The following is a 72,089-nucleotide window of genomic DNA, read 5'->3' as shown; positions in this document are numbered from 1 at the left end:
TGAGGATCTGATGTAGATGGAAATCAATTAACTCTAAACCCTACTACTGGTGGTCTTGTGAAATATGATAAAATGAAGGATCGTGAGGAGTTAGCAAAAATGATTGCTTTAGGTTGTCTTCCTTTTTATTTTGCTTCTTCATCTTATCTTATTATGTATATTCAAAGGATTTACAATCCTTTATTTAAAGGTATCCCTAGAAGTACTTGTAGAGCTGATATCTTTAGACTTCATGGACAATATCAAACATACATACATTATTTGTTTAGTCACCTTCCTTGTAGAGTTTGTCTAACTTCTGATATTGGCCATGCTGTTAATGGAAATGATTATTTGATAATTACATGTCATTGGATAGATGATACTTCTTGTATGCAAAAACATATTATCGCTTTTAAATTTGATGAAGATCAGAGTCACACTGTTGCGTTTATAAGTAGTACTATTTGTGAATGTGTTGAATTTTCTAATCTCAAGCAAAAAGTATTGTGTATGTCTTTTGATAATGCTTCTAACAATAATGCTGCAATTTCAATATTAAAACTACATTTGCAACCACCTCTTGATGAAATTTTTCATGTTAGGTGTGCATGTCATGTTTATAATTTAATTGTTAAAAGTGGCCTTGATTTATTTTCAACTGAGATTACTCATTTAGAAGAGCAGTTGGTGTTATTCAAAGAAATAATAGACAATCTAGAATAAAGGAATTCAAGAATAAGTGTGTCCAGTATAACCTTAAACCCAGATTCATGCCAGACGAAATTGTTACTAGATGGAATTATACATATATATTTTTAAAATGCTGCTACAAATATAGATTCCCAATAAATGAAGTTGCTAATGCGCATTGTACTGATCCAAACCGTATGTTAACAACTACTACTTGGGAGGTCATTAATGATGTTGTTAAATTTTTACATAAATTTTATACAGCTACTATTGAGTTTTCTGGACCATATTACCCTAATGTTACTATGACTTTAGTACATATAGCTGAAATTTCTTTTCTACTCTTTGAATTTAAGAAGAAAGAAAAATATAGGGATGTTGTAAATGCAAGCAAAATTCAAAAAATATTTCTTTCCAATTCCTCTGATTTACTTAATTGGTGTTGTTTTAAATCCTTCTAGATGTCTGATTGTCACCAATTAATGAATGCTTTATATACTTATATGGAGATTGGACCAACTGAAACCCATGACTTATATACTTGTATGAACAAGCTAAATGAATATTTACAACAATTATATAATTATTATGCAAATGTAATTGATGATGCTGCTCTTAATGTAAGCAATGTTAATCCCACTATGCACTGTACCACTTCTGTTACTGTGGATGATGAAGAAGACCTTGATAGTTTTAATATTTTTTCTACATTTTCTAACACTCAAACCAATAACAGGAACATTGATGAACTTCAATTCTACTTGCAGAAGCAAAAAGAGCCTCGCACAAAGGAAATTTCACCATTGGAATGGTGACATGAGAATGGAAAGCAATTTCCTGTTCTTTTCGCTATGGCTCGGGATGTGCTAAATATTCCAATTTCAACTGTTACATCAGAGAATGCATTTAGCCAAGCAAGACAACAACTTGAAGACACCTGTCACTCATTGGGAAGCAATGCTTTGGAAGTTTTAGTATGTTTCATAGATTGGATTAGATCGAAACGAAGAAATCAAGGACGTGAAGATGTTGATAGCCCAGAAGACGAGAAACTTGGAGATATGTTAACACATGGTAACCCATCCGAATTTAACACTCCAGAAGAAGGTCACTCAGTTCATATTGATTATGAAAAACTTACTAAGGCAATGCAAAACCTTTGAATTTACTCTTTTTTGGTTAATTTACTTGTTGTTAAATGTAAACCTTTCAATTTGTAAGTTTGAATTTTGAAATAAATGTAGCACTTGAAATTTATAAGTGTAATTTTTTTCCATCTTACTTGTATTCTTTATATTAATATAACTTACAATAGTTATACAAAATACAAAAAAAAAATATACTAAACCCGGCCCCGCCCGGCCTCATCAACTTGTAACCCGTATGGTTCAATTTTTACCCGGATGAACCCGAACCCATTAAATTCGATAAGCCCCAACCCGTAACCGGCCCGAACCATAATCTGTACAGGTACAAAAAATCCCAACCCAGCCCGGCCCACCCGTTAAACACCCTTAACATCATCTTTATAGACAAACTTTAGGTGATTTTAGGCTATTTAGCAAAAATTTAGGTGTATTTCCCGAAAAGTGCTTGTAGGGGAGAAATTAGAGTCGAGGTTTTGGCGTTTTTAGGTTTTACGTGCAAGTCACGTGATATTAGTTTGTTAGTTTCAGCTTCTGTTTAATTTGCCTATTCCGTTAGCTGGACAATTTGTGCTCAAGTTTTACAAATTTAGAGGACAAGTGGTATTCAAGATTACATTTGAAGGACAACGTTAGGTCTACCCTTAAATATAAGGGATAATTTTAGCTAAAAAAAATTTTCCCCAACACTCCCTAGGGATGTAAATAGGGCGGGGCGGGGCGGGGCTTAACCTGACCTGCCCTGCCCCATTTTGCCATTTTTCCAAAAATTTTCCCCACCCCGCCCTGCTTTACCCTGCCCTGACTTGCGCCATTTAAGTTTTTTGCTTTTTTTTTTTAACTTTAAAACGTTCTGTTTTTTACTTTTCATTTTTTCTCAAGTCATTGCCCTTTTCATTTAGGCAATTATGTGCTTGAAAGTAAATTAATGCGTTGAAATAATATTCGTGAACACATTTATTTGTCCATTATGCCTAGGCATGGAGCAAGTTATTTCATCAAATTTATTGATGACTTTACCCCTTTCAGTTATGTCTATTTGATTTCCCACAAATCAGAAGCAATGAGTTACTTCAATAGTTATATGAGCTTAGTGGAAAATCAATTAGATAAGAAGATAAAAGCTCTTCGAACGGATCGTGGTCATGAATAATTATCAACTCACTTTAATAATTTATGTGATGAAAAGGGAATAGTTCATCAGTTGACTATCCCAAATACTCTACAACAAAATTGTGTTGCGGAGAGAAGAAACAGAACGCTCCTAGAAATGGTTAGGTCAATGATGGCACAAGCTAACCTCCCAATTAGTTACTGGGGTGATGCTTTGCTTACTGCCACCATTGTACTTAACCGAGTGCCTACAAAATCAGTTACTACCACTCCATATGAGTTATGGGCTGGAAGACAATCCGACCTAAGTGTATTAAGACCTTGGGGTTGTGCTGCTTATACACATGATTCCTTTCACAAATATGGCAAGTAGGGCCCGAGAGGAAAGAAAAGTATCTTTATAAGATACTCTGAAACCTCAAAGGGTTATGTGTTTATAGGTCAGCAAGACAGTGGAAGTATAACTGAGTTTGAATCACGTGATGTCACATTCTTAGAGGATGAGTTCCCTAAGAAGGGAGAGGCAGGTCAAGACCTAACCTTATTTGAGATAATGGATCAAGAAGTAGAAGGATCACTTAATTCGAATGGGAGAATTTTAGCAGATGATGAATTAGTTTCTCATCAGAGACCTCCTTCATCATCACATGCGAATGAGAGTAATCCTTCTACTTTTAGTGGAAGTGACCAAATGGATCTTGTTCCAAGTGGGAGCGAGATGGTCATAGATCTTGTTCCAAGTGGGAGAAGGATGAATGATCTTGATCCAAGTGGGAGAAACATTGATCCAAATGGGAACAATGATGAATCACAAGTAAGACGTGGTTCTCATAAAAAGATTCCTCGCCGATGATTTGATGTTGAAGGCGGAGAACTATTTATGATGTTCCTACCAGAAGAAAACGAGCCTAAAAATATAAAAGAGGCTCTCACATGCCTTTCTAAGGATAAATGGACAAAAGCAATGGAAGATGAATTGGAGTCTATGAAAGTCAACAAAGTTTGGGAACTAGTTAACCTCCTTAAAGGACGCAAAGTAATTGGGAGCAAATGGGTTCTCAAAATTAAGCTCAAGTCTGATGGCATAATTGAGAGATATAAGGCTCGACCGGTGGCAAAAGGGTATACACAGCAAAAAGGAATAGACTACGAAGCATTTTTCTCGCCTAGTGTACGATTTACCTGGGTTCACCTAATTCTAGCTATTGTTGCAAGCCTGGATCTTGAATTAAATCAGATGGATGTAAAGACTGCCTTTCTCAATGGAAAACTAGATGAAGAAATCTATATGGAACAACCTGAGTGTTTCATTTAAAGGGGCCACGAACAAAAGGTTTGTATACTTTTAAAGTCTATTTATGGCCTCAAACAATCTTCAAGGTAGTGGTATATACACTTTCAAAATGTTCTTGTATCCAATGGTTTTACCATGATGGATGAAGACCGTTACGTTTATACCAAGAGATCAAGAAACAAGCTTGTGATTTTAAGATTGTATGTAGATGACATACTTATAGTTAGAAATGATAAGGAGTTTATAACCTAGATAAAGTCATAGTTATCATCCCAATTTGAGATGAAAGATATAAGTGAAGCTGCATATATTCTTGGAGTTAAGTTTTCAAGAAATCGTCCAAAGAAACTATTGTATCTCTCACAAGAGAATTACATTAGAAAAGTTCTTGAACGATTTAATATGCAAAATAGTAGCCCAGTTGAAAATCCTATCAGTAAAGGCCATACCTTGGGAAGTCAGATGTATCCTAAGACTCCTGAAGAGACAGAATGAATGAACCAAATTCCTTATAGGAGCGCAGTCGGAAGTCTAATGTATGATATGGTGTGCACTAGACCTGATATCTGTCAAGCAGTTGGCTTGGTAAGTAGATATCAAGCCTACCCAGGTTTAGACATTGGCAAGCAGTAAAGAGGATCATGATATATCTGAAGGGAGCTGCTGATTATGCCCTTTGTTATCAATGAGGCAAGGATCTGCGATTAGTTGGATACAGTGATGCTGATTATGGAGGAGATCTAGACGAGAGGAAGTCTACCTCGGGATATATTTTCTTACTCGGTGATGGCTCCATATCATGGAGTAGTAAGAAACAATCATGTGTATTACTATCTACAATGGAAGCCGAATACGTGGCTCTCACATCAGCAACACAAGAAGTTGTTTGGTTGAAAGAGTTCTTGGAGTACTTGTTGGATATTGCTGAAAATACTGAACCAGTATTAGTCTACTATGACAGTGTGGCTACAATATCCTCCACCAAGGACCCAAAGTTTCATTGTAAAACCAAACATATAGATATCAAGTATAACTATGCAAAAGACATGGTTAGACGCAAGGTAGTGAATGTGAAGTATGTGTCTACAAAAGATATGTTGGCAGATCCATTAACCAAGCCTTTTCCTGGAGATGCATTTGTGAGACATACTAGGTCTCAAGGCTTGCGTAGACTCTGATATACTTTATTTTGTATTTATTTTCCCGTGTTCTCAAACTGATGTTCTTTGATTATCAATAAAGTTGATTTGCATACATACATACATATTTTTATTGTTGAATGTTATGTACATTCTTTGTTTATTTTTTCTATAAGTATGTCGAGTAGACATGAGGTTGGCCTTCTCACATAGGAAACCACCTCTTTATCTTAGTGATGTGAGGATATGAGATATGATTTTAAACAAAATTATCATAAGGATAATTTGAGAGCTATTTGCTTAAAATCAGAATGTCGTTTAAATAATGACATAAAGTCATTAGGGTGAAAAGCATTCACCTAGTCTACTTTGTGAGCCAGATGCGAGTTAAAAATGATATTGTATATCAAAGAACTCAAATTTATATACTTATGGTGTCTAAATATCATCTGTACATCAATCTTTATGAGATAAAGACATACATTCCTTGAAAAAAGGGAGAAAATGTTGTAGCACATGTTTCATAACATGTGTGCTAATGTCGACCAATTGGGTTAACATAAGTCCATTCTCAACTTATTGCAGTGTGAGACCCAGAGCTTTTATGTTAGCTCAAGATTTTGTACCCTTAGAGATTCCGATCAGATACTTGAGACTTAGTGTGATGTTAGCTATCTTAGTGTATTTTCAAAAGACTATGTACACAGATTCAGTCTAGCGGAGCATATCTAGAAAAGTAGTCATACTAATGTTAAGGGAATCGCGAGAAGAGGAAGATCATTGATGGAATCTCATTTATTTTATTCACTGGTGCACCAATTATAACTTATGAGTTATGGTTGTGAATACAAGAAATAATGATTTATGAGATTTTGAGACTATATCAAATGTGATTTATATGATCTAGGGTACTGCATACTTTATGATCTACCTGCAAGTTTGCGCTCGACGAGAGGCTATATACTCCTAACAGATGTATAGCACTTAGCTCTCACAGTATGTTGGTCGCACAGTCTACTTCCCTGTATGAATGATTGAGGAGATGAGTTGAGAATATGTTTCTCAGGCTAGATGAGCACTCCCATTATCTGTGAGTGGGAGATGTAGGAAATATTGGGTCCACCCAAAAAGGGTGCTCTAAGGCCCAATAGGGTTATTAGTTAACCCTAATATTCCATATATATACTTAGTGTGTACACTAAAAAAGGACACTGAGCAGTATTTTTCCCACGCTCTCTCTATCTCACAATCAAACTAGGGTTTAGACTGTGGAATTGGTGGTTGCTTCAATACACCGTGACAACCATCGACGACCAGTAATTTCAGTCGCGGTTCAATCCGTTTTCGCTGCCACTTCACGAAGAACAAATAAGTTCTCGTTTTACGATTTACACACGATCTAATGTGTTTAGATTATCGCGTGTTCCTTCTGTATTAAACAACTTTAAATAAATATGGCATTGCAAATAACTATTATTGTAGGGCTTGCTCATCTTTTCAGTTAACTAATATTTTATACTACTACTTTTATAGCTATAAAGATTTATAATTGTGCTTTTATTTCTCTATTTTCAGTATTAATTAATCATAAAATTATCCCAATAATTTCCTCATACATCAAATCCCTGTGGTTGGTCAGGTAATTTATCCAGATTTTCTTCAAAAGAAAAGAATAGTTTTTCATTAGACGTCCAAAAATTAAAAGGAAAAGAAAGTATAAAAATGAATACCCACGAGAATGATCCTTTTGCCTTTGAATTGTTCATCTAACGCAACGTATTTTACTGAAATGGCCGCCATCAACGTGCCTTTGTGAATAATTAAATTCTTATCAGAATATTTTACTATCTAATTAACTCACAAATGTTTTGGGATTTGCAAGGATGTCCGAATGTACTAATTGCAAGGATATTTGGCTCTGGTCGCCTGACCAAAAGGTTTTCTCGCAGATTTTCCAGCTAGACAATTTTCATAAGTGGACAATTTCACATGTGCAATGCTGGAAAGCAAACCTTGTTTTGCTAATATTTGCATTCTTTGTTGGCTAATATGACCAAGTCTAGCATGTCATATATTTACATCACTATCATATTTATGTGAAGAAACAAACATAGAAAAACTAGCATTATTATTAAATGAATCATAATCCAAATCCATAATAATTAAACCTCCGGTCACATAACCAAAACTAAATGAAGTTGAACCAAAAGTCAACTTAGCGGAATTGCCATGACAAAACAAGCCAAATCCTAACTTAAGCAAAACTGAAACTGAAATAATATTCCAGCAAATTGTTGGTGCAAAGAGAACATCATGTAGTACTAGGTCTCGACCACCACGTAGGACTAACTTGCATGTACCGATCCCTTCAACAACAACTTTATTGTTATTGCCTACATATATCCACTTTGCTCCACGTGGAACTCGCCGAAATTCAACAAAGGCACTGCGTTCCCATGCTATGTGGTCCGTTGCTCCAGAGTCTACAATCCACAAAGGATTAGGTTGAGTTAGAAAAACAGAACTAGGAACACAAAGTTCACTAATTCGAGCATCGTGAAATACCTTTCTAGGAGGCTCAGAGCAATCTCTAGCATAGTGACCCTTCTTGTCACAATTATAGCATTTCACTTCAGCAACTTTCATACGTTTGGGACGTTTGTTCTTGCCTTTTTCAGTCTTTGCTCTTTTACCAAGCTGAGCTTGAGGTGACCCTCTCTTCTTTCCCTAGTTCCTTTTCTTTGAATCACTCTTGGTTTTGGAGGTTGTTGCCATGTGCAATTCAGCTATTGGCTTTGCAACCTCAAGTCGTTCCTCCTCTAACTCAAGGTGTCTCCGCACATCTTCCAGAGTTGTGATTCGCTCATTATCGATCAAATGCATTTTCATATGATCCCAAGAACTAGGTAAAGAGCGTATGACAGCTTGGATTTGTTGTTCATCAGTCAACATATGACTAGCATCTTTCAACTCCCCGATCATATTTGTCATTTGCCTCAGGTGTGTTTTCATTGAATGTTTTGGGCGTTTCTTATATGAGTCAAATTTGATCGTTAAGGATCTCAGTCTTGTAGTGGAACATGTACTAAACCTTTTCCTCAAAGCATTCCAAAGATCCATAGCTCTTTGGTGATCCTTAAACTCCCTTAGAATGTCATTATCTAAGGTGCTCAACAAAGTAATGCGAGCGATGGAGTTCTTTTTCTTCCAACTGTCATAGGCTTCACGCTCACGCCTATACTGAGCAGTGTTGCCTTCCTCAGGCTCATTCATGACATTGTTGATGACCTCTTGCTCCTCTAGCACATACTGGACTTTCAAGCTCCAGGTTTCATAATTGTCACCATTGAGTTTCAACCCTTTGTTGAGCTCAGCAACAATGTTTTTTGGAGCAGTAGTCATTCTTTAACAAAATAAAAAATAAAATTAGGATCATGTAAAAAAAATATCGCAAGGCACGATGTTCTACATACATACATATTATGACACTAAGCATCAATTGATTAAGTTAATAAACACATATATTAATTATGGAGTTGAAAGTTCACTATGTTCCCAATCATCGTCCAAGAATTAAAATATTATGAAAATTGACCTATTCAATTATCTAGCTAAGTGTATTAATGAGTCAAATTTTATAATCATCTTGCATGATTTTATAATTATGGAGTTAATAAACACATAATCATCTTGCATGATTTTATAATCCCATGTGAATCACAAGTTAACTAATAACTTATATTAGCATGCAAATAAAATTAATGTCAAACTAATTAATATTTATTACATGTTATACAAATTAACATAAATTTTACTTTAATGTTAAACTAATTAACATATTATACACGTTAAACAAATTAACAAGTATTGTTAATATTAAACTAATTAATATTGATTTCATGCTAAATAAGTTAACATAAAGCATGTGTTAAACTAATTAACCAATGTAATGTTAAAATAATTAACATTTCAAGCATGTTAAATAACTTAATATATAAATTTAATGTTAAACAAATTAACATTTTTTAAGCATGTTAAACAAATTAACAAATAAATTTAATGCTAAACAAATTAGCATTTCAAGCAATTGGGATAATAAAATAATTAAAATTTTCATAAAGGAATATAAATATTAAATTTATATTCTGAAAATTAAGTCCCTATGACTAATTTTCGAAATTTGGGATTTATCAAAAAAAATAACAGAAGTTAATTTAAATTTTATTTAGGCCATTAGCCCAAAATAAAATGACAATTTTTAAAATGGGCCATAAGCCCGAATTCTTAAATCTTCTCACTTAAGAAATTGCAGAAATTATTGCTTTTCGAAGTGGGTCTTTAGCCCATTAAAATTTCTGCCAAAACAATTGCAAGTGGCCCTTAATGTTTAAGGTTTGATATAATTACATTTAGTATACCTAATTACCAATTATATACCATTATGTGTTTTAACCGTACATTAATGGTACCGTATATCCCTCCTAAATTAATGGTACCGTATATTCCTCCAAATCCCCCCCACGTTTCTCTCTCTCTCTCTCCCAAATCCACACCCTCATCCACGTATCATCCCACCCACGTTTCTTTCCCATTATTTCCTCTGCTAAAACCAGAGAAACATATGTAACCCCCACCATTAACGTCCAATTTCAAGTTTTTCTTCTACAACCAATCAAAATTGAAGTCAATTCTTCAAAGTTCATACACACATTTACCTTCATCTTCAAATTTTCTCAATGAAGAAGAACAAACCTTCAAAGCCCTACCCTAAAAAAGCTAGAGAAACTGATATACCTTCCTTCGATTTGGGTGTATTATCACCACATTCACCTAAAAAGCATGGGAAATCTGCACATGCAATTGTAGATAAGAAGCATAGTCTTTCTCCGCATCAAATCAGAGCTGAAGCTAGAACTAAACAAAAACATGATTTTGATGCCGGAGAATCTTCGAGGCCAATCAAACAAGCGAAAAGGAAAGGAAAAGAGCTAGTGTTCGATGATGATTTTGTAGAAGATGTGTCGATCAGTAAACCTGAAACGAAAGCGAAGGTGTCTCTTATTTCAAAAACTCCCAAAAAGAAGAAAAATTCAAAAAAAAGCCCATAGTGTTAAATCTCCTAAAAATGTTCGAAAACAGTCATGGGTGAAGGTAAGAATTTAGTAATTTCTTCACTAGTTATTTCGTTTATTTTAGTTGTCAAAAATCTACATAATATGTGTTTCTTCTACTTTGTAGATTTTTTTTTGTTATTTTGTATATAAATTGCAAATGTATCTATGTTTTTTAAGCACTGAATTAATGTGAGATTATTTATCTTCATTTTGAAGATTAATTGTAGCTTTATTGATCTGTTTAAAATTGTTGATATTGTGTATATTTTTTTGTAGTTATTATGTAGATAAATTGCAAATGCATATATGTTTTTTAAGCACTGTATTAATATGAGATTATTTATATTTTGTGCAGAATGGACATTTTTTTGCATCCCATAATGTTGATTATGAGGTGCTTAGATTCCAGACATTATGTGACCCTAGCATTCCTAGCCAAGTTAAAGAGCTTTTGTCTCCAAATGGTTTGAAGCTATTCGAGAAGACATGCTTTGGTTATTTACTGTCATTTCTCAATTTGTGCATGCAAAATCAAGTTATTCATCTTATTATGAAGTATGAATTGAATTAATCCAATGCTTCCTATTTTTCAGCTGAGTTAAAAGGTGAGATATTAAATTTTGGATTGAGAGAGTTTGCATTAATAACTGGTCTTAGATGTCATACCGAGGTGATAGACTTTGGTTACACTGCGAATTATGTCAGTAAGATAATGAGTAGTTACTTTTCAAACAAGATAAAAGTGGAGAAGACATACCTAAAACAGATTGTAACCGACAAAAGTTGGGTAAATGATGAGGATGCAGTAAAGTTATGTATTCTATATCTCATAGAATTCTTCATTTGTCCTTCAGAGAAAGATCATATTGGGTTGGTATATCATTTTAGGTTTTATTTGGTGGAATCCGGTCAGTATGAGACATTTCCATAGGGTATTCATTCTTATCGACAGTTGATTGAATCAGTTAGGCACAAGCTAAATGCTTTCGTTCATTCTTATCTCATTCGAGGATTCCCACTAGCCATACAAGTATGGTTGTATGAGTGTTGCTCCTCCGTTAATACTGATATAGCTACAAGGATTTCTAATTCAATCCCTCGCATACTTAACTGGTCAGCTAGTAAGGGTCAGATTTGGTTAGCTGCAATTGAAGATAGAATGATCAAATCTGAATGGATGAAGGTAAATGATTTTTATTTATGAATATACAATTTACCTATAAAATATCTACAATTTATCTACATATTCTGCCTTAATCAAGCTAATTTGTTTTTTTTTTCTCATTCAGTTCACCAACATTATTATGCATTTTTATGGTACTAATATATCGGCTCCTGTTGCTTTTTGAGACGAGAGTCTCCTGGAAACAACCTCTCTACCCTTCGGGGTAGGGGTAAGGTCTGCGTACATATTACCCTCCCCAGACCCCACCTGTGGGATTATACTGGGTCGTTGTTGTTGGTGTTGTTGTTGTTGTCAGTTCACTAACATAAATGAATCACCTGAAGAGCTTTCAGTGATGTCTTTGCCTGATAAAGTTGAGTACATAATTGAAAAAGTTGAACATGTTTCTGAGGATCCCAAAGTTGATGCTCCTCCATTGGAACCCAAAGAATCAATTGGAAAAGAGGACAAATAGTCTATTCTTCGTAAAATAAGAAAGTGAAAAAAAGGTCTTGAGAAGGTAACATGTATTCCTAAACAACATTGTGATGTATACATAGTAGTGCATTTGTTCTTTAATGTATGTTAAGACATATTCTAAAGTTAACTATGTATTTTTTTAATATGTAGGTGATAAGTTAGGATTTTAACGTGTTTTATACCCCTACATGACTATGCTTTGATCATATATTGTTACAAAATAGTCCTAAAAGGCTCACAAGTTGTGCTTGATCGCATGTTTGATCGACAAAGTGACGAAATGTCAAAATTGGCTCAAATAGGAGTGAAACCTGCTCAAGTATCAAAGACCAAGAAATCTAAGGAAAGAAGGCTAGTGCGGACCGCGCAAAGTTGAATACGACCGCACTAGGTGGTTCAGAGAGTTGGTAAACCAGGCCAACGCGACCGCGATACACATCTCACGGTCTGCGGTGAAGGCTCTTCGGCCACACTACTCTTTTGTGCGGTTCGCGGTCATGAGATTCAGAGAGATGAAAGTTTGCAAGCCAACCCCATGCGGTCCACGATCGTGATTGCGCGGACCGCGCCAGCTCCCTCCGCGGTCGCGGTCCGCGGAGTCCAAGTTCAGAGAAGTACAAGTCAAAGTCAAAGAGCCCAGTGCGGCCGCGGTCCATTTAGTGCGGCCCGCACTGACGCCGCGGGGGTATTTTTGTCCAGTTTTTCTAGCCTAGTATAAATAGAACATTTTACCGTTTTTTAGCTATTGAGAGATATCAGACAAGAGCTGCGCTCGTGATAACGAATTTTGTAGCCATTTTTGGCACTTTTGCTTTACATTTACAATAGATTCTTGTAGTTTAATTTTAGCAATTAATTAATATGCTTAGTTCTTCATCTATTTCTTTATTTTCTTCTTTAAGCATGAGTAGATAAACCCATCAGCTAGGGTTGTGGCTCAACCCTAGTGTGGGTAATTGATGGGTGTTGTCATCTAATGTTAGATTGACTATGAGTATTTGCTATTTGGGTTGATTTTATGTTTTAATCTAGAATTGGTGGTTGCAAACACTGATTCAAGCTTTGTGGGTTTAAATCTTCTTGAGAAAGAGAGTCTATGATCTCAAAATTTATCCAACAAGGAATAAGGACGGACTCATGAGAAATAATAGTCCCAATTAACGGGTTAAACCTCGAGAGAGTAATTACCCTACTTGAACCCTAGTTGTTTGGTCTAATTTGCCTACTCATTTGGTCTCGAGAGAGTCAATTGGGCAAAATCACTTTCTCTACCGAGAGGTGTGAGAGTGGGTAAAATTGTGCAACAGTTATAGCATAAGCCCCAATTATGTCAATCAAACCTTAGTAACATCTACCCGTCAATTAGCCACCTAGGTAGTGTCACGACCCTAGTGCCCTTCTTCCCATTAGATACAACTTAGCAATATTCTCGTAGCATAATTTAGTGTTAATCAATAGTTTTATAAAAATAGTTATAATTCGAAAACCCAAAAATGTTTGAAGTGACATTAGGAGTACAAACACATCTCTAGGCTAGACAGACAATCCAACTCCACTACTAGCTCCCTGAAGAAATCGATCCCGACCCTCTTATAGGGTAAAAACTATTGCGACCCGCTCTTCCTGCCTTAGTGTAATGTCGAGTTGGAAGCGATCACTTTTTGGCGCCGTTGCTGGGGAGCTTACGATGTTGACTATCGTTTAGTTAGTTTTGTGTTTTGCTTCTCTTTCCTTCTTGTTTACTAATTCTGTTTGTGTCGATCAATCAGGTACAAATGGCTCTATACAAATGACCCTCTCAGCAATGTGATAGCGGGGGAGAAGGTAGAGGATCTAGAACAAGATGAGGTCTTACCTCAAGTTCCACGGAGAGGCCGGAATGCCAATATAAATGCAAATGAGAACAACAATATTCCAGACCCTCCTCCGCAACCGCCGAGAGTGGCTCCTGGAGTTTTACCAAATCAAGGATACGCCAGTGCTATTATTCCTCCCCGAATCCGGGCGGGGAACTTTCAAATCACAAATGTTATGTTGACCTTGCTCGAGCAAAGAGGGTATTTCACGGGCGCCTCCGATCAAAATGCCTACATGAACTTGAAGGGGTTCGTGGATACATGCTGGGTAGCAAGCAGACAAACGTGTCCGAGGATGCGTTGAGATTGAGGCTTTTCCCATTCTCTCTTCGGGGTAAAGCATTAGATTGGTTAGAAAGGCTCCCCAATCATTCTATTACAACATGGGATGAATTTGCGGACAAATTTATTGCCAAGTTCTTTTCTCTAAGTCATATGGTGGATCTTCGGGATGAAATTCTAGACTTCAAGCAAGAGCCAACGGAACATTTGCAAGAGATATGGGAAATATATAGAATAATGGTGAAAGAGTGCCCTAATAACGACATGACCGAGGCTATGATTCAACAAACCTTTTATTGGGGCATCAACACCACGAATCAATGAATTGGGAACCAATTGGCCGGAGGGAACTTTATGAAACTTTCTTACTAAGAGGCATGTGATGAATTTGATGAAATGGCCGACACCTCTTCGGCATGGCAAAGCTGAGCAAATATGCCCCAAGGTGACCCCACGATCATCTATTTGCACAAGGAATTGCACTATCATGGCCAAGCTATTGCCGAGCTTACAATAACTATGAATCAATTGGCGAAGGCGCAGTTACAACAATCCAAAATCCGCGACAAGTCAATGCAATGGAATGTGTCACTATGCTTAAGAGAAGGCAAAGAGGGCAACAATCTCAAGGGAATTGTGAACAATATGACAATGATGGTAATGGGTTTTCAAATGAGTGTTATGATGACCAAAGTGAAGAGGTTCAATATGTCAACAACTATCAAGGTAATAGAAGCAACTCTTCTAACCAACAATGGCGACCTCAAGGAAATTGGGGTAATCAACAACAAGACGGAGGAAATTGGAATAACAACAACCAACAACAAGGTGGTGGCAATTGGAACAACAACAATCAAAACAACAATCGGGGTAGTCAAGGTAGCAATCAAGGCAATTGGAATGGTAATAATAATAATTGGTGCAACAACAACAATCTAGGCGGATGGAACAACAATGGAAACCAAGGCAACATGGGGATGGGCTTTCAAAGGCCCCCAATGTATGAACAACCGAGCAATCCACCCCTTTCCCCTCTCAAGGTCCTAGTTCTTCCGGAGGTGATATGGGAAGAATTGAAAGCATGTTCAAGCAAATGATGAAAAAGAACCAAGATTCTGATGCCCAATTGGCTTCTCATAATACATCTATCCGGAACTTGGAGGTGCAATTAGGCCAAATCTCTTAAGCGTCGAATACTCATCCCAAAGGTGCTCTACCAAGTGATACGGTAGTGAACCCGAAGGGTGGGAATAATAATCATGTGATGGCGGTTACAACAAGAAGCGGGAGAGGCGGTGATGTGAATGCCTCAAAGCAAAAACAAGTTATGGATGAAGATGTTGAGTTGCGGGATAATGATGTACCTTTGATTGTTGATGATGTGGTTAATCAAAATGTGAATAATGATGTGCGGATTGATATTGATGATGAAACCGAGGTAGAGACTCAAGATGCCGTGAACCCGTCTAGGGAACACGTAATTGACATGCCTGAGCCGGTTGTACCAAAGTCCAAGGCACATTTGCCTAGGCCAACTCCACCTTATCATCAATGGTTAGCAAAGCAAAAGAGTGACAATAAATTCAAAAAGTTCATTGACAAGATGAAGAGCCTCACAATCAATGTGCCTTTGGTCGAGGCACTTGACCAGATTCCGGGGTATGCTAAGTTCATGAAAGATTTGGTAACAAAGAAGAGGTCGATGGAGTGTGAAACAATTAAAATGACTCATCAAGTGAGTGCCATAGTGCATTCAATGGCACCCAAGTTTGAGTATCCCGGAGCTTTTGCTATCCCTTGTACTATCGGAAGTGCGGATTTTACCAAGGCCCTTTGTAACTTGGGGGCTAGCATAAATTTGATGTAGTACTCGGTCTTCAAGACTTTGGGATTGGACAACCTCGACCTACCTCAATGAGACTTCAAATGGCGGATCGATCAATGAAGCAACCTTTGGGCATAATTGATGATGTACTTGTCCGGGTGGATAAGTTTATATTGCCGGCCAACTTTGTCATATTAGATTATGAGGTGGACTTTGAAGTGCCGATTATTCTTGGTAGACCTTTCCTAGCTACGGGGAAGGCATTGGTTGATGTTGAAGCGGGTGAGTTGACTTTCCGAGTGGGGGATGAGAAGGTGGTATTCCATGTTTGCAAATCAATGAGACAACCCAATAGCACGGAGGTGTGTTCATTTGTGGACATTGTCACAGCTGTGATAGTGGATGACACAAGTTCCATGATCCATGTTGAAGATCCCCTTGAGGTCGTGCTTCTTAATATGGATGTCAATGATGATGCTAGTAGAGTGGAGTGCGTGAATGCATTGCATGGTATGGGTTCATATTCATATGAGCCTAGGAAGCTACCTTTGGATCTTGAAAACCGCAAAACTCCACCAACAAAGCCATCGATTGAGGATCCACCGGTGTTGGAGTTGAAGCCACTTCCTCCATACCTCAGGTATGAATTCTTGCGTTTAAATTCTACTTTACCTATTATTATTTCTTCTTACCTTACTAACATGCAGGTTGAGGCCACCTTAGCGGTTCTTCAAAAGCGAAAAAGGGCAATCGGATGGACTCTAGCTGATATTTGGGGAATAAGCCCCGAATTTTGCATGCACAAAATCATCTTGGAGGAGGATGCAAAGCCTTCCTTGGAGCATCAAGGAATACTAAATGAGGCGATGCAAGAGGTGGTGAAGAAAGAGGTTATCAAGTGGCTAGATGTTGGGGTGGTTTATCCTATTTCTAACAGTTCGTGGACTTCTCTGGTGCAATGTATGCCGAAGAAGGGTGGTATGACTGTGGTGACCAATGACAATAATGATCTCATTCCTACTAAAACAGTCACCGGGTCGAGAGTTTGTATGGATTACCGAAAGCTGAACGATGTGACTAGAAAAGATCATTTCCCATTGCCATTCCTTGACCAAATGCTTGATCATCTTGCGGGCCGGGCTTTCTATTGCTTTCTGGATGTTTACTCGGGGTACAATCAAATTCTAATTGCCCCAGAGGACCAAGAGAAGACCACCTTTACATGTCCTTATGGAACATTCGCTTTCTCTAGAATGCCATTTGGATTGTGTAATGCTCCGGCGACCTTCCAATGTTGCATGATGGCTATTTTCACCAACATGGTGGAGGATATCTTGGAGGTCTTCATGGATGACTTCAGCGTGATTGGGGATTCTTTTGAGGAGTGCTTGGTAAACTTGGATAGAGTGTTGAGCCGATGTGAAGACACCAACCTTGTTCTCAATTGGGAAAAATGTTATTTTATGGTAGAAGAAGGTATAGTGTTGGGTCACAAGATCTCGAAGCGAGGAATTGAAGTTGATAAGGCCAAGATTGAGGTTATTTCGAGGCTCCCTCCCCCTACTTCTATCAAAGGGGTGGGGAGTTTCCTTGGGCACGCGGGTTTTTACCGGAGGTTCATAAAGGAATTTTCTAAAGTGGTATACCCTTTGTGCAAGTTGCTCGATAAAGATGCAAAGTTCTTGTTCGATGAGAGTTGTATGCAAGCATTCGAGCTACTCAAGCTCAAGTTGACTTCTACCCCCATCATCACCGCACCAAATTGGAGCTTACCTTTCTAGCTCATGTGTGATGCTAGTGACGTTGCAGTTGGGGTTGTTTTGGGCCAAAGAATCAATAAGATGTTTCATCTGGTATACTATGCAAGCAAGACCATGAATGAGGTTCAAAGAAACTATACAGTCACCGAGAAAGAATTATTGGCTATTGTGTTTGCTATGGAAAAGTTTTGACCTTACCTTAAGGGGGCCAAAGTTATAGTGCACACCGATCATGCCGCCCTTAGGTATTTGATGACCAAGAAAGACTCCAAGGCAAGATTGATGAGATGGGTGTTACTTCTTCAAGAGTTTGATCTAGAAATTATTGATCGGAAAGGTAGTGAGAATCAAGTGGCGGACCACTTGTCCCGTTTGGAGGAGGAGGGGAGGCCTTGTGACGGCCTTGAGATCAATGATTCATTTCCTCCTTGCGGTGTCAATGTAGGATATGCCATGGTTTGCCGATGTTGCCAATTACCTTGTGACCAGAATAATTTCGTGTGAGCTCTCTTCTAACCAAAGGAAGAAGCTCAAGAGGGATAGTTTGGATTTCTATTGGGATGAGCCATACTTGTTCAAGATTTGCACGGATGGTGTGATTTGTAGATGTGTCCCGAAGGAAGAACAATTGAGTATCCTAGAGGCTTGCCATTCTTCACCCTATGGTGGCCACCATGGTGGGGTGAGGACCGCCTCAAAGGTTCTTACTTGTGGATTCTATTGGCCCACCTTGTTCAAAGACGCGGGCGATTTGGTGAAGAGATGTGATGAGTGCCAAAGAGCGGGCAGAATTTCAAAAAGGGATGAGATGCCCCTCAATACGATTCTTGAAGTGGATATCTTTGATGTTTGGGGCATCGATTTCATGGGTCCATTTGTTAGCTCTTGTGGGAATACTTACATTCTCATGGCGGTTGATTATGTCTCAAAGTGGGTTGAAGTCGTGGCTTTGCCTAATAATGAAACCCGGAGTGTTGTTGCGTTTCTTAAAAAGAACACATTCACAAGGTTTGGCACTCCTCGTGCTATCATTAGTGATGGGGGTCTCACTTTTGCAACAAGGCTTTCAACATGTTGCTTTCTAAGTACGGTGTCAATCATAAGGTTTCGACCCTCTATCATCCTCAAGCTAGTGGCCAAGTGGAAGTCTCCAACAGAGAAATTAAGAGTATCTTGTCTAAAACCGTCAATGCTAATAGGATCGATTGGTCGAAAAAGTTGGATGGCACTCTTTGGGCTTATTGTATGGCTTACAAAACTCCGATTGGTATGTCTCCGTATCGGTTGGTGTTTGGGATAACTTGCCATCTTCCAGTGGAATTAGAGCACAAGGCCATGTGGGCGTTGAGGAAGTTGAACTTAGAATGGGATGTTGCGGCAAATCTTCGGGTTGAACAACTTAATGAGCTCGATGAGTTTAGATTCCATGCCTACTCCAGCTCGTCCTTGTATAAGGACAAAATGAAGTACATTCACGACAAATATGGTCGGGGTAAGGAGTTCAAGGTTGGAAATATGGTTCTCTTTTTCAATTCCCGGTTATGTCTGTTTTTGGGTAAGCTCAAGTCAAAGTGGAGTGGGCCTTTTGAAGTTGTGTTCGTGACCCCATTTGGTGCTCTTGATCTAAGGAACAAGAATGGTGAAGTATTCAGAGTCAATGGACATCGGGTCAAGCATTATCTTGGGAAATTTGATGACAGCCACGTGGTGGCACTTCTCCATCTAAAGTGATGTGCTGGTAACATGCGTCGTGCGGCGACGTTAAATCAGGCGCTGCTTGGGAGGCAACCTGTGTCTTTTTCTTTTTGTTGTTTTCTGTATTTTCTTGGTAGTGTAGGTTTGATTTTTGAGCTAACTGATTGTGAGATGTTGCAGGGATTGAGTTGATGCAGTGCAAAATAGTTTGAAAAACGTTGAACAGTCTCTGAAGATTGCCAGTTCAGCCGCATTGCACTTTGTGCGGTCCGCACTGGTGATGGTCAAAAGTGGTGCTCTCTGAAGTTTGCCACTGCGGCCGCATTCCATTTAGTGCGGTTTGTGGTGGACCTCCGCGGCCGCGGTCTATTTTGTGCGGACCGCGGAGGTTGCCTACTCAAGCTTCATTTGAACAAACCCAGCGCGGTCCGCGGTCGGTTTTGTGCGGCCGCGCTGGTAGGTAAGGCTGGGTCCCATTGCTTTTCTATAAATAGCTCCCACATGTCACTATTTACCTTTTTCGAACTTTTAACACTCAAAGACATAAAAGTACTGTTCATAGCCTCTTTTGATCGTGATTCTTGCTTAAGATTGACTAATTAAATTCCATATTCTCATCTGGTAATGTCACTCAGTCCTTGTGCATTTACTTGATAAATTTTGTTTTTATTTTGTTACAATTAGCCTGTAACTTCTTTTTCGTCCTGTTTTCTCTATTTTTGTTAGCTTAGGTTGGTTTAAGTAATTAGTTTGGGGTGCTTAATTTGCATAATCACTGGGTAATTTGAGTATGGACAAAGTAGGTGAAAACTTGAACAAAATTGCAAAAATTGGAAACCCCAACTTAGTGCCTGTACAATATACTCTCCGCGGACCGCGATCGCATTTGCACGGTCCGTGGTGCCCTGACGCGGTCTGCATTGCCATTACATGGACCACGGTGCCCAAGTGACTGAAATTGAACCTATGCCTAGTGCGACTGCATTGCACTTTATACGATCCGCGGTGCTTTTTTGTGCGGGCTGTGGTGGTTGGATTTAGAGAGGTGGTGTTACAGACCTCACCTCAGTGCGGACCGCGGTTGCTTTTATGTGGTCCGTAGTGGCCAAATGCGGTCGTACTACTTTTTGTGCGAGCGTTGTCTAGGGCCTTGTCCCAATGCGGACTGCGGTCGCCTTTGCGCGACCCGCGGTGCCCCTAGTGTGGCCGCACTCCTGTTTGTGCGGGCCGCGGTGCCATGTTCTGCAATTGTTTCTGCAGCATTTAATCTGCTGTCTGCAATTCAATTTCAAGACTTGTTTCACTGCATGTGTTGATACTAGCCATGTTAGATGTGTATGCTTGCAGATAATGGTCAAACAACGAGGTAAAGGTGCCAAATAACCCGGCCGAGGTAATTCCTCCCGGGGAGAGAAGCAACAGATGGTAAAACTCACTCTTCAGGCTAGACAAAACATAAAGAACATGAGGAAAACAATCAAAGTGGCTGACAGAGCCCTTGACAACTCGAGGAGTGAGTACGAGCCCTCCCGGGAGATCTCTTCAGATTCAGTCCCTCTCTACATCCCATATCCGAAGAACGCCATACATAGAGACACTCCCCTATCTTCCCCCGATGCTCGAGGCTCAATCAACATTTTTTCTGGGTCGTCTGAGGGCTCAGCGGTAGGTAGTGGGGATGAATACTCTACCTTTCCCACAGCGTCAATATCTGGAGAGGGTGTTAGAGGTGATGAGGGAGATGTGGAGTTACCGGGGGGTGGTGTGCCTCAGGTTGGGTTGTTGACCAGACTAGAAATCCAGTTGCTTAGGAAGATAGATTCGTCAGCCAGGTGGCGTTCCACAAGTTTAGGGAATTGGTGGCCGACACAAAAGTTGATTCTCGAAAGGAGTTTTAGTGACAAAGACCTTCTACCCGTATACTCCAATGTACATAGACAGCTTCGAGCTCGAGTAGGTTGGGAGTTCTTTAAAGATAATTATGTGAAGGCGAATGAGCACATGGTCAAGGAGTTTTATAGCAATGTGGCCCACATTTTGAAGGGCACTAAGGTGACCAAAGTGCGAAACAAAAATGTGGTATTTACCGGGAAGGCACTAAAATTTACATGGGGTTCAATGATGAAGATGAGTCCCTTTACAATGAAAAGTTGGCAATGGGCGAGGAGGTTCGTCTGTGGTTACCTTCATACCTGGCAATCCCTGGTACGATTCCAGAGTGGTTGCAAGCAGGGGCCAAAATACTTCGGAGAACCTTTAACTTTGAGGCTAGAGGGTGGTTGACTTTTGTGTGCAGTCGACTCGACCCTACTACCCATGATCAGACTATTCCACTTGCCCGGGCTGTTCTTGTTCCTTCTATTATGACGGGATATCCTATCAATGTGGGCAATGTGATGTTCCACATCATTTCTGCAGTGGGGGTTGAGCATGACCGGAACTACCCTTTTCCCAGCACCCTCACTATGTATTTCCGGGACCTGGAGGTGGAGAAGAGACCTTTTGATGTCAAGGTCAAACCTGTGGCTCCGTTTTCATGGTACAGTTTGAAGGGGTCAGACAACCCCAAGGACAAAAATTACAAGCCACCTGCTTCTTACCCAACCGGCCAGTCTGAAGAGCCGGTTGCGGTAGAGCCCTCTACTAAGCCTACTTCCACAGTTGCTGACATGCCTCCCGGACCTTCCACTACTGTTGGTCCCTCTACTTCAGCTGGCCTGGGGATTCCATCTTCCTGGGCCCTTCCTATTACCACCCACCAGCTGAGCCAGACACTTCATAGTTTGAACAACTGGATGACGACTACTTCATCCGAGTTGTCCACCTTCACTTCTACCATTGCGGCTCAGTCGGCACTACAGCCAGTGCAGGTGCCCCAGTTTATCGAGGATTCACTTAAGGAGATTCATGCCGACCAGGAAAAGATCCTCGATTCTCAGGCTGCCTTGGCTAAGGCGGTGGATTCACATGGCAAGGCCCTAAAGGAGCTTGCCAGGGAGCACAAGAAGCTGCGCAAAACAAGGGCTTCCAAGGAGTCTGTAAAGGCGCTGAGGGAGGATGTTGACAAACTGAAGGCAGATTAGCTTCCTTTAGACTCGCTTCGAGGATCCATCCCCAACAGCAGCACCAGTAGCAGAGCCACAACAGGAGCAGACTCAACAACTTTTAAAGAAGAAGAGGAAGCTCCCTAGTGCAGATGAGGCAATCATCCAGTTGGCGGACCCACAGGAGTCTTCCTCCAGTCAGCCACAAGATGTTCCTGATATTCAGCCCGTACAGGTCCAGGCCCCAGTCCCAGCAGCTGAGCACTGGGAGACCGGGAACCAATCTGAGGTTCCTGTACATACAGAGGACCCGGGGAACACTCATGTTCCCATGCATACAGACGAGGCTTAGGGAGCTCCTATATCCTTTCATCTTGACTTTTTGATGCTTATTTGTTTAGTTGGCATTGGGGACAATGCCAACTTTCATTTGTGGGGGTGCGCCCTACCTTTTATTCGGATGATTGTATATATTAATTGACTTAGTTTATGTTTCTGTTGATTTTCTATTTGGTTTGTATATAACTTTACATTTAGTTACTTTTATCGCACTTTTTATCTTTTCTTTGGTCTGTATATAAAGTTACATTTTTGTATATATTCATCCCCTGTTGTATATTCTAATTCCCTATTGTAAATATTTATTCTATTTTCTATTTTCATACAAATTTTTCATTTTTAACTTAGTAGATAGGCTCGCAGCCTTATTGTTTCATTTTTGGCGCTTTCGATAAGCCCTTGGTTTTCTTAATGCCACGGTTCTTCCCAAGGGTGGAGTATTGTGCGAACCGGGTGGATCTTCTCGATGATGGATGGCGTGACAACCTTCTTAAGGGTTTGAGTCCGTTTTTTATTTTTCTTTTGTTTTTAGTAGTTTATAATTAAGGGTACCTCAAGCAAAGCTTCACTTGGGCCTAACACATTTGCCTTTGATCCCATGGTCAAAGACAAGTGGTTGTGTTTGGTGAAAGTAGTGACCTTGAGAATCTTGTTTTGACCAAACAAATATCATGTGGTCTTTCGGGACTATTGTGTGTTCAATCGTGTCTAAGGTTGTTGTGGGCCCCCGACTCTATGTCTTTAGCAATCCTTGAGTGTGTTTGGTGAGAAATCGAATTGTGAGTCCAAGTCCTGAGCCAATGGTCTAGAACTTGCCCTGAATGTTTGTTGAGGCGAAATTTTGAGTGAAAATTCGATTTGAGAAGTGATTATAGGCTCTCCTTGATTCAAATAATAGTCGAACAATTCCATAGCCTACCAATGATATAATCCCTAGCTAACCCTTTTGAGCCTTAGAACTTTTTTCTTTCAAGAACCAATGCTACAAGCCTATACCCGTTCTAAATTATACCCTCTCTTGGCACCCAAATCGTCCCTTGAGTAATGATAAAAGTCTAAGTTTGGGGGGGAGAGACAAGAAAGGAAACAAAGTGGTAAAAGGTACAAAAGAAAAAGGAAAGGAAGGCAATGAAAAAAAGAGACAAAAAGAAATCCCAATGTGCAAAGAATAAAACGGGATTCAAGAAAAAACAAAAGTGAAAAAGGTGTGGAAAAATTAGAAAAAGGAGAAATGCTTTGAATTGCATAAGAAAGAGTGACAATGTATCTCTCTAATCCCTTGAAAAGAAGTGAAATACTCAAAGAGTCAAAGAGAATTGTGCCAAAATGAATCAAAAGAAGTGCTTAAGGGAAGATGAAACCCATATAGACCAACAACTTTTCCTACCCTGAACCAAAAGCCTTCACATTGACTCCACAAACGCCCTATATGATCTTGAGTTGGATGACACTCGCATTAGTGGTTACTTACATAAGGGTCAAGCATATGGTACTTAGAGCCGGACTTCTGACTTTTCCTTGAGAGAGACGAGTGAATTCCCATTAACCTTGGTTTGTGTGCTTATACTCTAAAAGGTGAGGTTTTGCTTAGGGATAGTTGAGGATGTGTGAGTTTTGGTTCCACAGCGACCAAAGTAATTGAGAGAGTTCTTTGATGTAATGAGTCAATTCTTGATGCTCTTGTGTCACACTTGATCCATAGTTTTTCAAAGTTTAAATTTTGTTAATGATCCATTCGTATTGAGGGCAATTGTTTGTCCCAATTGATGCTTGTTAAGGTTACTCTAGGACAATTGGAATTACTTGGATTTTCCTTTAAGGGGTGAGTCTTATTTTGTTTGCTTGAGGAAGAGCAAAGGTTTAAGTTTGGGGAAGTTGATAAGTTAGGATTTTAACGTGTTTTATGCCCCTACATGCCTATGCTTTGATCATATATTGTTACAAAATAGTCCTAAATGGCTCACAAGTTGTGCTCGATCACAGGTTTGATCGACAAAGTGACGAAATGTCAAAGATTGGCTAAAAAAAGTGAAACCTGCTCAAGTATCAAAGACCAAGAAATCTAAGGAAAGAAGGCCTAGTGCGGACCGCGCAAAGTTGAATGCGGCCGCACTAGGTGGTTCAAAGAGTTGGTAAACCAGGCTAGAGGCAACGCGGCCGCGGTACACATCTCGCGATCCGCGGTAAAGGCTCCGCGGCCGCACTACTCTTTTGTACGGTCCGCGGTCATGAGATTCAGAGAGATGAAAATTTGCAAGCCAACTCCATGCGGTCCGCGGTTGTGATTGTGCGGACCGCGCCAGCTCCATCCGCGATCGCGGTCCATTCTACGCGGTCCGTGGAGTCCAAGTTCAGATAAGCACAAGTCAAAGTCAAAGAGCCCAGTGCGGCCGCGGTCCATTTAGTGCGCAGGGGTATTTTTGTCCAGTTTTTCCAGCCTAGTATAAATAGAACATTTTACCAGTTTTTAGGTATTGAGAGATATCAGACAAGAGTTGCGCTCGTGAGAACGAATTTTGTAGCCATTTTTGGCACTTTTGCTTTACGTTTACAATAGATTCTTGTAGTTTAATTTTAGCAATTAATTAATATGCTTAGTTCTTCATCTATTTCTTTATTTTCTTCTTCAAGCATGAGTAACTAAATCCATCAGCTAGGGTTTTGGCTCAACCCTAGTGTGGGTAATTTATGGGTGTTGCAATCTAATGTTAGATTGACTATGGGTGTTTGCTATTTGGGTTGATTTTATGTTTTAATCTAGAATTGATGGTTGCAAATACTGATTCAAGCTTTGTGGGTTTAACTCTTCTTGAGAAAGAGAGTCTATGATCTCAAAATTGATCCAACAAGGAATAAGGACGGACTCATGAGAAATAATAGTCCCAATTAACGGGTTAAACCTCGAGAGAGTAATTACCCTACTTGAACCCTAGTTGTTTGATCTAATTTGCCTACTCATTTGGTCTCGAGAGAGTCAATTAGGCAAAATCACTTTCTCTACCGAGAGGTATGAGAGTGGGTAAAATTGTGCAATGGTCATAGCATAAGCCCCAATTATGTCAATCGAACCTTAGTAACATCTACCCGTCGATTAGCCACCTAGGTAGTGTCACGACCCTAGTGCCCTTCTTCCCACTAGATACAACTTAGCAATATTCTCGTAGCATAATTTAGTGTTAATCAATAGTTTTATAAAAATAGTTATAATTCGAAAATCCAAAAATGTTTGAAGTGACATTAGGAGTACAAACACATCTCTAGGCTAGACAGACAATCCAACTCCACTACTAGCTCCTTGAGGAAATCGATCCTAATCCTCATATCGGGTAAAAGCTATTGCGACCCGCTCTTCCTACCTTAGTGTAGCGTCGAGTTGGAAGCGATCAGTAGGTCAATGAAAATCTTGAAGATTTTAAGAAAGATGTCTTTGAAGAACTAGGTAGCATTCGAGTGCTTATAAATGAGTCAGTCAAGACTGTTTTGCAGGTGATAAACAATCGAATGATCAAGTTGATGCAAAGGTAACATTTGAATTTCATTCATATTAACAAAACTATTTATGTCATCTCTAAAATATATATCCTAACTAATATAAAACTTTTAGTTTGCTCGGAGTTCAACCAAAAATACTGACCAACCAAAAGACAAGAACAATCAGCAATTTCAGTTCGCTAGTGGAGAACCAATGCAGGCCAGCACCAACAAAATAGGTATCTACAAAATAACTCCACTTTATCTACAATTATCTACAGAATATCTACAAAATATCTACAATTTGTCTACATTATATATACAAAATATATACAAATAAATACAGCATATTGGCACAGCTCTACAGATTTATGTAGATCTTATAACATACCTACATATATTTTTAAACTGTCAAGCCACTACTATCCAGTATGATTTAACATTTTAATAAAAAACAAAACACGTTGAAGGTGCACTTGGTGAAGAAAATCATCCAGCACGTGTTGATTTATATACACATTTTGAAGGTGCAGTTGATGAAGAGAATGCATGTATGAAATTGTATTCAGAGATATTTGCTTTATGTTTCAATATTTTTACCATTCTATTAAGCTAGATATACACGGTGTTACAAAGAGGGAAGATATGCATGCACAATCTCCAATTCACGGAGTAACAGTAGCAGCTCAAAGAGAAAAGCAGAATGAGGAAGATGACAATGTAGGTGAAGAGGCAGAGTATGTGAATGTAGGTGATTCAGAAGAGTCTGGAGGTGAGAAGAAGGAGGTTACACTTGATGATTTCGAGCTGCCTTATAACTTCTGTCAGTTGATTAAGTTTGGCGAGCTTATACAAGATGAAACAACACCCGTGAATCAAGGTAGAACAAAGCAGCCAAGAATACATGCCCGATCACCATTTCTCCCTTTATACAGTTCTGGTGGCAACCTCTCGGTTGGACCTCAAATTTTTCAACTCAAGCACCCATTTACTAGTGTTATTGGTTAAAATATAGATCCTGAGTTGTTGGATCAATTCAACAAGTGATTATACCACAGTACCGACACAGGTTCAAAGAGGTTAGTTTGCACAATTTGACATTTTTATTTCAGTATTCATCTTTTACACATCCGCTTCATTCAATAATTTTATTTTAATTTCTATTTATTTATATAGGAGGAATGCTCCGTATTCTGTAAAGGACAACCAAATTAAGCCAAGGTTAGATCTTGGAGTGGAAAAGATTGACAAGAAGGAGTGGTTCTTTTCCCTGGAACACCTCGGACAAGTCCTCAATGACTCATAAGATTCAATGTATTTGATTTGTAGATATTTTGTAGTTAATTTGTATTCTGAATGGCTTTGTTTTCTTTTTGTAATGTAATTGTAGTTATTTTGTAGTTTTGTGTAGATTATTTGAAGAAAATTTGTAGTATAAATGCAATCTGTTTTTTATTGCAGCACATTAATGTTATAATGTATTACTTGAGGAAAATAGGCAAGTATGACCCCCACAACACGACCAGGTTTACTACAACAGATTGTTTGTTCAAGACTAGGATTGATCAAATTTATGAAAAGTTCCAAAATCTCCTCAAGAAAGAAGTTTTTTATTGTCAAACCCCAGGATGTTATAACAGAATATATATTGGGGTATAGACTACTCGCAAATGTTGCATGAGATGAAGTTGATTATGTCATCATGCCCGTCAACATTGTAGAAAAACTCTACTGGGTGTTGGTTATTTTTGACATTGTAGACAGACAACTTTATGCGTATGATTCCATGGTCTCTTCACACAATCACCCTATTGTTGAATCTTTTGTCAAGAAGTTTTCTATAACTATCCCTTTGTATTTGTCATGCACCGATTTTTATGGGAAGCGTAAAGACATCAACTTCAAGAATACAAAGGCATACATTGAGAAAGCTATTACCGACCGTCTTAACATTCAGTGGATCGTCGGAGATATACCACAGCAAAAAGTAGGATCACTGTAACAAAAATCGTCTTTATTTCTATACATTTAACCCTTTTTCTAATCGTTTGGTAAATATTGACATTTTTTTAATCTTTGCAGCGATTGTGGTGTATTTGTTGTTGCCTTTGCAGAGTATGTTAGTCTTGGAGAGTTATCAATTCCGGCAGAAGACCTTTCTGATGTTGACCAATATCGTAGACGCTATTGAGCGCTACTTTGGGACTATGCTAGAAAGAAGCAAGAGCATGGGGCAATTAGTGAAAGTGAGGTAACATGCAAATTGGCAATTAGAAAAGATGCACCAGCTTTGAATGAGAAAACACGAGTCTAGAGGATGAAGAAGTAGTTGTAATGTTTTGTATGGAACATGCAGTACAATTGTTTAGTTGATGCTAGTTTAGAAGAAAGATGGTAGACAAGTTTTTGAACAATATTGTTGTGTTTTAATTGTAGCAGACTTGCGCTACAATTATAGTAGCCTTTTTTTTTCTTATCCAGTGTAGTTCAAATGAAAATATTCTGTTGGTTTTATATTCATTTGTTGAATGTTTACATTACTTGATCTTCATTATTTTAGCATATAAATCCTTTTCAACTGAATTTTTATACAGTTATTCTGTCAACACAAAAATATGTAGTTATTTTGTTGTTTTCCTATAGATAAAGTGTAAAAATCAGTAACTAAATATTTTGTTGCTTTTACATTCAATTTGTTGAATGTAAACAATACCTGATATACATTATTTTAGCATATAACTTCTTTCTAGCTGAATCATAATCTAGTTATTATGTCAGCTTCAGCTATTATAGTTTTTTTTGCAGTTGACTTTGTAGATAATTTTAGAAAATATTTAACAATGTGTTTTGTTGCTTTTATATTCATTTGTTGAATGTAAATAGTACTTGATCTACAATATTTTAGTATATAACTTTTTTCCTACTGATTTATAATGTAGTTACTCTGTAAACTTCAGTTAATGTAATTTTTTTGTTGTTGTATTGTAGATAAATTGCACAAAACATTAACAACTATGTAAAGGATGCTAGAGATAGTAAAAAAGTGGTAGATTACATATATAGAAACCATTCATAAACAAATCACTCTATGAAAGTATTATCTCAATACAGAAAAATCCTATACATTATGATCTTAAAAAACCTTAACAATTACACATCAAATTCTGTTATCCTGAACTCAACAACAATTTTTATGAAATATTCTGTTAACTACATAAAATTTTATTTCTTTTTGGGTGCATTTTTGCAAGATCGTTTGTTATGCCCTTCTTCTCCGCAGTTGCCACATGAAACCTTGTACTTCTTTGAATTTATTTCATCATATATTTTGTATCTTTCTTTTTGAGGTCTTCCTCGCTGCCTTTTCCCTCTTGTAGGTGGATTTACTACTTCTTCAGATATATGTTATGGCACATTCCATTTACTTTCATCAGGCAAGGGATTTACTGGTATTTCATAAGTACGCAAGAGGTTCTCCCTTGTGTAATAAGGAGAATAATATTGTTCAAAAGACTCATCCCTGTGTCTTAAAGCAGCCAAAGCATGTGGACAAGGAAGTTCATCAAGCTGGAATTGCCTACAACTACATCTCTTCTTTTCAAGACAAACAATATAGCGCCTCACACTATCTAGTATTGTATGGATATAGTCTGTTGAAGCCCTCACCTACAATTACATTACAAAAAAAAAGCAATTCATATACGGTTAAATATAAAATCTCTACAAATTATCTACATTGTCCTGTATAAATTAATTTGATGCAATAAATGATCAGATCTTACTCTAAGCTTGTGCAACAATATTCTATTGTCATCCAACTCTTTGTTGAATTTAAACCCAAGGTACGTGAATGTACCCTTTGCTTTCAATAACTTTTCCTTTGTCTAACGTTCAAGAAGAGTTCTCATATATTATAATAGTTCTACTATCGGCAGCTCTCTTGTATATTTTGTTACATCATTCAACGGCTCTGCAATGTTTGATGTCTTAGTCCAAGTTCTGTTCACCTTAGCATATACTCGAGACCATCTATGATAGCCAATATCGTATAAGTATGCTTTAACACGCGGGTCAATCTCTTCAATCTTTGACATCCTTTCATTAAATTCATCAAGCGTGTATGATCGTGCCGTGGCAAAGTACAATTTGCTTAACTTTAGATGTCCCTTCTTGAACTTTGCCCTTATATTTGTCCAAATATGCCACATGCAAGAATAATGTGGCATGTCGGGATAAACAATAGATGTTGCCTTCGAGATACTCTCATTTCGATCCGAAACAACACACATATTTGGTTTTTCACCATATGCATGTTTGAATTGCTCAAAAAATCACTTCCATGATGCGTTATTTTCTAAATCAACAACAACATATGCTAATGGTAATATGGTACCTACATTATGAGGCAAAAAACAATTAATTGGCTGTAGAAAAAATGCAGAAGAAGACATACACATACAAACTACAACTTTTCTACAATATATCTACAAGTACTACAAAAATCAGACAAGCTATAATATTTTTACAATAAAACTTCAATATCTGTTGCATCCATTGTACTAGCTGTTAGCATTATTTCCCTACATGTTGACTTTAAGAAGGCCCTATCAACTACTACAATTGGACTACAATATTCCCAACCGCTGATCGACGTACAAATCGCAGCAAATACATACAAGAAGCAGTCATCATCTGTCTTCTTCAATTTAACTATAGACCCCAGATAAGTCTTCTCCAGAATATACAAATAACTAGGCAATTTGTTGTAGGAGTCAGCAGGATGACCTCTCAAAAACTGTAAAGCATTTTCCTTTGCTCTCCAAGCTTGCATGTAGGTTAGATTCACGCCGTGTTCAGACAACATGTCAGTTTGTATGTCTTTTGGTGTGTAAATTGTCTTAGGATTAGAATATTTTGGAATAACCATGCTACCAACTACCATAGCAGTAGGTTTGCGTTGTATGAATGTATTGTCCATTAAAGAGCATGTGTGCCGGCTGTTGAAATTTCTGACCTTGAACATTGCAGAATCATTTATGCTAGTTGTCTTGAAGTGCCATGTACAGTTTTCACCAACACATAGCAGCCAGTAGCTACAAAATAAACACAATTTAAACACTAGTTTAAAATGTAGATTTAAAAAAAAAGACTCTTTTAGCTTAAACGATCACATTATACAATTTATATACAACATAACTACAATTCATCTACCATACTGATAAACATTATCACAAGGAAAAACTGAAGAAGTAAGAAATTACAAATAAACTACAAAATTAAAAAAATAATGATCTTTGACCATTCATATGTTCATACTTTCTAGCACTAGATCTTTTAACCCTGAGTTGAAACTTGTGCATGACAGAATAGTGCTCCATTGCAGTTGCAATTGTTTGCTTGTCTTGGTATACTTGTCCTATTTCAATAAAACTTGGTGTACTATATGTTATTATTATACTTTCATATTCCTCTATAATGGGAGATGTTGGCATATCAAGTAACTTTAGTGTTCCAGAAGAACCTGCATGAAAATAAAGATAAATACTGTTATGAAAAGTTTGTAGAAATTTTGTAGATAATTTGTCAAAACATTAAAATTCTGTATTTCATATTTATTTTTCAAATGATGTGTAGTTTTATTGTAGAATAAATGTAGCAATTTTGTAGATATTGTGAAAATCCATACTGATATATATATTTACTCTGATATGTAGTTTATTTGTAGATAAAATGTAGATAAAGTGTAGAACATTGATATACAACCAGAATTTGATAGAAAATGTAACAGCACAAACCTGCAACTGTGTTCTCATTGGTGATACTCAATTCCATATTGAAATCGCGAACAGTTATACATAGCGGATATGATCCTAAGTTTTGGTTTTCCTTTTTCGTTTACATGTATACACGAACACCCATATCGTTCCTAGTTTCCATTGGAGGACAATGCTTGTTGACAATGTATTTGATTTCTATAATTTTTTCGGATGTATCGATCATTAATTGTTGTGATAGTAGAATCAATAGACTATAACTCGCATCCTCATCGACTACAATGCCATCGACCTGAAATTCTCTAAATCTCCCATAGTTATCTCAATTCCCATTCAGTTGTAGCATAATTGGGATTTTGGACATAATTGGGATTTTGGACATAATTGTGTTTGTTGTAGAAGATTTAGTCGTTTTTGATTTGTGAGACCAGAAAAAATGTTGAACACAGTGTATCGCAAAAATCGAGTCGCTAAATTTTGATTCGAAACAACCGATAATTATTAATGCGTGATTTGCATTGTAAAATATCTGAACGAATATTTAATTCCCCAATATTAGCACGCCTAAATAAGGAAACTTACAACTACAATGATTCTTTATTTAATGAATTGTTTATATTTTATAGAAATACTATTAGCATGACGAGTAATATGCAAACTATGAACATATTTGGTAATATAATTTCCTATATGATGCAGGAACGAAAATTTCCCATTTTAGAACATAGAAGAAACTCAAAAAACTTAAGCCATTTTGAGATGGGTCTTTAACCCAATAATGTTGCTGTCAACTTCAGAGATAAGGAATTAAGCCTTATCTCCTTTATTATGAAAGGCTTATAAGAAAAGAAGCCCTTATCTCCTTTTAGCATCAACAGCCGCAAAGATCTAGAGGACCAAGCTCCATGAATTTTCATCTTTTTTTAATTTTTTTAATTTTATTAATAACATAAAGTATTCTAACTATTTGTTTTGACTTGAAAAAAGAAATAAAATCTAGTTTTATCATCTTCTTCCTTTAAGTCCTTAAGGCCGTCAACCATGGGACACAAAGCTCCAAATCTTAACTCTCTTTTTCTTGGCAGTGGCCAAACAAAATTGAAGCCTCTGCTTCTATTTTGGGAGAGAGAATCTTGGTCTATTCTTCTTTTTCTCCCCTTCATAGTCGCTGCTGGCCACCATTGTCGGAGCACCTAGCTCCATTTTTTTTGGATCAATTTCGAAAAATTGATTTAAAAAAAAACTATCAGATTATGCTTGAACAAACATTGATTCAAAACTTTGTTCCAAATCAATATCGAAAATTGTTGTCAATTACATACAGAATATTAATAAAATATTCATAGATCTAAATTCAACTTACGTATATATTTTCTTCAATTCTAGAAACTGATTTCTATTTGAATTGATAAAAAAATATCATTCGAAAGTTGAATGGATTAACCACTTCCAATTGCACAGAAAATTCAAAATAAATAAACACATAGTTCCAGATTCACGTAGAAAAGAATTAGAATTATTCTATTAATTTTTTGGACCGGAAAATCCTGTGGCTCTGATATCAATGAAGAAACACACAATAATCTAAACATATTAGATAGCGCGTAAATCGTAAAATGAGAACTTACTTGTTCTTCGTAAAGCGGAAGCGAAAACGGACTGAACCGTGGCTAGAATTACTGGTCGGCGGTGGTTGTCATGGTGTATTGGAGCAACCCCCAATTTCATAATCTAAACCCCAGTTTGATTGTGAGATAGAGAGAGCATGGGAAAAATACTGCTCAGAGTCTAAACCCCAGTTTGATTGTGAGATAGAGAGAGCATGGGAAAAAAAATACTGCTCAATGTCCTTTTTGGTGTACACACTAAGTATACTTATATAAGAAATATTAGGATCAACTAATAACCTTATTGGACTTTAGAGCACCCCTTATGGGTGGACCCAATATTTTCTACAAATACAGTAAATTGAAATTGGGTTAAAAAAATCCAACGACATGGGTCTTATATTGGTAGTGGGGCCCAAGCACTTTGTTTCTTCCCCATTTCTTCATTTGCAGAAGTTTTTTATAGTATTTCTTATGGGCAGTGATAATGAAACCGTAAACATAAAACTAATTAGCTTATCTCCAACCTGCCCTGCCCCCGCTCTGCTATAAAAAAAATTGAGCCCTGCTCCGCCCTGCCTCGCTAAATCTTCAACCTGCCCTGCCCCATTTAACCCCTTCCATGCCCTACCCTGCTTTTGACTTGCCGTATTGCCATCCCTAAAACTCCCCACTAGATTTAGGTAGTGGCGGCGAAGACCTTCAAAGAGAGTAGTTGGTGTTTCATGGCACTCAAACAGCCTGACCTCCTCGAGTAATGACAATCTTGGAATTGCTCGCGTAAATGAAACACCGAAGAGTCATACTTCCCCGAAGCCAAAATGTTCTTAGTTTTCTGACGGTATATATTTCAAGAACGGTGACATTTTTTTCTTTGTGTTTTTGTGATTAATCAACTAATTTATTTTACTTTCTTGAATCTTTTAGTAGAATTTCTTTTTTGAGAAAAACTAATGTAGCATTCTAGTAATCTCCTTATTTTCTTTATTGGATGTCCCCGAAGGGACTAGCGATTTTCTATTGAAATAATGTTTTTGTTTTTGTCATATAAATATCCGTTGCTTTTGGCATGATGAAAGCTTAAGCTTGAGCCATCTTTATATATCTTATACAAGATTGATACATGTTTATACATTATTTTACGCTTTTATACAAAGTCATAGATACATGCTTATATTGGCGTGTAAATATTATATAACAATGTATAAAAATGTATAAATATTATTGCAAAAATAACATAGACTATGCAGTGTACGCTGCAAAATATGATTACGTTAATGCGATGTATTGTGTTTGGTTGTATATTTTTGCAAATTATCCGAAATCGAATGGATTCAAATACCAAGTTGATCGTATACATAGAGAGAAATTAAAACGGTTCCTCTTAAGATTGTGAATTCATTATTTTTACTATTAGACATATTCTATATATATTTTTATTTTCCGTAAAGAACTAATTAGAAAGCATGGATAAGCCAAGGTTCACTTACTAATCAAAAGAAAACTTATAGAGAAAATATGAAACGGCATTCACAGTGTACAACGTTACGAAGTATAAACACAATTTACAGAGCACTTATTAATTGAGTGTTACAACTTAAAAGACTTTATTTTCGTGGAAAATATTTTCCTTCCTACCAAATATACCCTATAAGTCTCTCTTTTTTTCAATCTCGGTTATTTTGGAGAAAGAGTTTTTCACCTCTTCTTTAGAAATTGTCACAACGAGCGCACCATTTTCACTTGATTTATCTTTACATCTATTAATTTTAGTGTTAGCGACAACACGATCAAGGGCTTTTGGCTCTTTTACTTTGATATGAGTGACCAGAGTGATCAGCAGCTTGGTTCACTACTAAAAAGGGGCAAATCGATTGAAAAAATTGACTGATATTGATTGGTAATAGACAAAAATTGACCGAAAATCAATCGATTCGAGGCGGTCGGTAATCACATGGTCGGTAGAGCCAACCGTCCGACTTCAGTCTGTATTTTCAATCGACTTCGGTCGATCAATTAAATTCCAAAAAGAAAAAATTATCGAAAAAACCGACCGAATTGGTCGGTTTTTTTAATTATGTAATTAAAAAATGCACCATTTGAGAATCGAATCGAGGTTTGTACTATGACATGATACTATTCTACCACTAGATCATTGGTTTATTTTGTTTTAATTGCATTTTCATTGGACTGATGTCGGACGGTTTTATTAAAAAATAAAATTACCGACCGAAATCGGTTGGTTTTTTAAATTGACCAACATAAAAAACCGACCGATTTCCATCTGGTTTTCGAATATTAATTTAAATTTATTTTAAATAAAAAATAAATTTTGCGTGACACAAAAATAATTTCCCGCTAAAAAAAGACCGACTAAAGTTGATCGGTTTCATAAAAAAAATAATTAATGTAATGACCAACCAGTTCAGTCAACAGTGATCGATTTAGGCCAAATTTCTAGTAGTGATCACAGGTTTGACAAATTCTCCTCACTCAGTTTTCAGAGATGAGACAATTGATTTAGTGGTCTTCTTTTCTCTCTATACTTGGAACCAAGACTCTATTTGAACGTTTGGGAAAGTTAACAGTAATTAATATCTGAACAAAATGAACTTACATATCTGCATTTGCTCATTTATATGCCCCGAATTACAATTTTATTCATTGATTGATAAGAGTTGCTTTTGGGCATGCTTCTCTTTTTAAGAGTTCATTTACAATATCCAGACTACAAATCATCCCGTTTTCCATTCATAACATATTAACTCCACAATCAGGCAAAACACGCTTCAATCCCTCTTAACAAATCTTCCCTGCAAATATGAAACGCAGAAAAGTTAAAAGGCAACATTAGAATATGATCTGATGTCATGACCATGATATTCACAATTACATAGGGGAAAAGTGTCAAGTTTGCTCATGTACTATTCAAAAATGAACAACTTGCCCTATGTTAAACTTTTGGTCTAATTTTATATAGCAGCCCAGTGCACTAAGCTCTTGCTATGCGCGTAGAGGCGGATTTAGGATTTCTAGTATATGAGTGCACCACTAAAAAAAAGGAGAAAAAAAATGTATTGAGTGGTAATTGATTCCTATACCTCTTGGTAAATAGCTTAACCTTCAACCAAATGCACCATACAATCTTTTTGTAGCATGGGTGCCAACAGTTAACATTATACCAGTTTTTGAAAATATGTAGATAAAATATCAAGTTTTACGAAGAGACCATGTGTTCACGTGCCTCATCATTACACCTATAAATCCGCCCCTGTATACGCGGGGTCCAAGGAAGGACCGGACCACAAGAGTCTAATTTTACCCTGCCAATAGCAACTTTTGATATCCAATCCGATAGTAATCTGAAGTTAAGGGATAAAATTAGACCTTTTTCTCAGATAACTTGGACATGTGAACACTCCATACTATAGCTACGTTAATGGCAATGGGCGAATACTAGACAATTTGCTAACTGCAAGTCATGAATGGACCAAAAGTTTAACGGAACACAAAATTGAATAATTTCATATAGTGCATGGACAAATTTGAACCTTTATCCTTTACCTATTACCAATTATGTATTATTTATGCATTAATTTCAAACGAATAATTAGGACATTTTTTTCATGGCATAAGGAGTAAATAAGTACAGTACCTTAACGCGAGGGCGCTTTTCAGCGTTGAGCTTCCGAACTTGATAACGAATTTTTTTAGAGAAGAGTCTGTTCTGTCTCTTTTCTTTGTACCTTAATACACTGGCTTCTCTTCGTCCTACCTTCAACTCATCCTCTTGTAAACTTTCTGTGGTTCTGCCTCCACTTTGTTCACTTGCCATAAATTCTGGCACTCTATATAGAACTGTACTGCTATCCCACCCACCCATTAGCCCCTACACAATTCACACCAAGAATGAAAACAATATGCCCCATCAGTATGTTAGAAAAATAATAAACAAAATTGGCTTTGAGGCGTGAAAATCGACTGTTCTTAAAGAGTTATCGTCTGTATACTAATTTAGGGAAAATACAAAACGATTCTCTTCAGGATACAACAAAGCCTGTAGTAACACTTGTGATTTTTTATTTCCACTTCGTTGGAATTCTTGTGTATTTATAGGCAAACAATAGACCCTTTCAGAAAAGATGTCTTGTTTCACAAACAGACACGACTATTTATTCGAATTTTGAATTTAAAATTCAAATAAATAATTAACTCTAGGATCTCGTGCCTGTTGAGTTAATCTCGTGCCTGTTGAGACAATCTCGTGCCTGTTGAAACAATCTCGTGCCTGTTGAGTCAGTCTCGTGCTTGTTAAGACAATCTCGTGCCTGTTATGTGCTATTTCATAATGATCAGTTCCGAGGCTAACAGGCACGGTACGAGTAAGGTCGGTCCCGGGAGTGTTTCACATGACAGGCACGGAACTTCTTTCTTCCGATGTGGGAAGAATCCAACTTCCAACTTGCCAATAACAAACTATCTTACACAGTAGAGGTGGATATAGCGTCGTAACACTCAGTTCATCAGAATCTTAGTAATTTTAACGTAAACCATAAATTTAAGAGTAAAAATTGTAGAAATGAACTCGAGGAAAAGAGATACCACCAAACGCTTGATGTTGAACACACACACGCATACATATAATAGAACATTTGGTGCTAGAATAAGGCTAACATAATATAATACCTCAAAGTGCTAGAATAACGACGAACACGTCCAAAGCTAGCTAGCTAATGTCGAAAACAAAAGTTAATCACAAGAATCAAACATAAATTAAATTGAAGTCTGTATGTCCTATATTTTAGTATAATTAACCACACACCAGACTATAATCAACTTATAATTTAATGACACTTCTCCATCTCAAGAGAATAATTTAATGACATTCATACTTTCATGCATTTTTTTATTCGAATATTATAATTCACATTCATATTAATTTATCCTCCTCTTAAAAGAGAGTTACAAACATAAAGTAATGCGAATGTGAACTATAATATAATATACTAATAAAATGAATTGTCGTCCTCCGAAAAGACAATCATAGTGTTGCCGATGAAAGTAGAAGGAGAACCATGAGATCTCTTAGGTGTAAATTTCAGTTGACACAAAAATACTAGGTGATCTATTCCGATTGTTTAAGCTTTAGGTTATCCGATACCGAAGTTGGTGGTAGGCAAGGGCGGATCTATAGCCCATATTTCAGGGCATGTGAACTCATGATTCCTTCGCCAAACTAGGTATTTTATGTACATATTTTTCAGAATTGGTCCAGTATTATGTATTGACACCCATGTTCCATAAAGGTTGAATGTTGCACTTGGTTCAATACTTAATTATTTAATCAAAGAAATAAGGATCAATTCTCACTTAGCACTTTTTCCCTCTCCTTTTTAGTAGTGTATCCATGTTCTAGAAATCCTAAATGAGGCGCCTCTAATGATAGGTAATAAATACTCAGTGGATAGAGGGATTTTTTTATATAGACGAAAACGTTTGATTAATTTATCATTGTTATGTCTTTTTTGTTAATAATAAAACAGTGGTGACGCTGATGCTGTTTTGCCGCTCACAGCTAATGCTGCTCGGTGGGCCGGGCCTGAACCGGACCGGACCGGGCCCGCGGTCCTAACGGGCCTGGTGGGCCTGGTGGGCCGGTCCTGGGTGGGCCGGTCTTGGTGGGCCTCTGAGCCCGTCACGGGCTGGTCTCCATGGTTGAGCCCACGAGCCCGGGACCGTTTGGCCCGGGACCGGCAGGCGGGCCTGGGCCGGTCCTGGCGGGCCTGGCGGGCCCAACGGCTATTTTAAAAAAAAAAAAAAAAAAAAAAAAAAAATCAAACGGCCATATTTAAAATCTAGCCGTTTGGGCTGAAAATATGACCGTTTTTAAGTTAAAAAAATGGCCATTTGGCCCCCAAACTTTATTTTAACCCCAAACTTTATATAATTACACTTTTCCCCATTTCTCAACTATAAATACCCCCTCATTCTTTCATTTTTATTCACCAATTCATCAATATCTCTCAATATCTCTCAATCTCTCTCAATCTCTCTACTACAATTACTTAATTTATTGTTGAAATTTCGTGAAAAATTGTGAAGTTGTTGAATTGAAGTTTTCAAGTGTTCAACGATTTTCAATTTTCAAGAAGTTGTTCGGCAATCCGGTAAACTCGTTTCAACTCTTACGTTTTTATAATATATTTTTGTGTGGTTTAGTTTGCATAATTATAATTAATATGGCATTTACTTTGAAAAAAATGTTTGGTAAAGGAAAAGATAAAACCGGTGAAAGTAGTGGCCAACCAACTACCCTTCCCCCGGCTCCCCGACCTAGAAAAGATAAGCAAGTTGAAAGTAGTCGCCAACCTAGACGTCCTCCTCCTTCCGTAATTCTTGATAGTGATCACCCTTGTTTTCAATTTACCGATAGTGAATTTTATCATAATGTTGCACCAGGTGATAGATTAGATGATGAAATTATGAATGCTCTTTATCCTAATGAAACCATCTTAGAAAATAATGAGGAAAATGAGGATGATGATGAAACTCAAGCACCGGATTTAGATGATACACCTACTAGTCCTCTTAATAACCCAAGTGATGCACCGGTCGACCCACCTGTAGAAACTCCTACTTTTAATAGAGAACCTGCTAAACGCTTAGAAACATCATTAGTTTGGAATTCAATTGGGTTCATTATATTAGAAGAGTGTTTAATCCTACTTATAAAGGTTGGCCTCGCGCAACAGTTAAGAGTGATATTTATAAATTCAAACATGAATATGAACAATATTTGCGTTATTTATTTACTCATATACCTAATCGGATTTCTATTACTACTGATATTGGTAGAAGTGGTAATGATTGTGATTACCTAACTGTTACAAGTCATTGGATAGATGAAGAATGGATAATGCAAAAACGCATAATTGCATATAGAATAATTAATTCGCGTCACACAGGTAAATTTATAGCTAACACTGTTGCAGATATTTGTAGATATTTTTGCTTTAGCGATAAAATAATGGCAATTTCAATGGATAATGCTTCTAGTAACACCAGTGCTATAGGCATGCTTACAACAACACTAAATCCTGCATTTACTAATATTTTCCATGTTAGATGTATTTGTCATATTTATCATTTAATTGTCGGTGATGGTATGCGAATATTAAACATAGAAATTGAAAAGGTTAGAATGGCTCTTAATTGGCTTTTTTATTCAAACCGTAGAAGTAGACTTAGAGAGTATTTTAAAAAATGTGATGAATATGGCCTTAGAGAAAGAAAGGTTCCTAAACCTTGCCCGACTAGATGGAATTGTATGTACGAAAGTTTAGTAGTAGCATATGAATATAGAAACCCAATTAATGCAACGTTTAATTCTCGGGTAGGTGGTGAAGATGATGATGAAATGCTTACCACTCAAGATTGGACTAATGTTAAAATTCTTTTAGATTTTTTAGAACATTTTCAAATTGCAACAAATGCATTTTCTGGGCAATATTATCCTACTATTTCAAACTGTTTAGTTTATATTGCAGCACTATCTGATTTGTTTGTTGAATTTAGTGAGGGTGGGGATATTTATGAACTTGCTATAAATGAAATGAAACAAAAGTTTAAAAAATATTTTTTTCCTATCCCTCCTATTTATGGTCTTGCTGCAATGCTAAATCCTACAATGAAATTGGGAGGTCCTCATTTTTGGTATTCAAATATTTATAAGGCTTTAGATCTTTCAAATGAGGAAATTGCGACACTTGCAGATGCAAAAGCTTCAATTAAGATTAACGCTCAAACAGTTTATAATGCTTATCAACTTGCCTTAGAGCATGCTAGGCCAACTATTCCAACCCCTACTTCGTCTAGCTCACAATCCTCTAAAAGAGTTGCGGGCTTAAAAGCTCTTAAATCTTGGACGGAGTTCAGGGGGTCTCAAGGTGAAAATTATGATGAAACTTCACATCTAAATGAGCTTCAAGTTTATTTGTCTCAGGGACTTGAAAAGGAGAATCCAGACGGCTCTTTTGATCTTTTGGAATGGTGGAAGGCAAGGGAAAAACATTTTCCTGTTCTTGCAAGGATGGCTCGGGATATTTTATCAATTCAAGCTTCAACTGTTGCATCAGAGAGCGCTTTCAGTCAAGCAAGACTGCAAATAGGTGATCATAGAGCGTCTATGAGGGATAGCTTGGAAAAATCAGTATTGTTTAGAGATTGGATCCGCTCGGAAAGAAGAAACTTTGGAATTGCAGAAGCACAACCGGCGATAGATGAAGCTTATGAAGAAATGATAGCGGAACTTACGGAGGATTCGGCTTCGCCCGGAAGTGGTGATGAACAAGCTTCTTTTCCACCACCACCAACGCAACCTCCTCCGAACCTTGAAGGATTTATGAGATTTGTTAGAGATAATACATAGAATAATATGTAACTTGTATTTTGGCACATCTTCCTTAGTTTTTTCCTTCTAATGGTGGTATTAGTACCTTGTTGTGCTCATTCCATTGGGGGAAGGATGACTAAGAAAGATATGTCATTTTTTGGTAATAAAATTTATTGCTTCTACCCATGAGCTTCTTTTCGCAATATTTCTTTGTCTATACTTAGAATTATTTATATGCTACAATATATACATAATATACAATATATATACTACAAGAAAATATATTTATAAGATACAATATATACATAAGATACAATATATATACTACAAGAAAATATATAAGAGAATATATATACATAAGATACAATATAATATACTACAAGAAAATATATTATGCTACAATATATACATAATATACAATATATATACTACAAGAAAATATATAAGAGAATATATATACATAAGATACAATATAATATACTACAAGAAAATATATTATGCTACAATATATACATAATATACAATATATATACTACAAGAAAATATATTTATAAGCTACAATATATACATAAGATACAATATATATACTACAAGAAAATATATAAGAGAATATATATACATAAGATACAATATAATATACTACAAGCAAATATATAAGAGAATATATATACATAAGATACAATATAATATACTACAAGCAAATATATTATGCTACAATATATACATAATATACAATATATATACTACAAGAAAATATATTTATAAGCTACAATATATACATAATATACAATATATATACTACAAGAAAATATATAAGAGAATATATATACATAAGATACAATATATATACTACAAGAAAATATATTATGCTACAATATATACATAATATACAATATATATACTACAAGAAAATATATAAGAGAATATATATACATAAGATACAATATAATATACTACAAGAAAATATATTATGCTACAATATATACATAATATACAATATATATACTACAAGAAAATATATTTATAAGCTACAATATATACATAAGATACAATATATATACTAAAAGAAAATATATAAGAGAATATATATACATAAGATACAATATAATATCAAGAAGTGATATTTATGCATGACAATTTAGTGTTTTACTATTGTTTTGTTATTTTCTTTTTCGTCAAGCACTTTAATAATTAGATATACATATATACTACATATTAATATAGCCATGATACTACAAGAAATTGTCTTTAAAAAAAAAAAAAAAAACCCGCTAGGCCCGCGAAGCCCACGAGCCCGGCCCGTTAAGCACAGGACCATGTGGGCTTAGGCCCGTCACGGGCCGGTTCCACCCATTAGGCCCACGAAGACCGGGACCGCCAGGCCCGGGACCGCCAGAGCCCGGGACCACGAAGCCCGGGACCGCGAGGCCCGGCCCGTTAGGCCCACTAAGGCCCGGGCCCGGGACAAAATACAGCCCTATCTACAGCATGCAAACGAATAAGGACACAAAAAGCTTCAGCTAATTCAGTAAAAGCGAATTTCAAAGGGGCCCCGGAACACAGGCCAATCAATTGCTCAGTACTAGACGCTGTTTCAACATTAAAATGCATCAATCCACCACTTCACCAAAAATTTACCATTGTTATATTTGGGATTTACAGCTCTAGAGGACTCCTTATGGCTGTTTTGCCTCAATTAGTACTCTACTTGATGCCAACAACAAAGTATTTTTTTAAAAAAAATGAAATATTTTCACCCAACTAAAATCACAAGGGAGCTTTGACGTAACTAGTAAGATTGTTGCCATGTGACCAGAAGGTTATGGGTTCAAGCCGTGAAAAGAGTAAAATTACGTATAATAAATCCTTGTGGTCTGATTTTTTTCGGACCCCGCATATAACGGGAGCTTGCTATGTGCCCCGGGTTACTTTTTTTTTTTTGGCCAAAGAAAACTACAGCAGTAAAAGAGTGGAAAAAGAAAATTACAGTGTGTAGGCAGTCTCAGACGGCAGAAGAAAGCGAAACTCCTATCTAAAGCTGAAACTGCCTCGAGGGAATGCCCTATCTTATCTGATCTTTTACCGTTGACCAAAATTTCAGCTATTTGTTTAATCTCTTTTTGCAAAATTAAAGTTGCTTCAGCTACTTTTTCAATCTAAAACTTTTCCTATTACCAATCGTCATTTTCGTCCTAATTTAAACATTAAACAAAGTAACAAGCGACAACTAACCGTGATTTAGCAAGTCTTAATCATAACCTTAATTGTTTAAAATAAGGTTAGAGAATCTCACGTGGGATGAAAATGACGTTTCGTAATTGAGAAAATCGCCATTGATATCAGGAACGATCTGCGACGATTCTGCCTGAAGGTAAAGCGAACCCTTATCTGACCAAGCATTCAATATTTCCTCATAATCAAGCTTTAGTGACAACTGCTGCTGTTGATTTCTCTTCCTCGGACGATCAATTGAACAACTGCTTACTTCCTCCTCCTTCCTCGTTGTCTCACTATGTTGGTCAAGATCAACAACGTCGGAGTAAACAACCCACTTCTCTTCTTCCTTGTTTTCCCTCTCTTTGTTCCTCAGAGCTGTCCGTACTAGCTCACCTTGCTTTCCCCTGTAAGACATACTCAAACTTTAGACGGTACAGATCATGACAATCCCTAGACTCGGTGGCCAAATTTCTCAAGGGTGTTCCCAGTTTGAAAGAAGTAAAAAAAAATCTCGTAACAAAGGGTGTTCAATACATATTATATACATCTAAAATATTATATTTCGACGAAGAGTGATCAATTGACCATTCTTAGCAAAAGGTGGCTTCGCCCCTGATTAGACTCATCCAAATCCAAGTTTAACTCAACTCGTCTATTTGTTACCTTTACCTGTAAGTGTCGGCATACTTTAGTCTTTCTTCCGATGATGAAACCGTCATGTAATTTGGACCACTTTGGTTGCTATCAATTTCATCCTTAGAAGAAGTGAGAAGTTCGGTAAGAGTAGTGGCGCTGTTTTCAGCGCCGGAGAAAAACAGGGCCACGTTCTCATCGTGGCAACTGTCTTTGTCATCGACTAAATTTTCTGGGTGCAGAGGAAAGAGATTGAGCTGTTGAGAATTCTGATGATCATGAGTGCTAGCGGTGGACGTTACCGGCACATGATCTGACGGTTGAAATTTTTTATCAGAAAGCTGAAGACTAAGACTTAAAAACTTGGGTTTTCTCCGCTTGCTTTTGGTTTTGGATTTACGATTTTTCTTGCCCATGGACATACTCAGATCTCTTCGCTTGTCCTTCTTGGATTTTACACAGCGGCTCAATAAAATAAGTGACAAAAGAGAAAGGAAAAGTTGAGAAAAAGTGTAGTCTTTTGTGGGGAAGACTTGAATCTTTGATGATGCTTTTGGTGATTGAACAGAGCACAGAAAAGTTAGTGTCGATATCATGGTGTGCTGATCTAGCTGCGCTTTTTGACACGTGGAGGTTGGTTATTGGAGGAGAATGGAGATTGTGTTGTTATCTGGATTACGTTGCTGGTGCCTTAGATATTTTCGTGCAAAGTGTAAATGATGGGAGTAACTCCAAAAGTTTTATTTTGTGGTCTCGTACAACTTACACTAGTTGTACGGTTTTTTTTTTGTCTTATAAATTTGTGGACCTCAATCTTACACTTCTGGGTACACAGAAATCTGAGTCCACAAAACTGTGAGACAAAAAAATTGCCTCATACAACTAGTGTCAGTTGTATGAGACACAAAATAAAATTTCCGTGTAACGGAGTCTGGTAAGAGCGTAAGACTATTCCCCGTGTTTGATTTTAATATCACACCTAACTCAAATGCTCAATGGTTGCGGAACTCTAAAATTAGATTGTGATCTTTATACAAATAGTCGGTCGGACTCCTTTTTAATTCTAGTTGATAATACATAGTTATACATGAATTATTCAGGATTATATACATATTACACATTGGTTTTACATAATACTGCTTATTTAATTTAAGCGGATCAGTGAGCAACTATTTAGATTAATCCTTCCTTAAAAAGAGAAAAGGGTAAGAAGTAATTAAAAATCAGTGGGCATTGGTTCAGGTTTCCAGCCCAAACCTCTAGAAATCCATGTGGAAAGCCCAAGCTGAGGGCATTAGTTCAGGTTTCAAGCCCATAACATCGTCCAAAACCCCGAACCTTTGCAATTCCTAAGGGCTTTTTCATTTTTAGCCCGCGCCAGAAATTATTTAAATTTTATAGCCAAAAAATTATATAAATTTGTATAATTTTTGTATATAATATACAGAATGTATGTATATATATATATATATGAATTTTTACATTCCTATATCATATAGGAAACCTTATTACCCTCAATGTTTAAGGTTTGATATAATTACATTTAGTATACCAAATTACCAATTCTATACCATAATGTATTTTAAGGGTACAATTAATGCAGCGTATATCCCTTCTTAATTCAAGGTACCGCATATCTCACCCCTCCCACGTTTTAGCTTCGAGGTTAAGAATTACTGGAGAACAAAAGTTCAAAAACATGCAAAACAGCTGCACTATGACGTTAATAGCCTACGATTTCGAGATTTCTTTCGCTATCAATGGCTACCCTCTTTAGCTCAACAAATACGTGAAACGTCATCATCTGTGGAACATCTTATGTCCTCTTCTTCTGTCTATCACAGTAGCACTGAAGTAATATTGGAGAATTCTACTTTTCTTCAAACCGGGATTAATGGATCGACTAACATCACATGTCCAATAAACCGGACTCCAAACGTTGCCCAAGTTACGTCACTAATAGATGATAATGGAATTGAGGTTCGATTGTAGCTTGTAGCTTAATTGGTATTTTCGACATTAGTACAATTTCTCATTCAATTGTAGCTTAATTGGTATTTTTGACATAATTGCATTTTTTGCATAAGATTTATAGAAGTTTTAGTCGTTTTTTGATTTGTGAAAACAGAAAACAAAGCATCTACAATCAGAATACAAATAATCTACAATTTATCTACAAAATATCTACAAACTGGGTACATTGAATTTTAATATCTCAACTCTCAATGTAGCTTAATTGGTATTTTTGACATAATTGCGTTTATTTGCAGAAGATTTTGTAGAAGTTTTAGTCATTTTGAATTTGTGAAAACAAAAAACAATGCATCTACAATCAGAATACAAATAATCTACAATTCATCTACAAAATATCTACAAATTGGGTATATTGAATTTTAATATCCCAATTCCCATTCGATTGTAGTTTAATTGGGATTTTCGACATAATTGTGTTTTTTGCAGAAGATTTATAGAAGTTTTAGTCATTTTTGATTCATGAAAACAGAAAACAAAGCATCTACAATTAGAATACAAATAATCTACAATTTATCTACAAAATATCTACTGTAGCAACCCCTTTGAGAGGGTACTACTTATGAAAACAAATCTAATTTCCTACTTACAAAATATTAAAAGAGATATTAATAAAAATATTTAGAATAATTTTAGTAGCGGAAGTAGGCCCATGCAAAAAGGTTCATTTCAAACTATCAGGTATATATAAAAAAACAAAGGAAACTAGTTTTCTCCTTTTTTACATATTTACAAAACAAAGTGTAAATTCAGCATATTACAAGACTTGAGTTATTAAAACACCCTAATACAATAAAATAGGTTACAAATTCAAGCTACAAGATTTTGGTCTTTAAAATCCAACAAGGCTCCAAATAACATAAGTGTGACATATATATATCCTGTATATCATGTATATCATGTATATCATGTACATGTCCCAAAACTATGCAAACTAAGGTGCATATGCAAATGTGATCTCCATAAATTCTCTCAAAGAGACTACTTCACCCTGACCATCTTCAGATTTCATCCCGAACATTTCCTACGATAGAAAATAACTATCGCTAAGCATAAATCTTAGTGGTGTATAAACTTTAGGCTTGGAGTTATTAAATTCTCCAATTTCCCCTTTTCAGTCATAGTTAGCTCAATTTAACATAATTTAAAACAAGTGAACAAATATATCAAACATATCAATATCAAACTTTGAAGTGTTTCCAAATATCAATAACAATGTTCAAGAGTCTAGAAAGTGTATACTATCAATTTAAGAGAGTATACCAAATATCCATTTTTCGCCCAATATGTACGTCATGCCATCACACTAAGCATAATCAAATATCAAGATGGACCGAAGCCCCAAATCAAGTAGGGTCAAAACCCAATAGACAAGAGAATCAAGAACCATATTAAAAATGGCTTCCTAGTTCGTACTTAACACGGACAAGTTCCATAATTCAAGACGAACTACAAATCCAAAGTCAAGATGGCAAAAGATCTAAATCAAGAGGCATGCCAAGTGAGTGACCAAGTCACTGCCACAAGAAGGACAAAGTCCCAACAAGAATGCAAAATGATCAAACAATCCGTACGAATGGGCGATTTAGCAAATTTCTTACAAGACTTGATATAATACGAATATAACAATATAATTCGAAGACAAGAAAAATAAAATATCAGGTTATTTCAACATATTTCCAGCAAGCAAAAAGAGTACAAGTTTATACACAAACCTTGGTGTTTTACCACAAAACAGTTCAATCACAACTTGGGGACGTTCGAATCGTCTACGCCGTAAACAAACCAAATCAGTCCACTTCCTCAAACACTTCCCCTTTGATTTTTTTCAAGGGTTTATATACCTTAAATACACAATCAAATATGTAAATAAGTTCAGTGATTTAACAAGTCAACTAAACATGATATTGGTGAAAATTACCCAAAAACGTTTGAAACAGAAATTCTGGACAGTATCACTGTTCTGAGTTGTGACTCAGTTTTGAATATCTACACGGACAAACTAGACTTTCTACAAAAGTTGTAGATCTATGTCTTACCGTTTCAGAACATCTTGAATCACCTCCATATCAAATTTGAACAAAAAGTTATGCTAAAATTACTAACAGCAGTACATGGAGTATTTCTAAAACTGAAAATCTGGACAACACCTGCCCTGTACTTTCTGATCCTTTTTTAGGTAAATACCAACAAAACTAAATTTTGGTTTCTTCATAAGAATTATAGATTTATGAAATACCTTTCCAGAAAGTCCTGGATCACTTAAATCGGAGCTCAGTACAAAAAGATATGTAGAAAATACTAGTAGGTGTCTAGTATAAAAACGAGTTTAGAAACTTACCAAGAGGAGCAACTTGATCTTCACCAAAAACGAATTTTATGCGTTGATTTAGTAGAAATCCATGGGTTTTTTTTTTTTATGAAACTTCAGCTTCTTGTTCCTACGGAGGAGAGAGAGAGAGATAGAGATAGAAAGATAGAGATAGAAAGAGAGAGAGGTAGATAGTTATTCTTCTTTGTTTCTGAAGAGTAGAAGAATAGGGAGTTTATGGACAGATATGAAATAAAATGGTTCCCCGACTACTAAATATTCTTAGATAAATACAAAATGTTGGAAACCCAAAACTTAATTATATACTATATTTACTAACAACTCGACAAAATAATATTAAGTGTTACATATAGCAACACCATGGAACTTCATTGCCAATATTAACACAACCTAAAGTAAGAAATTTTCATATATTGACCATTCTATATTTAGGAAGTGCAAAGTAAAATATTTCCTCGTTATAAAAAAAATGCTCAATCAAGAATGCAAATATTGTAACAATGTTTGGGGTGTTACATCTACAAACTGGGTACATTGAATTTTTATCTCCCAATTCTCATTCAATTGTAGCATAATTGTGATTTTTGACATAATTACATTTTTTCAGAAGATTTGTAGAAATTTTAGCCATTTTTTATTTGTGAAAACAGAAAATAAAGCATCTACAATCAGAATACAAATAATCTACAATTTTTGCAATATGTCTTCTTCTTCTTCTTCTTCTTCTTCTTCTTCTTCTTCTTCTTCTTCTTCGAGTTTCAATCTGAAATTTAGTCAAAACCAAGTCTAATCTTCACCAAAACTCCTCAAAATTGAGGATATAAACTCCAAACTATATTCCCGATTATTTTCAACAACACCCAGTCCAAACAAATAATGATTTTTGAAAATTCAAATTTGAATTCAAAGCTTTCAAACTTTTTAATGGCTGTCAATGCTGAAAAATATCTGGAAGAATATTTACTTCCAGATTTGTAGCGCGCCTAATTAGGAAGGAATCATCTCCTAATAATTGATATTTAATGATTGGTATATATTTTGTAGAATAACTGTGAACATGGCGGGTAAATATGAAACTATGCACATTTTTGGTAATAAAGTTTCATATATGGTATAGGAAAGAAAAAGTCTCATATATATATATATATATATATCGGCTATTATTTTGAGAGCAATTATATAGCGTTATTTTTTCAATTCCTTAATTACTCCCTCTGTCTCAAATTATCTATCATATTTCTCGAGTACACGACCCTTAAGAAACACTAATTAGAAGTTTTTTTTTGCCTATTTTACCCTTATTAATGTCTTAAGATATAATCTATCTTCATTGAATATTTTTTCTATTTATGTGTCATCTCCATATTCAAGAACAATTACTACTAAGGGTAAAATGAGAAAAAAATAATTAATTTTATCTTGAACTTTTAAAATGACAAATAATTTAAGACAACTATTATTAGAAACTACGGCAAATAATTTAGTGAGCGTCTGTACATAAGAATTGTAAAATTCTGGAAAAAAAGTGGGGAAAAATTTCAAGTGAAAATGGTATTTGAAAATTAGAGTTGTGTTTGGACATGAGTATAATTTTGTTGGAGTTTTTCAAATTTTTTAAAAATTTTAAAAGTCATCTTCAAGTGAAAATTAAAAATTTTGTGGCCAAACAAAAATTTCGAATAAAAGAAACTTTTTTCCGAAAAAAAAATTAAAAAAAAAAATTCATGCCCAAACGGGCTTTAAGACGGAGGGAGTACATGTTAATGTGTAAAAGTAGTAAGTTAGGACACTACATTTGCACAGGAACACTATCTTACAGATCTCTGCTGTAAATTAGTTATTTTTCTATTAGGTTTTAACAAAGTTCTATTCATTTGGATCTACTTATGTTCTTCTAATTTTATCGAGACACATTAGGTTATTAAATAAGTAAAAATAATAAGATTTAAACTCAGTAAATCAAATGGTTTGTAATAGAATTCTGAAGTACCAAATTTAGTACATAAAAGTATAATTTTCAATTCGTTCAAATTTTGATGGATTGGTTTTGGAATAATTTCGGGATATTATCACTTTTAGTCTGTGCCAAAAACTATTTACATCTGATAGTCGAAAAAATATATAAAATTATACAAATTTTATACGTTTTTCGGCTATTATTTTTAGAAGAAATTACACTCTATGTCACTTGGGCCATACAGCCCACCCAAAAATAGCACATATTTGAGGCCTTTACCCGGCATAGCCCATGTTGGCTAAGTTATGAAATTTTATTTTCACCCGGTAGTCCACACTTTAACATAACGTTTTAATATTTTAAATTTAATTTCTCTGTTGCTCTCTTCCTCACGCTTTTTTCACTCTCTCTTCCTCTCGATTTTTTCAGACCATAACCGACTCCATTGTTGTGTGCAAGTTGCTTTTCGAGGTTTCTATCTTAGTTTGAGGTAATTTTTGTTTCCTTTTATGCTTTTCCTACAGTGTTGGTTTTGAATTTTGTTTTTTTATTTTTATTTTTTTTTGCTTTTTCTGATCACGCCAATTTTTTTCAATGTTGTTGTGTTTTTTCGGATGATTTTGTGTTCCTTGTTTCTGCGTTCGAGACTTAAACTTGATGAAACGAAATGCATGGTTTGTTATTTCGACTTTTAGGGTAGAATTTTTTGTTTTTTGAGTTTTGTTAAAATTTGGGAAAGTTGACCTCTGCTTTGAGTTTATGGCTTTTATTTTTGTTTAGATTTTGAGTTTTGTTACAGTTTCATTTGTTTGTTTTGCTTCAGTTGTGTTCACTTTTGTTAAAGCTTTGTTTTGGCCTTGGCTTTGTGTTTATGGCATTTTGGGTTAACTTTTGAGTTTTTTTATAGTGTGAGTTTTGTGTTTGCTTTAACTTTTGTGTTTGTTTTGTTAAAGCTTTGTTTGTGTGGTTTATTGTAGAAAATGCGTTCAAAAATGTCTGCTTCTAAAGGCAAACAGAAGATTGCCGGAAAAGGCGTTAGGTTAGATTATACGAAACGATTGAGGGAGTTGCCCTCAAGCCCTGATTCAGAATCTAATGTAAATGCCCCGGCGCCAGAAGTTGATGATTTTGATTCTGCTGATCCTCCTAAAAACTTGCAACCAGAGAGCAGTCGGATGACTCGTTCTCAAATGAGAAATACTGGCACTCCAGTTAAATCATCGAGTGACTTGCCCTCACCCTCTTCTTCTGAAGCGAATAAGCATGTGCAGGCTCCCGATGATGATGATTTCGAGTCTCCTCCTCCTTCAAAAATGTTGCAACAAGGGAGCAGTCGAATGACTCGTTCCCAAACAAGTAATACTCCTACTCTGGTTAACATTGTTAGACCAACGAGTAAGAAATGCGGCAGACCTGCAAAATCAACAGATAAGCTGAAAGATGATTTGTTTAATGAAGATGATGAAGTCTACAATGTTAAACGGAAAAGGAGAAAGATGAAGGATGATGGTGAGTCTTGCCTTGATTTACAATCGAGGGAACAAAGGGTTGCTATTCGGAAGAAATTGAATCAGAGAAAAGCTAAGTTGAAGGTATTCCCTGTTTTGCTATTTATTTATACATGGTTATACAGTTTTATACAAAGTTATACATCTGTTTATACATCTTTATACAAGTACTGATATACTTATATATACAGTTTTATAAAATTTATTAGTATATTTTTTGTTGTTGATCTATTTCTTGTTATTTTCCTATATGCAAGGTTGGGGACTTCTATATACAACCAGTTGATTATTTCCACAACAGGATTAGTTCCCATACCGAGCCTGATATTGTGAATATTTTGAAGCAATATTTGACTGACACGCAGCTTCAGATGTTCCGTTCTAGTTGTTTTGGGTACTTCTTGGACCTCCCTCAATTTAAAATTCAAAATCAACTTATTCATTGTATATTATTGAGGGAAGTCGTCCCGGGACGTGAAAGGGAGTTGTGGGTGAAGATTAATGGTTGTTTGCTGCGTTTTGGCATTGGAGAGTTTGCTCTTATCACTGGTTTGAAGTGTGTAGACGACGACGCCTCCTTCTATGACAAACCAGATGTTAATAGGTTGTTGAAAAAGTATTTTCCAGGAGATGGAAAAAAGGCCATAACAAGGGAGGAGCTTCTTGATCGCTTCAAGCAAAAGGAGTGGAAATCGGATGAAGATGCGTTCAAGATGGCCTTGATGGTTTTTGTCCATCATTTCATCTTCTCTGATGCCAATAATCATGGTATCACCAAAGATGTTTTTGATATCATCGAAAGTGGCCAATATAAGATGTTTCCTTGGGGAAAAAAGTCATTTGAAGATGTTTTAAGGACAATGAGGGGCAGGCAATGCGATTATTTGACAATGTATAGGCTTGGAGGTTTGCCGCTTGCTTTACAGGTTTGGTTTTTTGAGTGTTGCTCAATGGTTGATAAGAATCTAGTTGTTCGCGTTGGCACAAATGTGCCACACATTCTTAATTGGAAAGTGACTAACACTCCATCATATGCGGATTTGACTGGCGGCGTGATCATGTGTAGTGTCGACAAGGTAAACATTTTGTACCATAATACTTCTTCATATATGATTTCAGTTTTTCTGTATTATTCTACTATTGTAATCCTGTTTTTTTCTTCTTGTAGTTGAACTATAGTAACATTTTCCCTACTTCTGAAGAGATGTCAAGTCTGAACATCGACAAAAATTTTGAAGTCAATGCCGGTGATGTTGCATTACGGGAGGTGCTTGTTGTTCCTGCCTCTCACACTGATGATTTTGTTGCTGCACCTTCACCTTGTCCTTAGCATATGGAGCAACAGTCTACAAGACCTTATCCTCAAAATGCAAAGCAACAGTCTAAACGACCTTGTCCTCAGACTATGAATCCACAGCCTAATCCAAGTTATGATCCTTTTTTGCGCCTTGATCTTTTGAATGATGAAGTTGAGAAGCTAAGGAGTGATGTTGGAAAGGTACTGGACCTTTAGCTTTTCTGTAGTTTATAATTACTTTTTGGTTATAAACATGGTTGTTTATTTGCTTTTGTTGTAGTTGACTGATACAGTGACGACGCTCAACAACTATGTCATTTCTTCCTTTGAAAAAGTGTTCAATTTTCCGAATAATAAGGAACCCAAGCAAACGAGGGAGGATTTTACTGATTCTAAGGTAATTGTTTACTGATAAAACCAAATCAGTCAACAATTATGCCTTCTCTCAACATGCCTTCTATTTCTATTATTTTTTATTAGATTCGTCAGCCCATGTTTGATGACAATACATCTGGTCTTGGCGAATTTGATGGTTATCAATATGATGATGTTCCTAACTTTGTCAATCAAATGAATCAAGATAATGTGGTAGCTAACGAGAGAGTTACTGATGGTGTTTATAATGGTATTTGTTCTGGGGTTTTTTTTTTGGTCTGATTTTTCTTTTCTTCTTTTTGAAGTTTTGTATTATTTGTGTTTCTATTTCTAAGGGGTAGCAGGTGATGTCAAGGATGACACATTTTGGGATGACATTGGTGATGAAGATTTAGCTCAGATGTCCCAACTTGTGGTTCACAAACAATCAATCATAAAAGTAGAAGATGATTACATTTCTCCTGACCATTCAGTTCGACCGAGAATACCAGGAAAATATGCCAAATCTCCATATTTGCCAGTTTTTGATTCTGGAGCATCAAAATCGGCGCCGAAGCTCATTTTTGATATGAAGCATCCTTTCACGATTGAAATTGATGATTTTGATACATTGTCGCCATTGGCTAAAGAGTTTTGCGCGTTTGTTGATAATGAGATGGATACGAGGCGAAGGTATCTTCACTTTCTTCAATCTTTGATTTTCTGATTTTATACTTGTCAATGAATGTAGTTCTGATTACTTTTTATTTTTTGTGATTTGAAGTGCCAAACATATATATCCCGATGAAGTAAATAATCTTGTGGAAGGTTTTACTTTTGGCTCGTGTTATGTGACCAAGAAGGATTGGTTCCACTCACTTGCATATTGTGGCCGCCCTTTGATTGACACGGTATTTTAATAAATTTCTGTTCTAATTCCCTTTTTATTTTTGTTGCATATCTTTGTTGTTTTGAGACTTGCATAGTGTATACATAGCTTTGTATAATCACAGTATAAGATTGTATAACATTGTATAACCTTGTATAAATATGTATACCTATGTATAATAGTGTATAAAGTTCTATAGTTTAAAAATCTGGTAGTGATGGTTGTTCTGTTTTATTTCTTATCTCAGCACCTGCATGTCCTCTTTTATTATTTGAGGAAGAGGGGAAAATATGGGACAAGTGTTGCCATGCGGTTTACTACAACCAACTTTGCCTTTGGTAACAAAATCAACTCCCTATACAATGATTTCAAAGTGAATCAAGATCCTTCAGTGATTCCTGACGGGCATGAGATAGAAGAGTACATCAGAGGTTATTATTGTGATGCAAATGTATCATGGCACACTGTTGACCACGTCTTATTCCCTATCTTTGTGAAGCGCGGAAGAGCAAAATTGGGACATTGGGTTTTGGGGGTGTTTACGTTCGTAGATAGATGCATCCACATCTATGACTCTAACCGTGGGGCTCTTAATGATAGACATGTTTTGGATGCTGCATTACCTTATGCAACTCTGATACCTTACTTCTTGAAGAGTTCTGATTTTTATGTCGAGAATAAGGGCATTGATTGGAACAATGGTGCATATACCGATAAATCCCATTCTGATGCTTTGCAGATTAATCTGATTAATAATGTTCCCCAACAGATCAAATGGTAGGTTAATCTCAATTATTTTACTATTTTACTATTAATGTACGTATTTGAATCTGATTTTTTTCTTTTTAATTACAGTGATTGTGGTGCTTTTGTTGCTGGCTTTACTGAGTATTTCATCCTTGGTAAAGAAATTCGAAAGGATAATTTTGACATTGAGACACTTCGCACCAGGTGGGGATCTCTGTTATGGGATTATGGAAGGAAAAAATAACAGTCTGGTGCAATTAGTGATGATGAAATCACAGAGAGACTTTTGAAGAAGAGGAAGAGGTGGCGACCAAGAAAGTAGTTCTGTTATTTTCATTTTACTGTAGTTGTTCTATGTATAATGAGTTGTTGCCTAGTTTTGTAACTATTCTGCTACTTGTGAGATAATCTTAAAGGATATTATAGATGTGAATGTAATTTGAGGCAGTCATTACACATTGTTGTTGTGAATGAATTACATCTTAATGAATATTTTCAGTTGCTTTTGTCCTTTACAAGCTATTCGACTTTGCTTCTTTCACCATTGTGTTATTCCAAATGGAATGCAGCCTATTTTTCATCCTTTTCTGGCTACTGCTGGTGAAAGTCAAGTCTCGGTTTCAGCCGCTTCTTTGCCTGTTACCATAATTTCAAATCCTGAATCCGTCTCTGTTCAAGAGAATATTCCGTATGTTATGACTCCTCCTATGTTACCCATATTTCCATTATTTTCGAAGGATGAAATGGGTCCTGTCCCAGTTCCTCTTCCTTTATTTCCTGAGACATCTTCTTCAGGTACTTTTGGAATTCTGAAAGGGAAACAAGACATGGATATGGACTGAGAATCCAATCTTTATGGAATGAATATTTTCAGTTACTTTTGTCCTTTAACAAAGTATGTATTTTCATTATGGTTGCAGTTTTGTTAATGTAGCAGGTTTCATACATATGTATACAATTATATACATAGTTATACAAATTTATACAAACTTATACTCTCATTTATACATCTTTATACATGTAATACCAGTGATTGTTTGCAGTCCTGTTTTGTATTTCTACAATCTATCAATATATTTAGTACCATTAAAAACAGGAAGACACTATTATTGGATAAGCAAAACATGTATAATGAAACATGTCAATTGATTGTGAAACTTAACTAATCAACATTTGTAACTATATTGTTTCTGAAACTTAACTACTCAACATGACAACAAATGTAATAGGAAGCGTTTTGTTTCCAACTATTTATTTTGGTCGATTCCTACATGTTTTCCTATTGTGACCACCTTGTCCACACACAGAACATGAAAATGCTCTCTTAGACTCTTTCTCTGAAGCAGGATTGAGTCTTTCCTTTCTTGGCCTTCCTGCATTCCTTCTCCCTTTAGGTGGTAGGACCACATCTTCCATCACCTCTGTTGGGATTACCCATAAACTCTCATCTAGCATCGGATTCACTGAAAATTCATAAGTGCTAAGGAGTTTATCCTTCTTGTAGTAAAAAGAGCAATACTGGCCAGGTTTCAGCTGTTGGTTCTTCAAAACCGCCCAAGCATGCTGTTACAACCCTTATCCACATGTGTTAGTTCATGCCATATATTAGTTAACATAAATCCAAGAAGGAATTATCTTTGAGATGATAAGAAGTCAATCCTATTGGTCTTAAGTGATACAAGAGTGTATAAGGGTGATTAACCAGTATTAGAAGTTAAACGAATCAAGGATGTTGTAACTCGTATTTTAAAGTAATCTAGCGGTGCTTAATACACTCAAGAGGTCATTTATTAAGGTATTTTAATCATATAATATTCGTATCATAAGTCTTGAAGTCAAACGAGTTATGAAACAAAAGTCGACAAAAGTTGTCGCAACTTAGGTTCATAATTTTACTTAAACATTGGGTCAAATGTTTCTAATATTTTCTCATAATTTACAAGGAATTATGGGGTGATCTACCAACCAAATTAAAGATCTAGGAGTCTAGTTTCCAACTCATTAAACCGTTCATCAATACGATCTCGGAATAGAGAGATATTCGCGTTTTCGCGAGACTGCGCTAAGCACCTCTCTATGGGGCCCACTAAGTCGGTTTAAGATATTTGGACCTATATAGGATGACTCCAACCCGTTTTAACTCATTTCTTTTCACTATTTTCAGACCTTATAACCCTAGGAACATCCTCTCAAGGTTCTCTCAAGATTCAAGACCCAAAAAGGGCAAACAACACAAATCAAGTGTCGGGAATTCCGTGGCGCTAGTAAGTCTCTTGTTCTTCTTGTTGTTGCTCATTTTTGTGTCGTTTCAGCTCGTGTGGGAGGTTGTTTTAAAGGGTTTATATTCTGTAAATACTCCCTCATGTTCTTAATATCAATCCTAGGTGATTTCATGCCTTCTAAAGTGATTCTAGTGCCGAAAAACACTAATTGATCGCTAGTTTCGCTTTTTTGTTGTTGTGGCAGCATTGGAGGGATATTTCATGGAAATTTAAGGTCAAATTGGAGTTGTTATTTCTGTATAAAGGTAAGGAACCTCTTAATCTATATGTATTTAAGATTATCCAAGCTGAACTTGTGAAATATATATCGAAAGGCTTGGAAGTAATGTTATTGTTTTGTGGACTGTTTTGCATTGTTGTTGGGCTGCATATTTTACTACTATCTTGTGGAGTTTTGGAGGAGGAAGGGTGTGGAGAAACACCATATATATGTAGGGTTATGGGCTGATAGTTATTCGTAACATTTCCAGGTTGTTTGACACGACTACGGTGATCGTCGTATGTATGGAGTGATTAGGCTGTGTGTGGACTATTTTGGGAGGCTCAATATGTTTATTATTGATGTTGTTTGGGCTGTTTGGTGATTGTTTTGAATGGTGTGAGGTCATATATATAGGGGAGGTGCTGTCCGTTTCATCGTAAAATAGGTTGTGGTCGATACATAATAGTTATGACGCTTAAATGATAACGATAGTATCGTTTCTCTTATTATAGACTAAGGAGTTTTGACAAGTGCATAGCTTGAGATTGGGGCAGTATATACAAGATATGTGAGGCTATCCCTTTCCTTCTTTTGCACGACTCCGATTGTACATAATGTAATGAACGAGCTTCCAAGATACTCTACTCTTAGAAGCTAGCAGTACTTACATAGTTTTCCCTCTTATGGAACGATTGATGTTAATGTTACTTCTCTTATTCTTATGTTATCAATGTTGTTCGTACTTCCTAAATCTTATAAGGTTCATAGTGAAGAGTTAGTCCTAATAACGTGTATAGAGGATACCGACCTTACGTCACTCCGAAAGGTTTAAAATGTGATTCCATGAGTCGAGCATGCATTATATATATGTATCTATTTTACTCTACCGAGCCACGCTATAGTTGGCCGGGTACGACACCTATTGTGCAACCACTGATCAGTTGGGTTTTACCGAGCTCCACGTGGCCGGGTACGATTCTACCGAGCCTATTATGGTCGGGTACGATATGATGATGATGATGCCCACAGAGGCGAATGCTTTAATGGTTTATGTATTTATACATATATATCATGCATTTCATGTAAGTAGCCCTCAGAGGTACTAAGATGTTACAGGTTGTATATTCTCTATCCTTGCTTACATTACTGATCGTATTTATGGTTCCTTGCCTTACATACTCAGTACTTTATTCGTACTGACGTCCTTTTATTTGTGGACGCTACATGTCGTGCTGCAGGTCCTGATAGACAGGCAGGTGCAGCTCCCCCACCACAGTAGACTGTCCAGTTCAGCGGTGATTGGCGAGATCCCTTCTCCGGACTTGCCTTGGTCTTGGTATGCAATTTTTGTTATAGACATTATGGGTATGTCGGGGCCCTGTTCCGGCTATGTTGCAACACTTATGTTCTTTTAGAGGCTCATAGACAGGTGTCGGCTCATGTATAGTTTGGTATGCCTTGTCGGCTAGTTTTTGTTGTATAGTCTTTCATAGTAGCGTGGTAGCTCATACCTTATATGTAGTTTCTTGATTGTCTGGTCATCCCCTGCTATGTATGTTCATGCCGTCATATTTTATTGCTGGTTGTCCATGATCTAGGTCTACCATTTATATTGATCTCGTCAGCCTTAAAAGATAATAATGAAGGTTAGATGAAATGTACGTTGGTGCTCGGCAAGTGTGGTCGGGTGCTAGTCATGGCCCTTCAGTTTGGGTCGTGACAAACTTGGTATCAGAGCAAGTCTGTCCTAGGGGTTGTCTATGAGCCGTGTCTAGTAGAGTCTTGATTATGGATGTGTAGCGCGCCACATTTATAATCAGGAGGCTACATAACATCTAGGGTTGTTACCTTCTTCCTGAATCTAGATCGTGCGTAGAGTTGAGTCGTAAGTGTTCGTCTCTAATATTCACCTTGTTTTTTTCCAGTGATGCCTTTGACTAAGAAGCAAACGATTAGTAGACGGCTTGATACAGCAGCGGGAGAGGGTACTAGTCAGGTGCCCCAAGTCAGAGCAGGACAAAGTGAGGCTCAAAGTGAGATGCCCTCTCATACCTCATCTACTCCATCTCCTCCAGAGGATATTAGAAGGCACCCAGCGCCTCCAGTTCCTCCTCTGGCACTCCAGACCAGGATATGCAGAGTGCTTTGCAGTTATTGACTAGCTTGGTAGCTGCTCAGGCTCAGAGGCAGAATACAGGTGCTGCTGAGAAACCAGTTAGTACAAGAGTTCGTGATTTTATTAATTTAGACCCTCCAGTGTTTACCGGATCAGACCCCAAGGAGGACCCACAGACTTTTATTGACCAGGTTCATCGTACACTTCGGGTTATGCATGTTAGTGATACAGAGGCAGTAGAGTTGGCTTCTTATCGGCTACGGGATTTAGCGGTTCTCTGGTATGATAGTTGGGAGAGATCCAGGGGTCTGAACCCTCCTCCAGCTGTGTGGAAGGAATTTTCTGAGGCCTTTCTTCGTCACTACTTGCCAGTTGAGATACGACGAGCTAGAGCTGATAAGTTCTTGAACCTTAGACAAGGTAATATGAGTGTGCGAGAGTACAGTATGCAGTTTGATTCTTTGGCAAGGTATGCTCCCCATATGGTGGCCGAGATGAGTGATAGGGTGCATATGTTCGTGAATGGGTTGGGACCACATCTAATAAATGAGTGTACGACAACCTCCTTGGTGGAGGGCATGGATATTTCCCGTATTCAAGCTTATGCCCAGACCCTAGAGGATCGTAAGCGCCAGCAGAGGGCAGTTAGGGAGCAGGATAGAGGCCAGCATAAGAGGGCGAGATTTGCAGGGTATTCTGATGACTTCAGAGGCCGCATCAGGCCACAGTTTTCGAGGAGTTCGGCGCCACCTGTAGCTAGTGCTCCTCCACAGTTTCAGAGGCCTCAATATGATCGATCCTATTCTGGTCCAGGTCAGAGTTCGCGGGCATCTGGCTCGCAACATCACAGGGATACTAGTCAGATGAGACCCCCAACACCACATTGTGATCAGTGCGGCAAGGCCCACTTTGGACTGTGTCGTCGAGGTTCTGATGCATGCTATTCGTGCGGGCAGCCTGGCCATATGATGCGGGATTGTCCTAATAGAGGAGGTGATGGTATGGCTCAGCCGACTGGATCTGTGTCTGGTTCTTCCTCATCAGTTCGACCTCCAGCACGGGGTTTTCAGCAGTCGACAGGTCGTGGTAGGGGTAGAGGTGCAGTGCCGAGTTTGAGTGGTGCTCAAAATCGAACCTATGCTCTAGTAGGTCGACAGGATCTCGAGTCGTCTCTAGATGTTGTTACAGGTATTATATCTGTGTTTTCTTATGATGTATATGCGCTGATTGATCCGGGATCTACATTATCATATGTTACACCCTTTGTGGCTAATAAGTTTGGCATTGAACCTGAATTGATAAGTAAACCCCTCGCGGTATCTACTCCGATAGGAGATTCTGTGATTGCTAGAAGGGTATATAGAGGTTGCACTGTGATGATTTGTAGTCGTCAAACCTCGGCAAATTTATTTGAGTTAGAAATGGTTGATTTTGATGTGATAATGGGAATGGACTGGTTGGCCTCATGCTATGCAAATGTTGACTGTCGTACGAAAATGGTTAGGTTCCAATTTCCGGGTGAACCCGTCATTGAATGGAAAGGGAACATTGCTACACCGAAAGGTAGGTTTATTTCCTATCTTGTGGCAAGGAAAATGATCTTAAAAGGTTACATTTATCATCTCGTTCGCGTTAGGGATGCGGAGGCGAAACCGCCTACTTTACAATCAATCCCTGTGGTTAACGAATTCCCAGATGTTTTCCCAGATGAACTCCCAGGACTTCCTCCTGAAAGGGAGATTGAGTTTAGCATTGATGTGTTGCCTGACACTCAACCGATCTCTATTCCTCCATACAGAATGGCCCCGACAGAGTTGCGAGAGTTGAAGGTGCAGTTGAAGGACTTGCTGGATAAGGGCTTTATTAGGCCTAGCACTTCACCTTGGGGTGCACCAGTCCTATTCGTGCGGAAGAAAGATGGGTCGTTACGGATGTGTATCGACTATCGACAGTTGAATAAGTCTACTATAAAGAACAAGTATCCACTTCCAAGAATTGATGACCTGTTTGACCAACTCCAGGGTGCCAAGTATTTCTCTAAGATTGATTTACGTTCAGGGTATCATCAGGTGAGGGTTAGGGAGAAAGATATTCCAAAGACGGCCTTTCGGACAAGATATGGGCACTTTGAGTTCTTGGTGATGTCGTTCGGGCTAACAAATGCCCCAGCAGCTTTTATGGATCTCATGAATACTATATTCAGGCCCTATCTTGATGTGTTCATGATTGTATTCATTGATGACATTCTAGTGTATTCTCGTTCGGAGGTGGAACATGCGGGCCACTTGCGGATAGTATTACAGACGCTTCAGGATCGTAAGTTATATGCTAAGCTCTCCAAATGTGAATTCTGGCTGAACTCAGTAGCATTCCTTGGCCATGTGATATCTGATGAGGGTATTAGTGTCGACACTCAGAAGATCGATGCAGTAAAGAATTGGCCGAGACCTACAACACCATCAGAAGTCCGCAGCTTCCTAGGGCTAGCAGGATATTATAGGTGGTTTGTAGAAGGATTTTCCTCTATATCATCACCATTGACTAAGTTAACACAAAAAGCTACCAAATTCTAGTGGTCTGACACTTGTGAACGTAGTTTTCAGGAGCTGAAGAATCGATTGACATCTGCACCAGTGCTCACTCTTCCTGAAGGAACAGAAGGTTATGTGGTATATTGTGATGCCTCAGGTATAGGTTTGGGGTGCGTATTGATGCAGCGTGGGAATGTGATTGCTTATGCATCAAGACAATTGAAGAAGCATGAAAAGAATTATCCAACCCATGATTTGGAATTGGCTGCAGTAATATATGCTTTGAAGATATGGCGGCACTACTTATACGGCGTCCATGTTGACATCTACACAGATCACAAGAGTTTACAATACATCTTCAAGCAGAAAGAGTTGAATTTGAGGCAGCGTAGGTGGCTTGAATTATTGAAAGACTACGACGTCGAGATATTGTATCATCCCGGTAAAGCCAATGTTGTGGTAGACGCTCTCAGCCGTAAATCAATGGGAAGCTTAGTACATATTGGGGCAGGTAGATGGGGGTTGATTAAAGAGCTTCATCAGCTAGCCAATATGAGAATCAGATTGTTAGACTCTGATGATGGAGGTGTTACTGTACAGAATACATCAGAATCATCTTTGGTAGTAGAGGTAAAAGCACGACAATATAAAGATCCTATCTTAGTACGATTAAGAGAAAGCATTCAACAGTGTAAAAGTATGGCTTTTGGGATCGGAAAAGATGGGACACTGAGATACCAGAGCCGATTGTGTGTGCCTAATGTGGCAGGGTTGCGAGAGAAGATTATGAATGAGATTCATCAATCCCGATATTCCATCCATCCCGGCTCGACAAAGATGTATCATGATGTCAAGGAGCAATATTGGTGGGATAATATGAAGAAGTCTATTGCAGAATTTGTAGCCCAGTGTCCCAATTGTCAACAAGTAAAGACAGAACATCAGAAACCCGGTGGATTGCTTCAAAATATAGAGATTCCGACCTGGAAGTGGGAGGTGATTAATATGGACTTCATTATTGGATTACCTCGCTCTTATCATAAGTTTGACTCCATCTGGGTGATAATTGATCGACTTACAAAATGTGCCCATTTTCTGCCAGTGAAGACAACTTACACGGCTGAAGATTATGCAAAGTTGTATATCAAGGAGATTGTTAGGCTTCATGGTGTGCCCATATCTATTATATCAGACCGAGGAGCTCAATTTATGGCTAACTTTTGGAGGTCTTTCCAGAAGGGTTTAGGCACACAGGTAAATCTCAGTACTGCATTTCATCCGCAGACTGACGGACAGGCTGAACGTACCATTCAGACACTGGAAGATATGCTACGAGCATGTGTTCTAGATTTTAAGGGGAATTGGGATGATCATCTTCCACTCATAGAATTCGCCTATAACAATAGCTACCATTCCAGTATTAAAATAGCCCTATACGAGGCACTATACGGGAGGAGATGTAGATCACCAGTTGGATGGTTCGAAGTCGGTGAAACAGAATTATATGGGCTAGATTTGATTCACCAAGCTATTGAGAAGGTGAAAGTGATACAGGAGCGATTGAGGACGGCACAAAGCAGGCAAAAATCTTATTCTGATGTCCGACGTCGTGATCTAGAGTTTGAGGTTGGTGATTGGGTTTTTCTGAGGATCTCACCAATGAAGGGTATTATGCGTTTTGGGAAGAAAGGTAAGCTGAGTCCAAGGTATATCGGGCCGTATAAAATTCTTCGACGGATTGGACAGGTTGCTTATGAGTTAGAATTGCCATCCGAATTGGAATTTGTCCACCCGGTATTCCATGTATCTATGTTGAGAAAATGTATTGTAGACCCTTCTCGAGTCGTCCCTATCAAAGATGTACAAGTTACAGAGGACCTATCATATGAAGAAGTGCCAGTGGCGATATTAGATCGGCAAGTCCGCAAGCTGAGAACAAAAGATGTAGCTTCCGTCAAAGTATTATGGAGGAACAAAAATATGGAAGAAATGACATGGGAAGTAGAAGAGGAGATGAAGTCTAAATACCCTTACTTATTCCAGAATGAAGATAACAAGGATGCTGGTGGAAGACAGGATACATTGGAAGAAGAAACGGCTCTATGAGGTAAGCAATAATTTGAGAATACTCCTCCTTAATACAAAATGGTGATATGTAGATAATGTAAATACGCATAATGCTTTGTGTAGCCTTGTGAAGCCATATGTTGGGCTTAATTACTTGCAAGTTTTGCTAGTGACCATTTTATAGGGGAAAATTGATCGGAAATTTCCATTGGAATCCACGATGATTTAAACTCCCCATGAACCCTTACATTCGAGGACGAATGTTCCTAAGGGGGGGAGGGTGTTACAACCCATATCCACATGTGTTAGTTCATGCCATATATTAGTTAACATAAATCCAAGAAGGAATTATCTTTGAGATGATAAGAAGTCAATCCTATTGGTCTTAAGTGATACAAGAGTGTATAAGGGTGATTAACCAGTATTAGAAGTTAAACGAATCAAGGATGTTGTAACTCGTATTTTCAAGTAATCTAGCGGTGCTTAATACACTCAAGAGGTCATTTATTAAGGTATTTTAATCATATAATATCCGTATCATAAGTCTTGAAGTCAAACGAGTTATGAAACAAAAGTCGACAAAAGTTGTCGCAACTTAGGTTCATAATTTTACTTAAACATTGGGTCAAATGTTTCTAATCTTTTCTCATAATTTACAAGGAATTACGGGGTGATCTACCAACCAAATTAAAGATCTAGGAGTCTAGTTTCCAACGCATTAAACTGTTCATCAATATGATCTCAGAATAGAGAGATATTCGCGTTTTCGCGAGACTGCGCCAAGCACCTCTCTATGGGGCCCACTAAGTCGGTTTAAGATATTTGGACCTATATAGGATGACTCCAACCCGTTTTAACTCATTTCTTTTCACTATTTTCAGACCTTAGAACCCAAGGAACATCCTCTCAAGGTTCTCTCAAGATTCAAGACCCAAAAAAAGGGCAAACAACACAAATCAAGTGTCGGGAATTCCGTGGCGCTAGTAAGTCTCTTGTTCTTCTTGTTGTTGCTCATTTTTGTGTCGTTTCAGCTCGTGTGGGAGGTTGTTTTAAAGGGTTTATGTTCTGTAAATACTCCCTCATGTTCTTAATATCAATCCTAGGTGATTTCATGCCTTCTAAAGTGATTCTAGTGCCGAAAAACACTAATTGATCGCTAGTTTCGTTTTTTGTTGTTGTGGCAGCATTAGAGGGATATTTCATGGAAATTTAAGGTCAAATTGGAGTTTTTATTTCTGTATAAAGGTAAGGAACCTCTTAATCTATATGTATTTAAGATTATCCAAGCTGAACTTGTGAAATATATATCGAAAGGCTTGGAAGTAATGTTATTGTTTTGTGGACTGTTTTGCATTGTTGTTGGGCTGCGTATTTTACTACTATCTTGTGGAGTTTTGGAGGAGGAAGGGTGTGGAGAAACACCATATATATGTAGGGTTATGGGATGATAGTTATTCGTAACATTTCCAGGTTGTTTGACACGACTACGGTGGTCGTCGTATGTATGGAGTGATTAGGCTGTGTGTGGACTATTTTGGGAGGCTCAATATGTTTATTATTGATGTTGTTTGGGCTGTTTGGTGATTGTTTTGAATGGTGTGAGGTCATATATATAGGGGAGGTGCTGTCCGTTTCATCGTAAAATAGGTTGTGGTCGATACATAATAGTTATGACGCTTAAATGATAACGATAGTATCGTTTCTCTTATTGTAGACTAAGGAGTTTTGACAAGTGCATAGCTTGAGATTGGGGCAGTATATACAAGGTATGTGAGGCTATCCCTTTCCTTCTTTTGCACGACTCCGATTGTACATAATGTAATGAACGAGCTTCCAAGATACTCTACTCTTAGAAGCTAGCAGTACTTACATAGTTTTCCCTCTTATGGAACGATTGATGTTAATGTTACTTCTCTTATTCTTATGTTATCATTGTTGTTCGTACTTCCTAAATCTTATAAGGTTCATAGTGAAGAGTTAGTCCTAATAACGTGTATAGAGGATACCGACCTTACGTCACTCCGAAAGGTTTAAAATGTGATTCCATGAGTCGAGCATGCATTATATATATGTATCTATTTTACTCTACCGAGCCACGCTATAGTTGGCCGGGTACGGCACCTATTGTGCAACCACTGATCAGTTGGGTTTTACCGAGCTCCACGTGGTCGGGTACGATTCTACCGAGCCTATTATGGCCGGGTACGATATGATGATGATGATGCCCACAGAGGCGAATGCTTTAAAGGTTTATGTATTTATACATATGTATCATGCATTTCATGTAAGTAGCCCTCAGAGGTACTAAGATGTTACAGGTTGTATATTCTCTATCCTTGCTTACATTACTGATCGTATTTATGGTTCCTTGCCTTACATACTCAGTACTTTATTCGTACTGACGTCCTTTTATTTGTGGACGCTACATGTCGTGCTGCAGGTCCTGATAGACAGGCAGGTGCAGCTCCCCCACCACAGTAGACTGTCCAGTTCAGCGGTGATTGGCGAGATCCCTTCTCCGGACTTGCCTTGGTCTTGGTATGCAATTTTTGTTATAGACATTATGGGTATGTCGGGGCCCTGTTCCGGCTATGTTGCAACACTTATGTTCTTTTAGAGGCTCATAGATAGGTGTCGGCTCATGTATAGTTTGGTATGCCTTGTCGGCTAGTTTTTGTTGTATAGTCTTTCATAGTAGCGTGGTAGCTCATACCTTATATGTAGTTTCTTGATTGTCTGGTCATCCCCTGCTATGTATGTTCATGCCGTCATATTTTATTGCTGGTTGTCCATGATCTAGGTCTACCATTTATATTGATCTCGTCAGCCTTAAAAGATAATAATGAAGGTTAGATGAAATGTACGTTGGTGCTCGGCAAGTGTGGTCGGGTGCTAGTCATGACCCTTCAGTTTGGGTCGTGACACATGCGGACATGGAAGTTCATCCATTTGAAATTTTCCGCAACTGCATGTTCCCTCTTCAAGGCACACTATGTTTCTCCTTACCCTTTCAAGCACAGTATATAACTGATCCGTAGTAGGCCTCACCTGTAAAAGTTTTTTTAAAAAAATAAAATAAAATAAAATAAAATAAAATAAAATGCAAGTTAGAAGTGCCAAGATTCATTATATTTGATTCATTTTACCGTCATTTGCTCCGATGCAATCAGATTTTCCCGAAGGAGTTTGTCGTACTTTTCGCCAAGCTCTATAGATGTCTCCATTGCACTTTTTCTGTTTTTGTTGTTCCACTGTTGTAGCAAATTTGTCATGTACTCCAGCAATCGCATTACTGATAACTCTCTAGCATCATTGTTAGCTACATTAATTGACTCTGCAATATTGGAAGTCATTACCATCGACCTTTTCACCTTGGAATATGCTCTAGACCACTTTTAGTACCCAATTTCGAACAAGTAAGGCTGCACCCTCGGATCAATGTTGCACAACTCTGTCATATGGTACTCAAACTTCTCTATCGTGTAAGCTCTTGCCAAAGCAAAGAAGATATCCTTCAATTGTTTGTGATGTTTCTTGAATGTGTGCTTTACATTCTGCCACAAGTGAAACATGCAAATACAATGTGGTACTTCTGGGTACACAACTTTTGTGGCATTGAAGATGCTTTCATTTCTATCTGAAACTATACACATCCCTTCCTTAACTCCAAAAGTACCCTTTATCTGGATAAAGAACCACTCCCAAGATTTATTATTCTTTGAATCCACAATTGCATACGCAAGTGGAAGGATTTTTCCCTTTTATACAAAAATAGATATTAGGATTCAGACTGTAATTTAGTCTGCAGATACTAACTGCAAAATTTATACAAATCTTATCACAGTTATACACAATTATACAGATTTATACCAACTGCAAATTTTATAAAAACAGCAGCTGTGAAATCCTATACACTTTTATACATGAAACTTAAACATTATACAAACTGCAGAAACAACATAGATGCAGTCAACTCACCAGCTCCATCTTGTGTGCAAGCAGTCAATATGGTACCCTTATATGCTGCTTTAAGGAAGCTTCCGTCAACAACCATTATCGGTTTGCAATGCTCCCAGCCCTTGATAGATGCATATAGCGAAACATATGCATAAAGAAAGCACCCATCCTCTGATTTGTGCAACTTTGTAACCGATCCTGGATTTGTTTGCTCCAACATTTAAAAATACTTCGGCAGCTCCTTATATGAATCACTCGGACTCCCTCTTATCATTGTTATTGCTATTTTTTTAGCTCTCCATGCTTTCATGTAGCTCACTTCAATCCCGTATTGCTTTTGTATGTCCTCTATTATATCACTTGCGGTGTAAACTTTTTTTAGATTAACATACTTGTCCTTGACTATACTAGCAATTATACCCGAAGTAGCTTGACGTTGTGTTAAGTATCTTTCACCATAGCCGTATGTGTGATTATTATTGTAACTTCTCACTTTGAACATGTTTGCCTTGAAAACGGTAGAAGATTTGAAACTCCAAGCACAATTGTCATCCAGACATGTAAGGTGATACCTAGTATTATACATCATTCAACTTCTAAATACACTTGTATACAAACTGCATATATACTAATTTTAATACCTATATACAAATATATACTACTTTATACATATTTATACAACAAAATATACAATTAATGACATACCTTGTTGCGCTTGATCTCTTCACCTTGAATTGGAACCTCTCGCGTACAGCTAAGTTCTTCATCACATTCATAAGTGTCTCTTTATCCTTATAAACTTGATCCTCCTCAACAAATTCGTTCAACATATTATCTATTATACCCGTGTGTTCACTAAAATTCGTGTTTTCAATTAATTCAATATCAATAATCTCAGTGCTATCAGTTGTTGATACATCTCTAAAATTTGAATTTGTAGCAACCAAACAACTGGAACTTGAAGCAACCACAGAAATTGTAATAACCAAATAATTTTCATAAATCTCTTTCACTGTCACAAACAGGGGATATTCAGTGAAATTCAAGTTTTTTTTCTTTAATTCTATATACACCTTAACTCCTGTATCATTGTAAATCATGATCGGCGGCAAACCAACATTTGGCACAAAGTTAATCTCTATTGTGTTTAAATCACTATTGATCCTAATCTGTTCCGAAATAGCTGCAACTAAATTATTGTAGTTGAATGTGGACTCAATTATTACACAATCACTGATGAAATTCACAAACTTGTTTTCTTCCCATTCACCATTATGAAGAAGGTAAACAGGAAAAATCTCCATCTAACAAAAAATTGAAATCAAAATTGCAGCAAAAAGGAGAATTGCGCTGCTTCGTAGCAAAAAAATTGAATAAATTCTAGATGAAGAAGAAATGCTAGGGTTTTCGTACCTGCATTTATCTCAGGATCTCGTTTTTGAAGTATTTTTGGAAGAAGATTGGAAAGAATCTGAGAAAATCCAGCTGAATGAAATAAAATCGCGCTTGGTAGTCTCAAAATACCGGAAATAACGCCCCTTTTTCAGATTTGGGCCTCTAATTTGTGGGCTACTGAATTGTAAAGTTAAATATGGGCTATAAAGTTGAAAAGGATGCAGCCCACTTGTTTTAATTTGAAATTTTCCCTTATTTTTATAGCGGCTATACAATATTGTTTCCTTTAATTTTGTTCCTAAAGATGTGGGCCAACTTGAATCCTCTAAATAGTTTAAATTGACTTATCAAAAATCTTTGTCAAAAAATAGAGAAATTTCTTTTTTATTGAAAGGATATGTGGGCCATGAGCATGTGGAATTAGTGCACGTCAACCAACCGATTATTTTGACTTACGGTTTTACTTTATGTTTAAACGGTAGTAACAATCATACTGCCCGTATTTTAGATAACAAAAAACTCTCTTTTTTTAACCTTTGGAAAATTGGATAGGAATTAAACCCTCTAATTCCAGGAAAATTGGGAAAAAGGTCACCAAAACTTATCATATTGTCGTTAATGTTGACTATAGTGAATTTACTTTTGTTTTTATGTGGGACTATTTGGTGCTTAAAACTTGAAAGATAATAATGTTTTCTTATTATAATCATCATATATAGTTCATTAAATTGATTCTTTTTACCTAATTAACTACTCCGAAAAACTAATTAAAGTGAAAAACGGTTGCACGAGTGTAAAAACAAACACAACAAAAATAAAGCAGTCAATAATCACACAAATAAGTTTTACTTTTGTCGTGAGTTTGGTTCTATATCACTAGCATCAACCTTAATTGATGGAAGAAATGCCTCTTATTTCGGCTCGTGTAACAAACAGTTACTCCACTTAATTCTTGATAAATTAAATATGTAGCTTTTTTATAACAATATCTCTATATAACAATACTTTACTATAAAAATCAAACTTTTCTCGAACCAATTTTCATGTTATGTTATAATATATGTTCTATATAACAACACTTCACTATAACATCCAAAAATATTAGGAACAAACGAGCCTGATATAGAGAGATTTGACTGTACTCTTTAACACTTACGTATATTTAGCAATATGTATTTTCATTTTAATTTATTAATTCTTAAGATTAATTATTTATTAGGGGTAAATACCTAGCGCCGGTAAGTACCTTTTAGAATACATACTATTTTGTGAGAAAAATATGCTGTGAATTAATATGTGGAAACGTATTTGGACACAGTTCAGAAATCACTTTATCACGTAGTAATTAATGTCACAAAGAGAAATACTTTGCCGTCCATATATAACAGCATGGCAGCTGACTTTATT

At 37.0% G+C, this 72,089-nt stretch overlaps 3 protein-coding genes across 3 annotated transcripts; all 3 read right to left on the bottom strand.

Moving 5' to 3' along the window:
- Positions 1-29,799: 29,799 nt before the first annotated feature.
- On the bottom strand, positions 29,800-30,488 carry LOC142179262 (uncharacterized). The gene is made up of 2 exons (XM_075248982.1): positions 30,351-30,488; positions 29,800-30,060 (listed from the first exon to the last, which is right to left on the bottom strand). Exons 1-2 carry the CDS (start codon positions 30,486-30,488, stop codon positions 29,800-29,802), a joined length of 399 nt encoding a protein of 132 aa, XP_075105083.1.
- Positions 30,489-36,370: 5,882 nt separating this feature from the next.
- LOC107786935 (uncharacterized) lies at positions 36,371-45,628 on the bottom strand. Its single transcript, XM_016608450.2, has 4 exons — positions 45,054-45,628; positions 44,461-44,788; positions 37,431-37,664; positions 36,371-36,588 (listed from the first exon to the last, which is right to left on the bottom strand). Exons 1-4 carry the CDS (start codon positions 45,611-45,613, stop codon positions 36,565-36,567), a joined length of 1,146 nt encoding a protein of 381 aa, XP_016463936.2. The 5' UTR covers positions 45,614-45,628; the 3' UTR covers positions 36,371-36,564.
- Positions 45,629-57,383: 11,755 nt separating this feature from the next.
- LOC142179252 (uncharacterized) lies at positions 57,384-68,683 on the bottom strand. Its single transcript, XM_075248981.1, has 2 exons — positions 68,477-68,683; positions 57,384-57,695 (listed from the first exon to the last, which is right to left on the bottom strand). The coding sequence occupies exons 1-2, from the start codon at positions 68,681-68,683 to the stop codon at positions 57,384-57,386; spliced, it is 519 nt and encodes a 172-aa protein (XP_075105082.1).
- Positions 68,684-72,089: the final 3,406 nt, after the last annotated feature.

The sequence above is a fragment of the Nicotiana tabacum genome, chromosome 3 (assembly GCF_000715075.1).
Source record: "Nicotiana tabacum cultivar K326 chromosome 3, ASM71507v2, whole genome shotgun sequence".
Taxonomy (NCBI): Eukaryota; Viridiplantae; Streptophyta; class Magnoliopsida; order Solanales; family Solanaceae; genus Nicotiana; species Nicotiana tabacum.
This window is presented reverse-complemented; position numbering and strand designations above follow the sequence as displayed.

What these genes read in the sequence shown, in the direction of transcription:
- LOC142179252 (XM_075248981.1), bottom strand. Translation starts at nt 68,683, where the DNA reads ATGACTTCCAATATTGCAGAGTCAATTAATGTAGCTAACAATGATGCT. An exon ending in TTGCATCGGAGCAAATGACG is followed by an intron (nt 57,696 to 68,476) that starts GTAAAATGAATC and finishes GGGTTGTAACAG; the next exon opens with CATGCTTGGGCGGTTTTGAA.
- LOC142179262 (XM_075248982.1), bottom strand. Translation starts at nt 30,488, where the DNA reads ATGTCAAAGATTGAAGAGATTGACCCGCGTGTTAAAGCATACTTATAC. An exon ending in TTGCAGAGCCGTTGAATGAT is followed by an intron (nt 30,061 to 30,350) that starts GTAACAAAATAT and finishes ATGTAATTGTAG; the next exon opens with GTGAGGGCTTCAACAGACTA.
- LOC107786935 (XM_016608450.2), bottom strand. Translation starts at nt 45,613, where the DNA reads ATGATATCGACACTAACTTTTCTGTGCTCTGTTCAATCACCAAAAGCA. An exon ending in AAACGTCATTTTCATCCCAC is followed by an intron (nt 37,665 to 44,460) that starts GTGAGATTCTCT and finishes TGAATTGTGTAG; the next exon opens with GGGCTAATGGGTGGGTGGGA. An exon ending in AAAAGCGCCCTCGCGTTAAG is followed by an intron (nt 36,589 to 37,430) that starts GTACTGTACTTA and finishes TCATATTTGCAG; the next exon opens with GGAAGATTTGTTAAGAGGGA.